We start from the raw sequence: 72,089 nt of genomic DNA on the forward strand, positions 1-72,089 counted from the left end.
TTGTAAGCTTAGGAAGCTACAATAATGAATGTACTTGAGAAGCCAAAGAGCGTTTTCTTTCATAAACAGTTTATCTAGTATTTCAATTGACCTCTACAGCGTTTTCTGTGGATGTTACTGTTTGCATAAGATGCTAAGTTAATATTTTTCATAATTAATAACTATTAACGCAAATTTCTCATATCTTCTGAGAAATGAATGTTTGGTGAAACGATGTATGTCAGAGTACCTGCTGTGTTAACGAAAATTTTTAAATTCTTTGATACCTTCTGCATAAAAACGATCATTCCCTCATTTTTACGCAAAAATTCGTGGATATTCTAACGTTTTTTAGACTAACGCAATTTTCACACGATTTTCATAATTGACGAACTGAGAACCATAACAGTTTAAAGCATAGCACAACATTTTGAGAAAAATAGTTGTTTCTGAACACAAACCCAGAGTCATAGGTCTGATACGTTTTTTATAAAGTCTCAATATCCTATATTTCATAATAAAAAAATAATGTGCCCATTTCATGAAACATTAAATAACAATAAATACAAACCAATATGTTAATGTTAATTCGCAAATTATTTATTTACAACTTTGCGACGACAGTGTCTTTGACAATTGTAAAGTCTGTAATTAATCTGAAATTAGAATCAGAATAAAAAGAAGATACTACACTGAAGAGCCAAAGAAACTGGTACACCTGATTAATATCGTGTACGGCCCTCGTGAGCCCGCAGCAGTGCTGCAACACGACACGGCATGGACTCGACTAACATCTGAAGTAGTGCTGCGGGCAGCTGACGCCATGAATCCTGCAGTGCTGTCCATAAATCCGCAAGAGTACGAGGCGGTGGAGATCTCTTCTGAAGTTCCAAGGCATCAAAGATAAGCTCAATTATGTTCATATCTAGGGAGTTTGGTGGCCAGCGGAAGTGTTTAAACTCGGAAGAGTGTTCATGGAGCCACTCTGTAGCAGTTATGGACGTGTGAGGTTGTCCTGCTGGAATTCGCCAAGTACGTCGGAATGTATAATGGACATGAATGGATGCAGGTGATCAGACAGGGCGCTTTCGTACGTGTCACCTGTCAGAGTCGTATCTAGACGTATCATGGGTCCCATATCACCGCAGCTGCACACTCCCCACACCATTACAGAGCCTGCACCACCTTCAACAGTCCCCTGCTGACATGCAGGGTCCAGACTCATGAGGTTGTCTCCATATCCGTACACGCCCATCCGCTCGATACGATTTCAAACAAGACTCATAAAATTAGGCAACATGTTTCCAATCATCAACATCCCAATGTCGGTTTTGAGAGGCCCAGGCGAGGTGTAAAGTTTTGTATCATACAATCATCAAGGATACACGAGTGGGCCTTCAGCTCCATAAGCTTATGTCGACGATATTTGGTTGAATGGTTCGCACACTGACACTAGATGGCCCAGCTCTGAAATCTGTAGCAATTTGCGGAAGGGTTGCACTTCTGTCACGTTGAACGATTCTCTTCCGTCGCCGTTGGTCCCGTTCTTGCGAGATTCCGGCCGCAGCGTTGTCGGAAATTTAATGTTTTACGGGATACCTGATATTGGCACAGTCGTGAAATGGTGGTAGGGGAAAATACCCACTTTACCGCTACCTCGGAGATGCTGTGTGCCATCGCTCGAGCGCCGATTATAACACCACGTTCAAACTGGGTTAAATCGTTATAACGTGCCGTTGTAGCAGCAGTATCGACTGCGCCACACACGTATTGTCTTATATAGGCGCTGCCGACCGCTGCGCCTTATTCTGAATGTTTTCATATCTCTGTTTTTGAATATGCATATCCGTAGGAGTTTCTTTGGCGCTTCAATGTAAATGTATCATACACAGAATTATGAGCTGTTCCAACATTTCATGATCCTCGTTAGAAAGTGGCCGAGCGGTTCTAGTCGCTACAGTCTGGAACCGAGCGACCGCTACGGTCGCAGGTTCGAATCCTGCCTCGGGCATGGATGTGTGTGATGTCCTTAGGTTAGTTAGGTTTAAGTAGTTCTAAGTTCTAGGGGACTAATGACCTCAGATGTTAAGTCCCATAGTGCTCAGAGCCATTTTTGAACCTCGTTGTAACGTTCATTAAGCGAAATCTGTGTCTTGAGATTGAGATAATACTGACGCTATACTTATGACTACGAAGAACTGCTAATACTTACATGATATACAAACTAAATTATGTTGACAATCCTGGATATCAATGTAGCAGTGCAGAGGAACATAATTATGCTTTGTGCTTTGGGCCAATATGAAAATGAATGTCCGAGTAGTCGATGATATAGCTTTCACGAATGTTCATATATACAATATGAGCCTACAGATAAAGATAAAGCTGGGTCACCATAAAATCAACAAATGTCAGGAGTATGCATATATAATACAGTATGAAAATTGTTGATGGTGTGCGTTAGGCCCTTATGATCTCAGCGCCTGAAGTGTTGGTCCTCAGTACTATGTACGTAGCTCACTACCTGTGATGATATAAGCATTTCAGTTTAGATAAAATGTTCTCTGAGCAGGTGGGTAAATTATATTTATACCGATGCTGTGATGACTTGTTACATCAAACTTGCGACTGCTTTCAGATAATTAACGGTAGTTGATTTTTTGGTAATAGTAGGAAAGTGATAACCTGGTGCAAACGTAAAACCTTAAGTTTTTTATAAACTACTTTTTCTGGATATTTGTGTTTGCACATTCAGACCTGTGGGCTCTGAGGGGCAAAATACACAGAGCGAAGGAATTATGAACCATTTGTACAAAAATCAGTCCGCATTTATAAGCATTGTTGACTGGGCAGTGGTCCCCGTGTCCATTTGTCGGTACACTGAAGGTAGCCGAGGACACGTCTGGAGGAGGAAATAATATTCTCAGGAGAAGCAATGAAGCTGTTGAGGTTGACTAAAGATTGTAATTATTTCAGAGACAGGAAAGGAGTTGAAAGATCATCTTAATGTGAGAGATAATGAGACGAAAAGAGGTTATAAGATAAAAATGAACAAAGATGAACGAAGGATAACGGACTGTAGCCTAATTCAGGCGATGCTTGGGGAATGAGAGAGGTACACTAAACGAAGGAAGTGAGTTTTGATGTTCGGGCAGCTGTGACGGCCGCAGGGGGCTCCAGCCTGACGCTGGACAGCGGCTGCGGCGCCTCCGAGCGGGCACGAGACCGCCTGCCTGTCCAGAAGAGTAAAACTCGGATGCCCGTCCGAGGGGGTAGCGTCAGTTCGAGGTACGAAACCCCGTGCGCACCTCGGTGTCTAGGATGGGACTGCTGCTAGATCAGCCGCGGGTGCGAACTGTGAACTGTGAAGATGGACCGATGCGCCGCGGCTATTTACTGGAGGCGTGCTCCACCAGACACCGAGTGAGCGCAGGCGGCAACAGCTGGGTGTCTGGGAACTCGCTACTGTGGTGCTCCACCTGCATTGCTGACGCACGGACAGGAGTGGGTAAATGAGCAGCGGTCGGTGTTGAGAGTGCAAGTCAGTTTATTAGGAAAATGGGCGGTACAGAGAGGGCGGCGCCCTACTGCGACTTGCGGAAGTGCGCGGCGAGCGGCCCGTCGTCCGGGTAGCCGGCCATCTCCTGCGGGATGACGGCCGACTCCTCGACGCCGGTGCACGGCCGGCACATGCACTCCAGCGGCGCCTTCGTCGACACCTGCGGGACAACAAGCGGGGGCGTCAGGCGCCGTCGTCACGGCTCACATCGTGAGCGGTGGGGGGCTCTGCGACTGCACGAGAGGGCAGCGTGGCCACCGACACCAGGGTTGACGCCGGTCTTACTACCAATACCGACGCCTAAAATTGTACCCACAGCTCGGATATAGGAACAAAGATATGGGTACATAATATTTGGTATCGGACCAATATCTGAAATTGTGTCGATACCTTAGTAATGCAAAAAAGGTAGCTTCTGATAACAGTTATTCGTAGCACCTCTCACAGTAGTGTAAATACCTCAATAATATTTCAACAGAGGTGTCGCTAATGATGCGGTATCTGATATCGACATCTAAAGGTCTCGATAATATCAGTAAAAGAATAGTGATACCAGTGCAATATTTGGGGTGAATATCAAGATCATAAATTGTAAAATACTTCAGTAATGTCATGAAAATACTGGTATTTATGTTAGACATTGATACCAATATCGTCTTAATAGCTAATTAAAGTGAAACAGGGATTTCAATGCAATACAATATTTTGTACTGACAGAAACATGTTCAATCGAATGATTCCTTGATTTCGTCGGAAAACACATCAATACTATCTAAAATTGTAGGACACATTGATGAAACGGAAAAAGATATTGGTACGATACCAACACCTGAAATTGTACAAAACGTCAACAGTCTCACAAAAATTTCAATAGATACAATATTTGATATTAACATTAAAGTCTAAAATAGTACTGCTACCTCGATCGTAATGGAAAGAAACAGTAATGAACTGATACAATACTACATGTAGAAAACAACCGCTAGAATAGTAGTTCTTCAAGTTTTCCCGCTGAATACAGCTTTCCATCATCATTTGGAGATGCATCTGTGGTACCAGTATAAAAGAAGAAGCCCTCAATGCTGCAATTTTCAAACCGAAAGTGGTCCTAAGTTAAATCTATGACAGTTCATATTTTGGTCGGACAGCGCGGATAAATTATTGATGAACAACTTCGTTCTTCTCTCCAAAATATCACGGAGTAGGAAATGAATGATTGTCTTCTGGTTTTGGACGTTATAGGGTTGTTTGTGGTGTTAATTTCAGCCTTATACTGACAGCATTAAACACAGAATTCAGAGTTCGAATGTACACTGATGAGAAAAAAAATCGCGAAACCAAAAAATAATTAGTGTAATGCAATTTTCGGAATACTTTTGTCTAGGTAATATTTGAGTGATTAAGGATGCAAAGTTACAGGTTAGTAGAAGTTTGAGGTAAGTCATTGCAAATGTGTATGCTGTCACATTACCAACCCGTGTAAACGCCAGAATGTCGAATGCAAGCATGCAGACGTGTATGCACTGTGCCGTACAGGTGCAGGATGTCAGTTTGTGAGACGGGAATTGTATGTCTGTTGCACTCGGTCTGTCAGTGCAGGCACGGTTAATGCTCGTTGTGGATGACGTTGGAGTTGTCGTCCGGCGATGTGCCGTTGTGCTCAACTGGAGACAGTTGTGGCGGCGGAACGGGCCCCGGCAACATGTCGGCACGCTGCGAAGCATGTCTGGTACAACAGCGTTATGTGGGCTACGTTATCCGGTTGGAGAACAGCCCGTGGAATGCTGTTCACCAATGGCTGCAGAACGAATTTGCGACCGTGGTGTGTGGCATAACAAGGAGACCGGCCTGCTGGCACACCGGAGCGCTGGCCAGCCCGTGACTGCACTCAGGCGGGCTTGCTGCGGGCCCTCGACCTGCCTCCTGCTGACCGACGCGCGGCCTCCACCGGCACCGCACGGAGCCGGCTGCTTTTGTCTGGAAATAAAGGCAGACCCATCCCTGAAGTCGCAAACGGCGGCGGTTTGGCGTCAGTGGAGTGCTCCCTACAGGGCGTGTGTCTCGGAGCTGTCCTCGAGTTAACCGATTTGTGAGAGTTGGTCGTGTCAGTGTGGTGCTGGCTGCTGCTGCAGATGCACGACAGCAGCCTACGTTCCCGTGGCCACCGCTGCCGGCGGTCGTGTTCACTGCCTGCATTCCTGCCGAGCCACTCTGCACTGTGGCGCAAGGAACACCCGGCTCCCTGCAGCCCCTATTACACGGCCTCGTTCAAACTCAGCGAGGTGCTGATAATGGCCTCTTTGTCACCTCTGAAGGTGACTCGACTAACATCGACTCACCGCGTTCGATCTCGACGACCGCTACAGCTAGCTCGCATTTCAAACAAACCTGATTTGCATCCTCGCAGTGGCTCTACTGGCGCCACCCTCGTGCCACCGGCACGAAATTTGAACAGACGTCATCTCGCGTGTGAAGCAACGTGCGCAGCAACTTTCGTCTATGTTGCACAACTGCTTCTCGGTGCTGCGTTCGTTTTTCCCTCATTGTATTCGGTAAAAGTCAATGAGGAAGTTTTACGATGTGTCTAGCCATTCGAATTGTTTTCTGTAAATCCATTTATTTTAGGTAATAATTTTAAGATTTACAGAAATTATGATTAATATTAAATAATGACAGTTTCATTTTTTTATTGTCTGAGTGAGGGAAGGACTAAATGTGGAATGTGTGTTGCCTGTCAGTCTTTCGGACTGCACGAGTAAGTAACTCAGCACAGAAGAGCTTGAGAATGTGGGTCCGTGCTGCATCTGAAGGTCACATGCATCGCGGAAATGGTGAATTATAAGAAGTGAATTTACGGTAGTTTTAAATTATGAAATGTACTTCAGTAGTTCATGCATTTAAAGATGGAACTGATTTACTTTCAGAATGAGATTTTCACTCTGCAGCGGAGTGTGCGCTGATATGAAACTTCCTGGCAGATTAAAACTGTGTGCCCGACCGAGACTCGAACTCGGGACCTTTGCCTTACTTTGCCTTATTTTCATTTGTTTATCTGAAACATATTATTTAATAACTGTGTCTATAGTGTTTTGGGAACGTGATCGGTTCGAGAAAGAGATCGTGGAACGGTGTTGATTAAACCTTGGGATTCAGCCAATCGGGAGTGAACGATCTTTGCTCACACTAGGCTTGTCATTGGGTCAGAGATCTGCAGTCGGAAGGATAAGTGCTGAGCTCTTGTAATCGGATATGTTGTCCTCAACTGTGCAAAAATGTCCTAATTATGAGTAATTGTAAGATTTTAGGAGATTAATAAAACCACAAATGACGATTCGTCAAATTCGAGATGTGACATTATTTCGAATAACTAAAATTCCGTGTGGCGTACAGTGCAATTTTAAACGAGAACTCGTAGTTCTAAATGAACACTGCCAGACATTGTACGAGCGTTCTAACTATAGAAATCCGTGTGTCTGTTCAGTGTCAAGTTAGGGTGAAAACCTTAAACTGATTGCTAGAGACTGAAAGTGTTGGACGTGCGGAAGTCGTATGGCAAACTGTATGTAGGTAGGGCTCGACAGCGTATGTTTGTACATCGAAGTAGTAATGTATCGGTCTTCTCGTTCAATGACGTACTCTTTTGGTAGTTAGTTAGACGTAAAACTTGAAATCATTTTTGCTCCCAGTCGTCACGTATAGTGGAACTATTTTTCCTTACAGCTGACACATAGAGTCAAGAATCCACCGACAGGTGGGTGAACTTTATTGCACAGCGCAACAAACTGCGCTGTCACAGGACGAGCATCGGACAGATCAGCAGACGTGCAGGGGCCGACGGAGTGGCCAAGGAGGCCGCGGGAGGGTGACTGGCAGAGGACGCGGCCAGCCGGGACGAGCTTTCTCAGCTGCTGTTAAAGGACGTTAGTCGTTTCACGTCCATACTCTGTCTTATCTGCTTGGCGGCTCAACAGGTGATTTATAATCACTATGAATTTACTGGATCGGCATTTACTTCCATTTATTCTCAGACACGAGTCGTGTTGCTGTGCTGACCCTCTTGTCACCGAGTCGCCTTCTAGTCGGCTGTAAGGCTAAGAACTGACAGATTGGAAGATTAAATATTTCTGTCCCAGAGGTACAGGAGAAAGGTATTATCAAGGTGTCGATACCTTGATGGTAGTGGGACTCATATTGTTATTTGATATCGACATCTAGAGCTAGAGTCGGACAACATCTATAGTGTGTGAAAAAAGATTACGATACTGACACAATTGTGTGAGACCAAAAATTGTATCAGTAACCTTGGTAATAATGGAACAAAGGTGTTGATACCGGTACGGTAGGCTATTTGATATTGACTTCATCATGTTAACTTGTACGACACCTAAGTGATATCAGAAAAAATCATACAATAATTCTGAAATGATCGTATGGTATTGTTGGCCGGGAGGCCCCATGCGGGAACTTGCGAGCCAATAATGATGAAATGATGATGAAGAACGCACAACACCCAGTCATCACGAGGCAGAGAAAATCCCTAACCCCCCCGGGAATCGAACCCGGGACCCCACGCGCGGGAATTGAGAACGCTACCGCAAAACCACGAGCTGCGGACACAATAATTCTGATTGATAGCAACACACTGGTGTCTCACTCATATAAGGAAAAGATTAGCACTAATATAGTATTTGGTGTCAAACCCCTTAAACTGACGAATCTTTTTGATATTAATAAAAGCTATCACTGCTGTCTTATGTATTGTGTGTGGATAACACTGGAAAAAAAGTATACATAGTGAAAGAAAACCAAAATGTGAAATAATATTCGGAAAAAATAATAGATACAAATGCAATATTGGGTATTAGTGCCAGCAAATAAAACTAAATCAATATTTCGATAATATGGGAATAAAAGTATCAGTACCTATAGTTTAGCAAGGTATTGATTACTATGTGTGTATTTTTTGCTCGACAAAACAGAATTAATTAAAATACAAGGCAAAAGACAGAAATTGGTGTTTCTTGCTCATACCAATTTGAATATGAAATGAAATACCGAAAAACATTAAAGGACAAATATTCCGGAGACAAACTAAATTGAAGACTCACTATGTAGTGAAACTGAAAAACTGTACAAAACCAGTGTTCTACAGAACCAAGATTCTCTGCTTATTGCAGACAGCCACCTTAACCAATAAGGTATCCGAGCTTAGTTGCAGGTCCTACTCAGGTTTTCCACGGTGTCTGGTGTTTCCACCTCTGATTTCCAAACAGAAGTGTCACGAGTTTTCACAAAGGGTACATGGGAAGAGGCTGTGCGGTGACGGGCGAGGTGTGGCGCCCTGAAAATATTCTGAGTTCGGAGTTGGCGTGGCCAGCAACCGCGTGGAGCCGAACTGTTAGCTGGAGGAAGAGGGGCAGCCGCAGCGCGTGGTCCAGGCCGACCGCGTGCCCGGCGATTCCGTGTTGACGCTGTGTCGAGGAGTGGGCGGTGTGCTGGTGAGGGAGATTTGTATGCCGGCAGTGCCAAAGACGGCGGACTTTGTGAAATCATAATGGCAGATATTTCACAGTTCATGTAAAAATTAATAATAGCCAGAGGAATCATGGTACCTTAAAAAGAAACATGTACATTACCATCATTTGCACGACGATTCTGATGGTGTAATCGGATTTTCAATATCTTTATTAGTTTAAAGTTTAGTATCTGACTGTAAATTATACAAGTAACACCGAGCAACCAATTTCCAAAATTTGAACGGTTCATCCGATTTTGTCGATCGACATGTCTTTAGAGAGCTATTAGTGTAAACCTAAATTGGTGTGAATTACATGCCTATGTAACTTGAATAGTACATGAGTAATTGGAGGTCAAAGTGGCCGATTACTATCGATCGCGCCAGGACACGAAGAAACGGTAGCAGGATGCTTATATTTATTCGTCTATGTCTTCGTTTATATCCGATGTATACTATTCATGAAGAAATTGGTCAAATTTTTAATGTGTTTTAGGAAGCATAGAGACATTAGGCTAATGGCCTACTTTTGTTTCTGTTCCTTTGATATATGTTTATTTGATTTGTTTATGTATTTAATAATGTGTGTTAGAGCGTGTTTATTGTGCAGCCGTAGGAATATTTATTTAATATCAAGTTATTTAAATGTAAATCCAGTATTTCGTATGTGGTTTCAATATGTTTGTGAGTGTGCGTTGACTTGGAGACATGCCGGGAATTCTTTAGCCACTCACAGCGCTCGTTAGTACAGTTGGCGACTACCGAAGTCAACGGAGAGACTGTATGGAAGTGGGGGAGGAGCATCGGGTGGCGCAGGGCACGAGGGAGTGTTGGACAGGAAGGCGTCACGGCTGGTCACAGGAGATACTTGGAGAGTGGAGCGGTTGCACGTGGTCGCGGGGGGTACAAATATTTCGTAGTGACGACTTGTGCACTTCTGGGATTTCCGTGGCTTCTGCAGTGAAGACGTAGTATGCCTTTAGAAGTGATTATCTCACGATCTATGTTGCTCATAACTAATTACGTGAAGTAGGAATCTATTGTTTCCTTGTTATTCAATTTATATTTTATTTAATTGCTGGACCATCGACAGCAATAAGTGCTTTACGGTAACAAATGGCATTCTTAAAGGTACTTCTGCTATCGAACTCATCATTTAAAGTCGTTAAAATAGTACCCGCAGATTTTATTTAGTCGCAATCTTTCATTTATAAATTTCTATGTTACATTCAAAATTCGCAATTGTTGACCATTCGATTCATGTGTGTATTTATACTGTAGACTCAGCAGTATTTGGCACGTAATGCGGCAACTGTGTATCCCAGCCCCTAGACAACGAAACCAGCCAAAACTTTTGATGTACCACCTGCAAAACACGTAAACTGGTCCCCATCTCTTTACCCAGGAGGATTACAGTTCTACTGGATGTGCAAGATGGCCTTCCACCGCACTGGGATCGTGTTCGTGTCGTGTGCTCGCAATTGACCCCAGCGTGAGGGATGAGACAAGTGGTATCTACCTTGCAGGATTTGGAAAATAATGTCCTCCTCCACCTCGTCCTCAGCACCATCATGATCATCATCATAATCATCATCATCACCACCATCATTGACGTCAACACCATTATCAAAGCTTCGCTTTCTCCCTGGAGATCCCAGACATTTCGGACGTGGAAGTTCCCTCCCTCCCTCTGCACCGGACTGGGCCAGCGTTGCACAATCAGCTTGAGTGGCAGAGGAGACGTCGGTGGTGGCGCTCGAACCTTGCAGGACTTGAGAAATGTGCTGCCGCCGCCCTACCGGCTGCCCGGCGCGTCGGGCCGGTGCTGTGGTGCGTGGGGTCGGCGGGCAGCCGGGCAGCCGGGCAGCCGGGCTACGTACCTTGCGGAACTTGCGCTCGCCGGGCTTGGCCTTGGGGCAGAAGAGCGAGACGCCGGCCTCGCGCTCGCCGCTCTCCTGGCAGCACATGCACGACCGCTCCATCTGCCAGATCTTGGACCCCGACACCTGCGGGCACACGCGCCGGCCGTCAGCACCACACTCAGTCGGCGCAGCTTATAACAATCGTCGCGCTTTTATGCAATATTTCTCGATTTCCATCAGAACCACACCGAAGCTCATTGACAATGGCTCGACTTAATCGAGCGAAATTCTCGACTGGAATGACAATTTCGTAGTGGGAGGACACACGACTTTTCCTCAGATGGAGTTATGGAATGAGGTGGGGGCAACCTCAGACGTTCACGTAGGCTCAGCCTTAGGTACGGCAGGTGGCAGGATACTGGGCAAAAGCAATCACTCTACAAATAAGAACGCTTGCAAAGCAGTCATATCGTCCTCGAATATTGTTCGTTGCCCGTACTAAATACAAATAACAGCTAATACTGTTTACAGATTTTTTTGATCAAAGAGAGAGAGCCATTCAAATGCTGAAGGACACAAACTGGCAGCTGCTCGAAGACAGACACGAAATATGCCTCAAAACCTGGCGTGTACAAGTTAAGGAGGGAAGCAACTATTGCGTAATGTGTCACTGCCGACTAGCGTAGCTCTGTGAATGTACCTGACTGCATTGTGTGTTCGCACCCCCGGCCGTTGTGGGGTTCTAGGCACTTCAGTCGGGAATCGCGCTGCTACGGTCGCAGGTTCGAATCCTGCCTCGGGCATGGATGTGTTTGATGTCCTTAGGTTAGTTAGGTTTAAGTAGTTCTAAGTCTAGGGGACTGATGACCTCAGATGTTAAGTCCCATAGTGCTTGGAGCCATTTGAATTTTGTGTTCGCACCTCTCTCCATATGAGGCTATGTGATGCACCGGGGAGCACTGTCAAACGTAATCGTTTCGGTGGTCGAAGTGTTACGGTGTGAGGAGGATAATGTTGCACGGCCGTTCTGACCTCCGAGACTCTGAACACGGTACACTCGCTGGTCACTATCATTCCGAGACTCTACTCCTTCCCCGTGTGGCTTTCTTCAGGGATGCATTCGTCTATGACTTGATTCTTACAGATGACAGTACGAGATCTCACTGAACAGCCCAGGAGTAAGAGTTCTCAGAAGGAAGAGGTATTCGACGAGTGCTGAGCTCGCTCGCATCGAGCACGTGTTGCAGCGTGCAGCAGCTGTGAGCGGCGCCGGCGCAGCAGTGGAACGCCGCGCCGTGGCGCGCCGCACCCGCTCCTGGCCGGGCCCGCGGTCGGCGTGGCCGGGCAGCCCGGCGCAGGGCGTGCAGCGCTTCCCGCGGTGATGAGACACACTAATGAGAACCGTGTCCCACCTTCCGTAATGTTCGGCCAATCATCACAACTCGCGTTGACCTCAGTGTACGAACTGTCTTTGAATACAGGTCCCCTTCCTGCTCGTTTCATTGCGCATTTCTTTCGGTTATCCTGTCTGCTGTACTGCACTGTACTACACCGTAGCAGTGCTTTCTATGTACGATCCAAGTTTCGCGGAGCTGCGTTACTTAGCGGCGACACATTATGCAAACGTGACTCTCGTCCTTAAGTTCTGCACACCATTGTAGTGCCAAGAACTGCTATTAAATGGTTCAAATGACTCTGAGCACCATGGGACTTAACTTCTAAGGTCATCAGTCCCCTAGAACTACTTAAACCTAACTAACCTAAGGACATCACACACATCCATGCCCGAGGCAGGATTCGAACCTGCGACGGTAGCGGTCGCGCGGTTCCAGACTGTAGCGCCTAGAACCGCTCGGCCACCAAGGCCAGCGAACTGCTATTACATGGGGAATGTAGGAATAAAGTACAACCCCCTGCATACTGCTCCCAGAGTCACCAGACTGCACCACACACAGAGACCTTTACACAATAATTCTTCCGTCCCTCCACACGTGAAGGGTTTCGGAAGGAGACCTACTATCTGGTACAATGGGAAGTACCTTTGCCATGCACTTCACAGTTGTTTGCTCAGTATGGGTGTACGTAGATGTGACGATAGACTCAACAGTTCTGGATGGTTTGTCTGTGCTAAGAAGCTATGGCCCTCACATAGAGTATTAACTGAAAAAAAGTTTACCTTTCTTTGGCATTTGTCGCATGTGATCTGTTTTCTTTGACTAGGTTAACCCGCCAAAGACCAACAATGGGCAGCATTATGGGAGATATAAATCATAAAAAACTGGAGGTATCATCTACTTGCCAAAGGAGTATTGTTTCTTCAGCATGAACCATCATGCGTTGCAAATGTGATTAATGAAAAGAAATAATTTAAAATCTATAATAATTAGTTACTTAATTTTTATATAGTAATAATCATCTGACAATTTAAAAATAATAAAAACAAATCTTTTTCATTGTGAAATGCGAATATAACAATTTAAAGGATTCACTCTCTAGTGGTTATTTCCAAGGAGAAGTCACATGTGTCGTATCGTGTTATTGTAATTACGGACACTAATTGCATGAAAGAGTGTCATTCATACTGTTTGTGTGTGTGTCAGAGAGAGAGGGAGGGAAGAAGGGAGGGAGGGAGGGGGGTGGCCAATAAGCATTGCCCGTTGTTTATGTTTGAAGTGCGTGCTGCTCCGGGGCCCGTGCTGCGACCCTCGCCTCCTCACCTCCTCACCTCCTCAGCCCTTGTGCGCCACTGGTCCGCCGGGTACGACTATCCCGTGCCACCGTCACCGCATTTGCACGTCAGCAGGATGTGTCCCACACGGCTACAGCCCACTTACCATTACTTTTCCGCGAAGAAACAAAAACAACGATAAGAAAACATTTTTTAGATGCTGACATTTATAGTTCGAAAAAAATAGTGTCGAAGCTGAAATTTTATCATTTGTTTTCTATTAAAGAAGTAGATATTCTGAAGAATAAAGGAAGCTATGTGTAAAGTACAAACGGAAATCTGTTTTACTTTTAGTCTTTCATACCAGGAAGTGTTTGTCGAATTATATGTGCTTAAATCATAATAACTAGCTTCGTCCGTATCCTCTATTAGGTGTCGGTGACCGCCAACGGTAGCTGAGTAGTCAGCGCGACGTAATGTCAATCCTAAGGGCCCGAGTTCGATTCCCGGCTGGGTCGGAGATTTTCTCCTCTCAGGGACTGGGTGTTGAGCTCCGGCCGATGTGGACGAGCGGTTCTAGGCGCTTCAGTCTGGAACCGCGCTCCTGCTACGGTCGCAGGTTCGAATCCTGTCTCGGGCACGGATGTGTGTGTTGTCTTTAGGTTAGTTAGGTTTAAGTAGTTCTAAGTTCTAGGGGACTGATGACCTCAGATGTTAAGCCCCTTAGTGCTTAGAGCCAGTTGAATCATTTGAACTGGTTATTGAGTTGTCCTAATCATCATTAGTTCATCCCCATCTACGCACAAGTCGCCCAAGTGTCGTCAAGTCGAAAGACTTGCACCTGGCGAACGATCTACCCGACGGGAGGCCCTAGTCACACGACATTTATTTATTTCTTGGGTGTCGGTCAGGAAAATGAAGACAATCGAAGAAATGTAGTTTTCACGGTGACGCAGTTTTGAAATACAAAAAGACTAAACAAACACACCTCCCCACATTGCACAGGCTTAGCAAAGTTTGCATGTAAGTCTAAGGTAAGTAACTGAAAACACTAAGGCTAATCACATGTAATGTACAGGATTATTCACAAGTATCTCTAGGGTTTAATAAGACGACTATCGAAAACACCAAGGTAAACAGAAAAACGACACGTATCAGTGCACAGACCACCTCTACAAATTTTTAACTCAAATTACTCGTGGTCATTACTGGCGTAGTTTGTGACGCGGCAAATGTCAATACGGAAGTCAGAATCTTGCGGTACGTGTTCCGACGCGTCAGTTCGATATAAGCGAACACATTAACTGTCCCTCCTTGCAACTCTTTCAAATTACATGGCAGTGGAAGCACGAGCGCACAGTCTTTGATGCGAGCTCGTAATAAGAAAAGACACGGAGTCCCAGGAGTGGCTGCGGAGAACACGAAATCAACTCGTAAACTGTCCAGATAACACATAGCACGGCCTACAGACCTGATCGCAAAATAATCCAACAGACACGTGCAAGCACCACCCGCAGCCCCCTATCCACTACACCGCACTGGAGGCTAGCAGTGAAGGGACGCGACCGTCAGCTGCAAAGTCACGCACAGCTGCCCGCAATCATGAAGCAGCGACACACATCCCCCAGTCCGGACCGTGTGCTCGTGTGTTTTTTAACGTTGCTGTCGCGATCACAGTATACCTGCAGTACGGTTCCAGTGGGAGCACTGTTCACCATAGTTTTCTTCAGAGGAGACTTTCAGCACTAAAATTATTTTCCACAGATCGCTAAATTGCACTCACAGTTAAACCCACAAAACTCGCTTACTGATCATCAAATACATACATACTAGACTCACAAGACTATCGAAAGCCACAAACATATTTACCAATCTAACAACAATTAAATATCATTATGATTGCCACAACAGTCTGACACTGATCGATGTACACCTAATTTCTGCACTTGACGGTCGTAGTTCAGGAACGAATATTCATATCTATAGCGTGCATAATTTTCCACGTAAAAATCTCTCTCATACCCTTGCAGTTATCTATTACTATACATCCCTCATTACAGGACACACACTCACCTTTTCTAGTTATTCTACAACATAAGCCACAGTAACTTAACAATATAATATATACACATTTTACACAAACAGTGCAGTTATCTTTTATATATGTACAGTACCCAAAAAAATTATGGTATGCCTACACTCACCCCAGCTATATGTCACGATGCATCTCAGCCCTAGGGAAGCACCGTCAGCCTTTCCTTTCTTTCTACAGACGTCACATTCAGTGGCAATAAACTATTTTACACTGATCACCATATTGCACTGCCAACTTCACCTCCCAAAGTGCCATACATATCGTCACATACGGAAAGACTCTTACTCAATTACACTGCTCTCCCACTGAGGACAAGAGCCTGAACATTAGAGTGTGAAACCGATCTCCATCCCAGCAATATATCACCGCGTACTGTGCCGATCTAATAAACATACAATTCATATCCTGCACCATACAACATAATCCTTTTTACATCAGAGCACCCTCAGCAGACCGAAGTCGCACTCAGAACTGTTCTACAAATTCAGGATCGTCACCCTCGGCACAAACGCGTTACTGTTTCTGATCCGAACCTGCTTCCTTGCCCGCTCACTCTTCTACGCACATCTCCAGACTCGAGGATTATAAGAACACATGTATTTTTGCATGGTTCACCATAATATTATACCATTTTTGCGGCACTTCTCTATATTAAGCACTAGGCAGCGTCCTACCGATCGCTAGCGCAACATAATTCCCAAGATATAGACTGGAAATTATTTCTTTACAAACCCCAAACTTTATCGAGGTGCAGCGTGCTGTAAACAACTGAGTAACTAGAAACAAATAGAGGAAACTTATATTTCCATTCTCAAATACCGATGTCGATAATGTAGCAGATTCCAAATTAATCCTATAATTTATAAGCCAACTAAGGTCTTTCCCATGTCTAGAGAACAGACAAACGTGTCTTCCACATGCTAGATGCACACACCACACTAAATCTTCTCTCAACTAAATAAAGGCGCGGATTGTGTAGAAGTAGACAACCAAACAATTTACATGGGAGTCAATAACGCTCCTGTGCAAACGCACCTCCATACACAATCTTTCCAGATTTCCACTTGACCACAAATGCTGCCCAACACTTAGTATTAGTTCACTATTCGGTTGTCTAGATGATGGCAAAGTTAGATACATTCCTACACTCCAACAGACCTCTGCATTCGGATGCCTTCTGCAGTCAACAGGAAACATGAATCATTAGCACTGTAGGCCATGCATACACGGAATAATTCTAGAAAACCGGTCACACATATGTTTGATCACTAAACTGACAATTAAATGTTATTATTGTGGTCTCATTTGAATGGCATTGGACAATGAGCGATGTATTGGAAATATACCCTGCTGATGGCTGTGGCTCTGGAAATGGACATATCTTTACCTTCCTTGTGACTGGACATAGTCCTTTTCTTTACACATGTCGGAACACAAACACATACATAGTAAGCCTAATGCGAACGTATCAACCACCCCCCACTACTACCAAGTATAATACTTGACCAATAAATGATTCAACACTATGTGAAACAATAATGACCCAAAATAAACGATGGCTGGAAATGCCTGTTAGGTTTTTCTTGCTAGTGTAACCCCTGTGCCTTAGAAAGAGAGACGTAATCGGCCAGACGTTAAAAAAGGAAACCGATCGCAACAAGTACTGTATGTTACTCTCACAAGCTATATTGGTTCTTCAGGTGCACACAATTATCCATGTTAAAAGCTATACCCGCTGTATGAATCGAAGTACAAAATTACCTCTGAATGAGGTGGTTTTTCCGGAAAAATGTCGAGACAGTGATCGTAGGAATGTGTATTACCAGACCAACACGTTGCCCATGATGCAACATCGTAATAAAATTACTGCATTTTGAAAGTGGTTCAGCTAAGGAATGTTGTATGTAAAGCGGTATTTGCGACTCCCTCACACCGCCTCAGCTAGATAATTCTATAGTATTTGTAGCGCATTCTGTCTCAGTGCCATATCGGAGGTTCCGCGATACGTCCACTGAGCTATAGGCGATGACTGATTGAATAGTAGTAGACGATGTGCCGAGTGAGGTTATAAGAAAATGCACACTAGCTTCTCAGATCTCTAGTGTTACGCTATCCGCTAGAAATGATGTCTGGGATTTGGAAACAGGTTTTTCCCTTCAAGCACATACATGAATCGGATCACATACACAAGTGAATCATATTTCTGGCACTCTCATGTCTCGCAACGAGTCACCTTCCTCGAACCTGTCTACTACAGTAAAATTGCAACTTGGTTTTAGCCAGTTCCTACGCATCTTGCAGCTGCGCCCATTTCTACAGCTACGCTCATGTAATCGTTCCATTTTAAGTCGGAACTGAGCAGAAGTCGAAGAAAACCATACCTACCACCTTCTGCAACCCGTGTAGAAACAAAGCGACCTGAGTCAGTGCGACAGGAGCATGTTTTGAGCATTCGATGGAAATGCGCGCATTGTGGTGCATCCCAAAACTACATACAAGTACTACAGATCCGCGCCCATTCAAATCTATCACCGCAACATGCTATAAACGTTATTGTCTATCCCCAAACAGAGAAATACTAATAACTACAGAAGTTCCACTAACTTTATGCTATATAGAACTCACCAGGCACCATTGCTCGCGCGATGACGCAAAGCTGCCGTGCGGCTCCAGGGCGGAGAGGGAGATTTCACAATGCTTCCCGAGAATAGCGCAGCGTGCAGCCCTGCAAGCATTCCTAACCTAACACCTCGTCCTTCACCTCAAACTGCGGCTGCTACTGCTGCCCGTGCGGAACGATCCTACTAAATATACAGCCACTGCAGAGGCCACTTTGAAGTTTGATCACCTATACTGTAGACGAATGATCGTACCCTAAGTCGCAAAAGACGCTCCATCCGGTCCTGTTTGAAACAATGTTTTCTAACACGCTTTGTACGAGACCAAACATTTCCTTTTTCTGCCACGTCTTTGAATCCTGTGCCAGGTTCTAAACTGACATTAAGATGTTGTGATCCATGGCCTTTCGCAGGAAACGAGAAGTTGCGTGATGTAAATAATGCTCTTACGGTGGATACTGTAACACGCCATACATCGGCTGTTTTTAAATAAAAGCTACAACATAAGGAAACTGAAAGCGTTTGCTCGCGTTGTGGAAAGTCTCCAAACTACAGTCCGAAGGTGATTCACGAGCTCTACATTTAGACTCGTCTTTCATACTGACGGAATCGCACTGATTCCTCATATTGCAGTCATGTACGCAAGCAATGTTTCACTGCTACCAACCCTCAGAAGGTGTCACCCATCCACAAAACTTATTCTCCAACTCAGACAAGCGCTGTCAGTCAATCATTATGTGGTAACCAACAGCGCGCCAGTGCACGGTTGGGATGGAAAAGACACCGACGATGTACCGTAATAATAGGCATCACAGTTGATGGTGCGAACAATTTTAGCAATTTTACAGTAACTTCAACACATGCCAATGATGTGACAGCATGTTTCCCCAATTTCAGTATCATAGCTAAACCAACCATTCTCCACTTTGCGAGCATAATAGCGAACGTGGATAATGACTGTGCAGTACATTCATTCAGTGCTAATTCTCGAACACATAAATCGTCAAAGTATAGCAGACATCGCTCCACATATTTCTAACACTTCGAGCATAGTGATTAATTTACGATCTATCTCTATGCGTATGGGGATCACAGAGCATTCTCGCTGTCTTAGGGTAAAATTAGAGAGTGAAAGACCCTTCTCACACTGTCATTGACCAAACCGCCATGCAGCACCGTTACAGAATTAATCTGCAACCGTCCACAAGAAGACTGCTACATTCCACGTCTCGTGAATGAATGGAGCTTTCTGATTCCTCATCCATCCAAGTGCATGAGATTTCTCGAGATGCGCCCATGTCGAGGACTCAGCACTCCTTATCGATGTATAGTAACAGATTTCAGTGTGTCGTCATGTAATAGCAGACGGTTAAGAAGAACAATAAACGACTGATTTTTATGGGTGATGGAGATCCAGATGGCTGGAGTTTGAAGCTTTTTTACGTAAATCAACCAAGCTATCAACTCTAAAGTATTGTTCTAGAGTCTAGGATCGGTGCCTAGAAGGTATTGGTAAGAGAGAGCATAAACACACACTCCTAAGGCTACAACTTTCTGCACTTAAAACGGGCTATAATGTTACATCGCCTAAGTTTCCAACCTATCAGTCATACGGAATGTAGCCTACTAGGTGAGTGGCCTGCCAGATGAGTGCAATTATTATTCGTACATCAGATATATTTTCATGATTTATTACACCCATTGCAACTATGATTGAAATATGAGCCCTAGTGCCTACAAGTTAAGCTATAATTTATTCACATCCTTACTTCTTAATGCAGCGGGTTGGACAACGCATCTGACTAATAGCTAGTGCACATTTCTGATGGACTCACTCCACCACATTTCCTTCCTGTGGTATATATTTTATTCAAAGCTTGGACATCCCAGCAAAAAAGTGCTGGTTATGGTAAAATACCTCAAAAAATGGCTACCCACAACTCAGTAATCAAGACCACTATTTGTCTCATATATCTCCTCTTTTATTACAGTAAATTCTTTCATGCTAATGTTGAAACATTCCTTGCATTACACTTAAGCACAATAGTTAAACAAGTGATTCTCCTCCCAATGGGCATGACATAACATAAGCATTTTACTATTCTATGGTCTCACAATATTTCTGTCTATTGCTATTGTGCACTTTCTGGATTGGTCCCACGCTGTCTTAACCTCATTCATTAGCAACATAAAGAAATTTACTACCTTTCGTGCCGTACTAGGAAAAATCAAGCTTGACCCACTAAATTTGCTACTGTCTCATGCCAGTCACACAGATTAAATACAAATAATAAATCACACTGGCAGTATAAAACACATTTAAAAAACAAAACGTTTGGTTATCTACTCATTCTGCTTTCCCACATCAAACAAAAGTCATCCCAGATTCACATGTCACTGACCCACTTAATAATTTTCCTACCACAAACTCTGCAGGATTTATGCACATTTCCCTTTGCAATGCAACCCACATGGTGTTGCCGGGTACATGGCTGACTCACCTTAATTCACTCTCAGAGTTTCTGAGTATCACACGAATGTATATCATAATGGAAGTTTTGGTATTTTATTTATCTCTCACACGGATCCTCAACTGAATGCTAGGACAAGCACTTCTAATTTTTTTCATTGTCTCATAGGTTGAGACTAGCATGGTACTCACGATGTGGAAGTGCTTGTCTCTAACTCAAGTTCTGCACACGGAAATCTTAATTATTTTCAACTTAGATTTACACACGCAAGTATTTCATCTTAATACAACCACACGCTAGTATTTCGTCTTATCATTACAAAACGTGGTTTCTTTGTCACTTCTGAAGAATCCTACATTCCCCATGAATTTATACCTATCTATCCTTTTCCGAATAATTTACATGAATCTCCCACCAATAGTTTATGAAAATAGAAATTATTAGTCCATCTAAATATTCCACATGCATACCATTTTCATTTAAATTTGTTTTTCTGGAGCACATATAGAGTACATCTTCATGCCTCAGGAACCAGTGACAGAGTGCTGAAACATGACTGTTCATCCGGTCACCCCATTCTTCCACAGAAGTGGGGGAGGACCTTGCCACCATATTGGTCAGCCACACTCCAGTCACTCTGGTGATCTGGTATCTTCCTCTCTTTGGTTTGGCCAAAGGTGACCAGAGATCCGTCTCAAACATGATTATAGAATCTACCTTCACTATGTGTGGTCAGCAGATGACCAGCCATTCATTCAATTCACAAACATTAACAAACTAGATTAAGGGGCCTATTTTAAAAAAAAGTGCACATCTGAATAATTAAACATACAAATTGCCCTTCTTTCCTACATTGGTATCCGGCTTCAGTGCATTAAACAAAATGGTGTTATTCTACAAAAAACGTTGTTCTGACAAAAACAACAAAGTATGTTGTTGTACATCTTTTTTATGTTGGGCAGTACTGTACCTTTTCAATACTATAGAATTATCTAGCTGGGGTGCAAATACCGCTTACATACCACGTTCCTTAGCTGAATCACTTTCAAAATGCGGTAAGTTTGACATGATGTTGAATTGTGGCCAATGTGTTGGTCTGATAATACACATTCCTACCATCACCGTCACAGTATTTGTCCGGAAAAAGCCACCTCATTCAGAGGATACTTGTGTGCACCTGTAGAACAAAACTAGCTTGTGACAGTAACATGCAGTAGTTGATCCGATCGGTTTTTTTCTTTAAAATCTGGTCGATTACGTCTCTCCTTCTAAAGCAAGAAAAACATAAGAGACATGCCCACCCATTATTGATTTTCAGTCAGTGTTATTTTGCATCACCTGGAATTATTTATTGGTCAAGTATTATACTTAGTAGTAGTGGGGGGTGGGTGATACGTTCGCATTTGAGCATTAGGCTTATAATGTATGTGTTTGTGTTCTGACATATGTAAAGGAAATGACTACGTCCAGTTGTAAGGAAGGTACAGGTATTTCCATTTCCAGAGCCACAGTCTTCAGCAGGGTGTATTTCCGATACTTCGCTCATTGTCAAATGCTGTTCAATTGAGGCCGCAATCATAACACTTAATTGTAAGTATAATGATGAAACATATATGTGACCGGTTTTCTAGAATGACTCCTCGTATGCATCGCATATGATGGTAATGATTCACGTTTTCTGTTAATGGCAGCAGCCATCCAAATTCAGAGGCCTGTTGGAGTATAGGAATGTATCTAACTTTGCAGTCATCTAGACAACCGAATAGCGAACTAATACTCAGTAATGGTTGGGTGGCTTTTGTGATCATGTGGAATTTTGAGAAGATTGTGAATGGAGGAGCGTTTGCGCTGGAGAGTTATTGCCATCCGTGTAAATTGTTCGGTTGACTGCTTCTGCACATTACGCGCCTTTATTTAGTTGAGAGAAGATTTAGTGTGGTGTGTGCATCTAGCATGTGGGAGACACGTTTGTCTGTTCTCTAGACATGGGAAAGACCTTAGTTGGCTTATAAATTATAGGATTAATTTGGAATCTGCTACATTATCGACATCGGTATTTGAGAATGGAAATATAAGTTTCCTCTATTTGTTTCTAGTTACTCAGTTGTTTACAGCATGCTGCACCTCGATAAAGTTTGGGGTTTGTAGAGAAATAATTTCCAGTCTATATCTTGGGAATTATGTTGCGCTAACGATTGGTAGGATGCTGCCTAGTGCTTGATATCGAGAAGTACCTCGAAAATGGTATAATATTATGGCGAACCATGCAAAAATACGTGTGTTCTTGTAATACCCCAGACTGGAGATGTGCGTAGAAAAGTGCGAAATCAAGGAAGCAGGTTCATATCAGAAACAGTAACGCGTTTGTGCTGAGGGTGACGATCCTGAATTTGTAGAACAGTTCTGAATGCAACTTCGGTCCGCTGAGGGCGCTCTGATGTAAAAGGGATGATGTTGCATGGCACAGGATATGAATTGTATGTTTACTAGATTGGCACACTACGCGGTGATGTATTGCTGGGATGGAGATCGGTTTCACACTCTAATATTCAAGCTCCTGTCCTCAGTGGGAGAGCAGTGCAATTGAGTAAAGGTCTTTCCGTATTTGACAATATGTATGGCACTTTGGGAGGTGTAGTTGGCAGTGCAATATGGTGATTAGTGTAAAATGGTTTATTGCCGCTGAATGTCACGTCTGTAGAAAGAAAGGAAAGGCTGACGGTGCTTCCCTAGGGCTGAGACGCATCGTGACATATAGCTAGGGTGAGTGTAGGCATACCATAATTTTTTCGGATGCTGTAGAAATATAACAGATAACTGCACTGTTTGTGTAAAATGTGTATATATCATATTGTAAAGTTACTGTGGCTTATGTTGTGACATGACTAGAGAAGATGAGTGTGCGGCCTATAGTGAGGGATGTGTAGATTCAGGACATAAATAACTGCAAGGGTATGAGGGAGATTTTTTACATGGAAAATTATGTGCGCTATAGATGTGAATATTCGTTCCTGAACTAAAACCTTCAAGAGCAGAAATTATGTGTACATCGATTGGTGTCAGACTGTTGTGGCAGTCATAATGATATTTAATTGTAGTTAGATTGGTAAATATGTTCGTGGCTTCCGATAGTCTTGTGAGTCTGGTATGTATGTATTTGATGATCAGAAGACAAGTTTTGTGGGTTTAACTGTGAGTGCAATTTAGCGATCTGTGGAAAATAACTAGACCTGTACCATGATCACAACAGCAACATTAAAAAATACACGACCACACGGTCCGGACCGTGGGTGAGCATGCTGCAAAAAATAGGTGTTCACTCTTGTCTAGTCCCATCAGCAACTGTGTCCGGGTGAACACATTTTTTGAGAGGAATTTCTGAGGTCCGGAGCATGAATAGGATGTCTGTCGCTGCTTCATGATTGTGGGCAGCTGTGCATGACTTTGCAGCTGATGGTTGCGTCCCTTCACTGCTAGCCTCCAGTGCGGTGCAGTGGACAGGGGGCTGCGGGTGGTGCTTGCACGTGTCTGTTGGATTATTTTGCGATCAGGTCTGTAGGCCATGCTATGTGTTATCTGGACAGTTATGAGGTGATTTCGTGTTCACACATCAGTGTACCGAATTATTTAGGAGTGGTGGAACAATTTTTGTATAGCATGATCTGAGACATCCATATGAGCGTCACTCACACACACACACACACACACACACACACACACACACACACACACACACACACATGTCACGAGCAGTAGAATAGCACGATGTCTAACGTCGGTATCTGCACATCAGAGGTGTCCCATTAGAATGGCAATAGAAAGCGGTCATAGAGATGAGAGGGATGATAGTGCTCTCTGATGGTGGTGCTGTGCACTGGGTCAGTTGGGCTCTGGACCTCGTTTCGAACACATCGTATGGTGGTCGTGGCTCAAATTGTGTAAATAAAGATTGGTGCATGATTTGAACAGTTGTCGATTAGCAAACATGTTTGCAGAGTCTTTTAGTGGTTCGAATGTCTGTAGGAATGTGGCATGACTCCAAGCATGTCAGAGTGTGTGTTTTGTACCAGTGTAATAAATACACTCCAACCCTAATTAAATTGTTCCAGAATAAATAAAGTACTCTCCTTCCTCTCTCCACCAGCCCAGTGCAGGCTGAGTGTTTCTCCCACGAATCCATAGGTTAGTGGAGATAGTCCAAGTGTCCTTTCTTTCGTCCCATTTTCTTAGGGTTACAGAGGTAGCCCAATTGACCTATCTTCCCGCCAAAATTCAACCTTCGCGTTAGTTCCTAGGAAGAGGTGGTGGTCAGATGACTTAGGTTAGTGGGGATGGCCAAGGTGACATGTTTCCCCACGCTTTTCTTAGGTTAGTAGAGATAACTGTTGTGTGATGCATTTGAACTTCCCGCCATTTTCCTGGTGATGGGGAGGGGAGGGGGGTTAGGTTAGTGGAGGTAGCCCAATCGATCTTCTTTCCACCAAAATTCAAACTTCCCACAAAAATCCGCCATCTTGAATGACGTCACGGCCGCCATCTTGTATGATGTCATTCGCTGTTGCTAAGTCTACACGCCGCCACCTTGGATGACCTCATTGGTGTCATCTTGGATACATCTGGCAACAATGGAATGTTGGATAACACCCCTTGTCCTCCTGCTAACATCACTGTAAACAGCGTTGAATTTCGCTTCTGTCATGTTACACGTTTTACCATCCAAAACATTAAAGGGACAAAAGGTTTTGCTCGTTTTCAGTCTGCGGAAAAGTAGGCACAACTTACTGAAATGGTTGCTATGTAGAAACTAACCTATGGCTCAGCGTTATACACTGCCAGAAAAAAATTAGTACACCCTTTTAGAGGTTTCCAATCCACTCGAGATTTATTGCTGCAACAGTGTATGTGGAGTATATGAAATGATTACAAATCAATAGCACAAGCAAGTCTGGGGTACCAGGTATCGACCACACTAATACACGGTGTCACGTCCACAGGCAGCAACGCAGATGCTGATCCTCACACCCAGTCGCTGGTGAAGATGGCAGGTAGTATCCTGGGATGCTACTCGACCTGTTCACCAGGTTCTCTAAGAGTTGCCCGTTGACAAGTCGCATGAGTCCCTTTTTGTCACATCGTATCCCACACATGTGGAGATCGTGCTGGCCAGAGAAGTTAGTACATGTCTTGCGCAACACGTCGGATTTCACGGGTAGTGTATCCCTATTGGGACAACACGTGGCCTTTCTGTTGTAAGAATGGCAAAATACGGTTCTAACAACATTCTGGACGTATCGAGCGCTAGTTAGAGTCCCCTCCAGAAACACCAAAGATGAATGAGCGTCGTAGCTTATCGAACCCCAGACCACAAATCTACACTCCTCGAAATGGAAATAAGAACACATTGACACCGGTGTGTCAGACCCACCATAGTTGCTCCGGACACTGCGAGAGGGCTGTACAAGCAATGATCACGCGCACGGCACAGCGGACACACCAGGAACCGCGGTGTTGGCCGTCGAATGGCGTTAGCTGCGCAGCATTTGTGCACCGCCGCCGTCAGTGTCAGCCAGTTTGCCGTGGCATACGGAGCTCCATCGCAGTCTTTAACACTGGTAGCATGCCGCGACAGCGTGGACGTGAACCGTATGTGCAGTTGACGGACTTTGAGCGAGGGCGTATAGTAGGCATGCGGGAGGCCGGGTGGACGTACCGCCGAATTGCTCAACACGTGGGGCGTGAGGTCTCCACAGTACATCGATGTTGTCGCCAGTGGTCGGCGGAAGGTGCACGTGCCCGTCGACCTGGGACCGGACCGCAGCGACGCACGGATGCACGCCAAGACCGTAGGATCCTACGCAGTGCCGTAGGGGACCGCACCGCCACTTCCCAGCAAATTAGGGACACTGTTGCTCCTGGGGTATCGGCGAGGACCATTCGCAACCGTCTCCATGAAGCTGGGCTACAGTCCCGCACACCGTTAGGCCGTCTTCCGCTCACGCCCCAACATCGTGCAGCCCGCCTCCAGTGGTGTCGCGACAGGCGTGAATGGAGGGACGAATGGAGACGTGTCGTCTTCAGCGATGAGAGTCGCTTCTGCCTTGGTGCCAATGATGGTCGTATGCGTGTTTGGCGCCGTGCAGGTGAGCGCCACAATCAGGACTGCATACGACCGAGGCACACAGGGCCAAAACCCGGCATCATGGTGTGGGGAGCGATCTCCTACACTGGCCGTACACCGCTGGTGATCGTCGAGGGGACACTGAATAGTGCACGGTACATCCAAACCGTCATCGATCCCATCGTTCTACCATTCCTAGACCGGCAAGGGAACTTGCTGTTCCAACAGGACAATGCAAGTCCGCATGTATCCCGTGCCACCCAACGTGCTCTAGAAGGTGTACGTCAACTACCCTGGCCAGCAAGATCTCCGGATCTGTCCCCCATTGAGCATGTTTGGGACTGGATGAAGCGTCGTCTCACGTGGTCTGCACGTCCAGCACGAACACTGGTCCAACTGAGGCGCCAGGTGGAAATGGCATGGCAAGCCGTTCCACAGGACTACATCCAGCATCTCTACGATCGTCTCCATGGGAGAATAGCAGCCTGCATTGCTGCGAAAGGTGGATATACACTGTACTAGTGCCGACATTGTGCATGCTCTGTTGCCTGTGTCTATGTGCCTGTGGTTCTGTCAGTGTGATCATGTGATGTATCTGACCCCAGGAATGTGTCAATAAAGTTTCCCCTTCCTGGGACAATGAATTCACGGTGTTCTTATTTCAATTTCCAGGAGTGTAGTTTGTCTCTCTCTATGTGACTGTGCTCACTAGGTCCACGTCTTAGCCACAAACGACCATCGCTTCCGTGGAAGCTGAATCTGCGTTCATCGCTGAAGACCACGTTGCGCTGTGCTATCTTCCGAGTGATCCTTTGATGACACTGTGCAAGTCGATGCTGTGGCGCGAGGTGTGTGTGCCCGGAGTCCCACAGCTAGTAACTGGTTTGTAACAGTTCGTGTTGACGTATGTGGGCTCACAAGCCCTCGTATCTGAGTTATGGTACCTGTACCATCTTCCACTGCTGCCATTACAATATGACGTTCCTGACGGGCGTCTGTGTTCCCTGGACATCCAGAACATCGTCTACAGGTGTGAGAATCGTCACATGACCACTGATACCAGCACCGTTGCACAACTGATGCAGCACCTCCAACTTGTGTGGAAATTCTCCGAGAGGACCATCCCGCTACTCAGAAAGCCACAGTTGGGCCATTTGTGAAGATTACAGTTCAAACCCTTTTGTGGCAATTCTGATGTAGCCTTTCCGTCATTTCCCTAAATCACTTCAGGCAAATGGTTCCTTTGAAAGGGCATGGCTGACTTCCCTTTCCCTCCTTCCCTAATCCGAGCTCGTGCTCCGTCTCTAATGAGCTCGTTGTCGACGGGACGTTAAACACTAATCTCCTCCTCCTGCTCACAATCTGACTTTTTTCAAACTTCCTGAGTTGACTGCAGGAAGCCCGAGTGTGTCTTTGCGGCATGGCACGGTTGCCTGCTAGCTTCACACATTTGCACCACACTGAGCCTTCTGGCTGTGAGCATTCTCTGTTCGAGTGCCTCTGTATACTCTAACTAATCTAATCCTGCTTACACTATACATAAGGCGTTGTAGTATATCCCTGCATTCCTCACATAATACTAACTTCTGAATTCTGTACATAGGCCTTCATGGATTAGATGGAGTCTATCTTCAGAAGTCTGCCAGTTCAGTTTTTCCAGGATTTCCATGATGCTCTGTCATTAGTCAAGTCACGTCTGTGACGATTCACACTTTCTTTCTTTGTACACGTCCAACTTTGTCTGTCACTACCATTTGGTACGAAGATGGGACGTAGAAGTGATCTGTAAGCAATTTTCTTTGTAGACGTCTGTCTTTTCCCCAGTAGCCTGGCAATGAACCTAAGTCTGCTACCTGCCTAACATACGCATGAGCCTGTACGATCGTTCCAAGTTATATTCGTACAAACAGAATGAATTTCCTGACGCAAATTACAGGTCCTCTGTATTGTAGATACTATGGTTTTGCGTTTTTTGAAGCACACAGTTTTACATCTATGAGCATTTAAAACAAGTTACGAATCCTTGCACTGCTTCGAAATCTTATCGAAATCCGAATGGATATTTTTGTGCAGCATTTTTCAGATGCTACTTAATTTAGATAGCTGCATCATCTGCAAAAAGACTGAGATTGGTATTAATAGTGTCTATCAGATCATTAATTACGAACAGCACACAGTTTCCTGGGAAACCCCCGTAGTTACTTCTTCTTCCATCGATGACTCTCATCCGAGATAACATGCTGCGTTCTGCCTACCAAATTTTCAAATAAGCCAAAAATTTCTCGATTGTGCTTTCGGTAATAAGTGTTGGGGTGGCACCGACTAATGCTTTTCTGGAAGACAAGAGTTATTGCATGTACCTGTCTTCCTGTATGCACGTCTCTCAGGATATCGTGTGAAGAAAGCATAATTTATGTTCTGCATTACTGATGCTTACAAAATCGAGTTGGGTCGACGGAGAAGACGTTAGTCGTTTCCTGCAGCTCATTAGGTTCAAACATACAACAGCTGCCTATGAACTACACAAAAATGTTAGACATATAACATGTCGACATCAGTATAGAAAACAAAAGTCACGGTTTGCTAAGGGAGGAACACAATAAGGAGAAGAGTAATAACATAGAAGCAAATCACAGAGCGAGCAAACTGATTTCAATTTTCAGCGATCATGCTAACACACAGAGGAGATGGACATTAAAAACACACAATTGAGAATTTGTGTTTCCTAAACGTTACAACTGGAAGATTAAAAAATGCAGAACAGAAATTAAATTTTATAAAGTTATGTCAGTACCACATTTTCTGTGTGGGTATGAATCTCGGATAGTGAAAGAAAAAGGTAAAGGAAGCTTATGAGCCAAGACAGTCAAACTTCCCCAAAAACACAGCAGTATTCACAAACTTAGGTAATAAAAGAAGAACAAGTATTAGGAAGGAATTGAAAATATTTGATGTAAACGAAAAGGCTGAAGAAAAGTGGCGAAAATGGATATTTGATCTGTTGCAAATGGAAGATTTAAGACTACCACTAGATTTTTGGAAATATGTTCAGCAAGGTAAAAGATGCATGGGAAGAGATGGAAGGACCGAACGTAGCAGCAATGAGCCAGAAGAAGAAAACCAATATGTTGTAGGATTTCCTTCTCGTAGACCAGAGCGTTGCAGCCAGCTGCACGAGGCGAGGCGGCGCGGCCACAGGCAGAGGCGGGCAGCGGCGGCCGAGCAGCTGGCGCTCAGCCGAGCCTAGATGGGCAGGCAGGGCCGCTGGACAAACTGGCAGGCAGTCCGCGTGTGGTGACAGCGCTGCCCTGGTACACCCTGCCGTCTCCAACTGCGGGGCACAGTTACTGGCTGCTCGATTCTACGCGAGTACTTTTCGAACTGACCGCGTAGCGCACGTACCTGCAAGTAGCTGGAGCAGCGGCCGGTGCAGGCGAAGCTGGGGATGGGCTTGGGCACGCAGCCGGGGTACTGCAGCACGTGGATGACCGGCGTCAGCTGGCACTCGTCCGCGGGGCTGCTGCGCTCCGGCGCCTGCGACGCCTCCGAGGCGTCGGGACGCACGACGGCGGGCGCCGGCGCCGGCGCCGCCAGCAGCGCGGCGGCCACGACCAGCCACCAGCGCGGCGCCACCGCCCCCGCCCCTGCACACGCCGGCTCTGAAACTGGGCTGCAGCAGCCTCGACCGCCAACTGGGGCACCAGCTTGCACCGTCTCCACCACCACCCTGGAAGTGGGCTAGCGGAGTTCAGACCCTAACACTGTCAGGCCAGCCCCAGTACGGGGGTGAAACCTCGACTGTACTAATGCCTTCCTTCTCTGGGAAGCTCGACCGCACTCCGAGAGCTGTCCAGATTTATATTCTCCGTGGCATTCCAAAACGACTCGAAAGAACTACCTTAATGGTCTGAACAGTGCCGATTCACGTTCTTCAGCCTTACAATTGCAATATCGGAAAGAACGGTAAATACAACTTTACTTATTGTGCACACGCAGTATAGAAGGAAGAATATATCATCAAGTTGTTGTTGATTTGGGAGAATAAGGAGTGTTCAACTTAATACAGAGAATTGTCACCTCTCGCAACAGCAACAGCTCCGACCCGCTTTGGCATTGCGTCAAACTCACCTCGAGAAACAGATGGGAGTACGTAGTTCTGTGACGCTCCGACTCCGTGCCAAATCACTAATCTTATTGCCTGGAAAGGAGTGGTGTGGCAGTCTCTCGGTAACCTGTGACCAGCAGGTTCAATACCTCAAAGATTTGGAGGACATGCTGGCCAGTGCAACCCCTGTATCGACATAGTTAAGGGCAGAATGGGCTACCTCTATTGTTATGTCATCTTGTTGAAACATTCTTCACAGAGACGTCAAAGATAGGACAAAAGGCGGAAATAGAATGGCTGCTGTTCAGATTACTGGTTATGTGAACCAGAAGTGACTGCATCGTGTCCCCAATGGTACCCTATAGTGTAATGAGAGATGACGGGCTCGTACGATGGTAATGAATGTAATATCTCAATGTTCGTTCCCCTCGGACCCTCACTAGATGGATATCCCCGTGACGATTCTGTAGGCAGAACAGGAGCTCTTCTGAAAAGACAATGTGTTGCTAGTCCCCTGCACAGTGTTGTCGTCAGGCATACCACCGACAATGCTCCTGTGTCTGCTGGTGTATCGACGCAAGCTGGACCTATTGTCACCTTGCCGACATCTGTGGTGCTCCAAATATTATCGCACTGGCTCTGTGGATATCTGTTTTCCTGCAGCAATCCTATTGGCTCACTCGAGGTGCGCCGGTGCACCAAGTCGTATCGGCTAGCTGCGCTGCCCTCTACGGCGCTAGTCACGTGGGGTTGCTGAGATCCAGCACGGAGCAGAACGTCACCCTTCCGAACGCGTCGCTTCCACACTGGCGTGACAACCGTGGTCTCCCGACCGACGAGGTATCAGCGAACTGCTCCAACACCCACGAACACTTCTCAGGGCCAGCCGGACTCATGCCAGCGCCAGGGTGGGAGCCACTGCTGTCGCGCCACTGCCGACGGCAGCTGAAAGTCACGCCTATTTTCGGGTATACAGTTAGATTTCTTCGAGTGTTATACTGACGTCACATGTCTATCTAAGTAAGCGCCAAGTAACACTCTAGACTGCATGCATATTCACCACCGCTGGCGCAATCAATCTCCCTACCTGTGGTCCAGCAACTCACTCTCACAGATGCTGGAGAAATCCGTTCCATTGCTTCCCACAATAGCACAGGCTGCATTGTTCCCAGCGATCCTAACGGGACACACGAGCTGCATCTAGCCATGCACGCGTTTACCAGCCAAGTGTGGCTGACATATTGTCGCGAAATGCTCGTGTAGCTATACACCGTCGCAAATGCATCTAAAAAGTTCTCAATGTTACACTGATGTCACATGGCTATGTGAAATAAGAGTGACATCGACCTCTCATAAATTGTACAGTAATAGTTAACTGTCACTTTTGTAGAAGCTTTCGTGATGTCTTAGCTTGTCTGCAAGGAAATTCTTGCCCTAACAGAAACGAAAATAGCTCAGACTGCTCCTTATGGTCCAAAGGTGGCACCCCGTACATCACGTGTGACCCTTCCTGGAAATCGTTAAGACAGGCTTTCAACAAACATCTCCGAAACGCAAACGATCTCACCGCTATGTAGAGGCTCCTAAGTCCTGGCAGAAAGGATGGCTCGTGAGTGAATGGAGCATTATGACAGGCTCTTATTGAATTTACTCTCCGAATTACTGATGCTGCCAGTGTGGAAGCACTGTCCGCCTTTCTTTTTGTTTCTGCAGACGGGACTTCCAGCGACAAAAATCTATTTTGTACAGATCACCATATTGCACCGACAACTAGACCCTACAAAGTGGCCTACAGATCGACAAATACGGAAAGACTCTTACTCAATAACACTGCTCTGCCACTGAGGGCGGTAGCTTAAATATTACAGCGTGAAACCGATCTCCAACTCGGCAATATATCACCGCGTACCATGTCGATGTAGTAAACATACAATTCGTATCCTGACCCATGAAAAATCGCCCCTTTGACATCATTCGTATAGCTATCGGCCGCCAGACTGTCGTACATACACCGTGAAGACAGACAGCATAAGCACATGCACCGTAGGTACACCCTTCGCTACACTAGATATTTGCCGCGAGGTCGGACGGTCATCCTCCCCTGACGCGTGACCAGGGCGCCCTCAGTGGACCGAAGTCACTCTCAGAACTGTTCTACAAATTCGGCGTCGGCTCTCCTCTGCACAAACGCGTTACTGTTTCTGGTTCCGACCTGGTTGCTTGCTTGCTTTGCTACGCCCATCTCCAGACTCTGGAAGTACAAGAACATATGTAATTCCTCATGGTTTGCCAGAATATCATAACATTTTCACGATCCTTCTCGATATCAAGCACATAGCAATATCACTTGCATAGCACTATCACTCGCACACCATAATTCTAAGACATAGACTGGAAATTATTTCTCTACAAACCCGAAACTTTAGCGATGTGGGTATGCTGTAAACCATTGAGTAACTAGAATCTTATCCCATCTCCGAAGACCTTTCTGTGAAAACTCGAAAAAAATAGAGGAAACTAACATTTTCACTCGCGAATATTGATGTCAGTGATTCCAAATCATCCTTACAATTTATAAACTCAACTATGGTGTTTCTCATGTCTAGAGAACCAGCAAACGTGCCTTCCACCCGTCTGTCACCTGCTAGATGCACACAACACACACCACAATCGATGTTCTCTGAACCAAATGAAGACGGGAAAAGTGAAGAAACAGTCCATCGGACAATTTACATGGGAGGGAATAATACTCCAGCGACACATATATAGGCATACAGAAAACAGAGCAAACGCACTTCGAATGTGAAATAAGCGGGTGGAGGCGAGTGGATGCAATCGAGTACACCGTGTAGTACGAATACCGATCAGGAAAGTAGTGATTTGCGCAAGGTGTTGGCAGCTGCACTACATTTAAAAGCAGTTTTAGAACGCGGAACGAGAGGTTATATGACGATCTTACGGGTATAAAAAATCGATAGAATTGCGAAAAATGATGTAAAATAGGTATAAATTGGGGAAAAATACGCTGAAATGCGGAGAAATTGAGGAAGTATACCCTTCGCTGCACTAGATATTTTTCGCGAGGTCGGGCGGCCATCTGCCCCTGAGGCGTGATGAGGGCGCCCTCAGTGGAACGACGTCACTCTCTAGAACTGTTCCACAAACTCAGGGTCGGTTCCCCTCAGCACAGGTGTTCTGGTTGGCGCAGAACAGTCCTTGTACGTGGGAACAAGTATGCGACAGCAAGAGGAATCCGGGAAAACGCCGTTTTTCGCGCTTTTCTTACCTATTCAGGAAATAGAACTTAAGCGGTTGCTAACCGAGACTCTTAGTAGCGTTGCCTTCTGCAAAAATGTTCTGTCAAATTTTCATTTTTTTGGATACGCTTAGAAGATAATTGTAATCTTACCTTCCTGTTATTCTTGTTAGTCGTTTATTTCCACTTCGGTAGTCTGAATTTATGGATTTCGCTAATAATTACAACAAAGCTGCTCATTCGCACACCCAGTCAACCTCATAAATCAACAGCGATTGGCATTTATCCGGTCGGGTGTATTCAGCTCAGCTCATATAGCCCCATCCCCTTTTATCTCTGGGAAAGTTTTTTATTTCTAGATGCGACGGGGATTCCCCTCGCAGAAACATCACGTAAGCTATGCAAATGTTCAAAAATCAACTTATTATTCTTTCAGAAATCAGCTAAGAATTTGTTCAAAAATATTCAAACATAAACTGGGATGCTGTTCAGAACCATATGAATAATCGGTAGACCAACGTTTGCTGGATGCTAGGCCTTCGTGAAACAAGGTTTTTTTCTTGAAGAATATGAATTTGGCGCCCCCTGAAACTGCCGCCCGCGGCAGATACCACGGTTTGCCTCCCCTCTCCCGCCACCACTGCAAAATCCGGGCCTGCGTGACGACAAGATTGAACTAAATATAGTGTGGACAGAGATGTTTAAATAGTCTTTCACTGCGCTTCAGACATGAATGGAACAGAAGGGAGCCCTAACAACTGGTGCAGTGGAGTGTACTCTCTGCGACGCACTAAACGCTCGTTTGCAGAGTGTGGATCTAGACGTCGTCGAAGATGTAACAGAGACTAGGGCACAAGCAATTGAATATAGTTATTTTTCCCTCGTTCATTACGAGAATCGAATGGTACAGAAAATCAATAAATTCGTCACGTAATAGGGCAGAGTAAGAGTCCGTGTGGCCAGCAGGACTGGGAGTCAGTGTCAGTGTTAATAACCCAGTAGTTGGCTACACTGCGGCGCACGGAACACCTGCTGCGGGCGAATCTGCGCTGCGGTGTCGTCGCTGAGCAGTGCCCTACCAACGGCCTTGCGTTATTTTCGTGTGAAATTTTATAAGGCTATAGTAAGCTCAGGAAGTTGAACCTTATACTGCCACGTACTGCGATACACTGTCGTTCTTAGGAAGCCTCGTCTACCCTGTAGAGGTGTTCAGTTTTTCACCGAACTGTTCGGTGTGGTAGACCTAGATTGATGGTTGTCCGTCCAGATCTGCATTGTTTGCGGTATTTTGTATATGTATCTAACCTGTTCGTGAATTAAAAAACCATAATAAAAACGAAGATTCCTACTGATTTCGTAAGCTAGTATTACGGTAGTATATTACTAGATCATTTTAATCGCATCGTTAATTTATGGCCAACAATTCCTTTAGGTAAACCTATTTCCTTTACAACATGTTGTATCGTTCTTTATCCATTATTATTTTGATTGTTACAGGAGTGTTGCAAAGAGTATTATGTACTTAAGAGAAAAAAATGGATTCACTGCTCAGAAAAAGAAAATGTCCTGATGGTTCTTGGGTTTTTGAAAAGTAGTGTCTATAAGATCAAAGATCCTGCAGTTGGGTCAAGCAAGCAGGCGACAAACACCAGGCCGGATGAGAGAGTTGCTCGCACTCTTTTAGTGTAAAGAATGGTGGGTTGAAGACTGTGTGATGGCAAGAAACGCCTTTCATCGGTGCGATCAAAAAATGTTTCGAGCAGCATTAGCAAATTCATTGTTCCACCTTGTGGAGATTTAAAAGAAAAAATAGCTGCAACTGAAGTCACCAAAACGTGTAACGCGATACAACATGGACACAGTTACAAGTTCTCTGACCGTTGGCGTCCGCTGGGATTCTTCCAGAGGGGGCAGCATTCCGAAATATGCATTTCTTTTTTTTACCTAACTAGTGCGGTGGGTGATTCAGTAAATGCGTTGTGTGCCAGGAATTAAATTTGGCCTGACATACACAAAATTTATTATACTTCGAACGGTTGATAGTTATCTAATTAGTGTTCTCGAGGTAGATTGCTTTCATATCTCAACAATAAGCATAAACGGTTGTATATATAAAGAGCTTTTTATGTCATTAATGTGAATATGGATACCACTTCCTTCGTTCAACGACCTAAAGTTTCATGCTCATGAAAAAATGTACACATAGCCCCATAATGCGGCACGGAACGAAAATTAAAAATCTGAAACAGAAAAACTGAGGATGATTGAGAAAATCCTGTTGATCATCAACAAAAGCAACAAGCAGTAATACTCCTCAAAGCGGAGGAACATGCTGTAAACTTTGAAAAAAACTTTGTTAGATCTGATATCATCTATAAAACTTTCTTTGGTTGAAAGCACATCACGTTAATGGCTGTATTTTGTGACTCGCGTGCTTTCTATTTTTTGATACTGACTGGTATAACAAAAAATGAAAAAAAGGACACTTTCCGACCTAATTGTGTTTTCTATAGTCTGCTGCAATAGCACTGCCATGTAATACTGGATGCAGAATTTACGAGCCGTCATGTGTCTTGTTTGTGCAAGGACAAACGGTAAACCTCTACTGATATGCCGTTGTGCAGCATGAGGAGGACGCATTTTACAGGATATTGTGGAAGAATGGCAGATACGTGTACTGTAGCACAGGAGTCAGCGCTTCAGGGTCCCTTTCTGCAGTCCCTTCCTGCATCTCATAGAAAGATGTACGAGGAAGATACAGGAGAAAGATCGGTGCCACTGTTTGAGAACTGTTGTGGCGTAAGGCTCCGCATCCACACTGACTGCAGACCGGTGTCGACATCGACACTGCCGCCAAACCAGCAGAGGCGCTGCGGGCGGCACGGTGCTGTTAGCAAAGGCACTGCCGCCGGCCATCTGCTGCCATCGCCCGCTAACACCTTTTACACCACTTACACCCTGTGAGCGCAATATTACCGCCATCTATAAGTGTGCATATCGGTGCCCCATGACTTTTGTTTCCTCTGTGTATAATAAACCACTGCTCTACACCTGAACGTCATCAGTTTAGATCAGATTCAGTGTTCGTTCTGTAGATCCAAAAATGAGATGATTCTCGTGGGCGCGGAAATGTCAGAAAGTGTAACACGAAAAACGTAGAATATCTGGATAGACGGTCAATATATGTGAATACACACTGGAACTGGTAATATTTGCAGATGTAATACACTGTCATAATGAAACATAGTTATGCACTTTTAATAAATTTATCGTACACAAAATACCTGTCTCGACTGTTACGACCAAGTGCTGTCAAAACTGAAAACTAACAGACTTTTTGCATAACTTGGTATAACAGTCCCCATTAAGATATTCATTTACAGAGTAGAAGGAGTTGCCTATCAAAAAGTCTTTGAAGCTCTGTTTAAACCGTACTTTATCTGAAACCAAAGTTTTAAGTCTCACTCCGTCAGACATATTACTCCCACATTGCAAGATATTCTGTGGACGTGCAGTAAGTGGCTCCAATCAATTCAGTCTGCTCTACGAGCAATTAGTGAATGGAAGAGATTTATTTACACAGCATTAGTCTAGTGAGAAGTGTAGTAACTTTCTGGTTATTCATTGCATCACCAGCATAACCACCACATGGTTACACGGCTTTACAATACAATGACGACAGATAGTAGTCCAACCCCTCTCACACCAGCACTACAAACGTCACTAACAACAACACAGCAATTAAGCACTTCTGAGTCATTCTTTATAGGAACGTATTTCACAGAAAGCTCACTTGTTGTTGTTGTGATCTACAGTCCAAAGACTCCTTTGATGCAGCTCTCCATGCTACTCCATCCTGTGCAAGCCTCTTCACCTCCGAGTACCTACTGCAACCTACATCCTTCTGAATCCACTTAATGTACTCATCTCTTGGTCTCTCTCTGAGATCTGTACCCCTCACTCTTCCCTTCAGTACTAAACTGGTTATTCCTTGATGCCTCAGAATGACCCTATCAATCGATCCCTCTTACTACTCAGGTTGTACCACAAATGTCTCTTCTTCCCAGTTGTATTCAGTACCTCCTCATTAGTACCGTGATCTAGCCATCTAATCTTCAGCATTCTTTTGTGGCACTAAATTTCAAATGCTTCTATTCTGTGTCGCCCATATTTCACTTCCGTACGTGGCTACATTCCACACAAACACTTTCAGTAAGGACTTCCTGAGACCTAAATCTGTATTCCATGTTAACTAATTTTTCTTCTTCGGAAACACTTTGCTTGCCATTGCCAGTCTACATTTCATATCCTTTCTACCTTGACCATCATCAGTTATTTTGCTCCCCAAATAGCAAAACTCATGTACTACTTTAAATGTCTCATTTCCTAATCTAATTCCCTGAGCATGGAATCTAGTCGAATGAAACTAGATTCCATTGTCCTCGTTTCGCTTTTGTTGATGTTCATTTATATCCTCCTTTCAAGACACTGTCCATTCCGTTCAACAGCTCTCCCAGGTGCTTTGCTGTCTCTGACAGAATTACAGTGTCATCACAAACCTCAAAGCTTTTACTTCTTCTCCATGGATTTTAATTACTACTCCTAACTTTTACTTTGTTTCCTTTAATGCTTGCTCAATATACAGATTGAATAACATCAGGGACAGGCTTCCATGCCGGCCGGTGCGACCGTGCTGTTCTAGGCGCTTCAGTCTGGAACCGCATGACCGCTACGGTAGCAGGTTCGAATCTTGCCTCGGGCGTGGATGTGTGTGATGTCCTTAGGTTGGTTAGGTTTATGTAGTTCTAAGTTCTAGGGGACTGATGACCACAGATGTTAAGTCCCATAGTGCTCAGAGCCATTTGAACCATTTTTTTTTAACAGGCTTCCGTGCCCCTCAACTCTTATAACTGCCATCTGGTTTCTATACAAATTGTAAACAGCTTTTCGCTTCCTGTATTTCACCCTGAATTTGAAATAGACTATTCCAGTCAACATTGTCAAGCGCTTTCTCTAAGTCTACAAATGCTATAAACGTAGGTTTGCCTTTTCTTAATCTATTTTCTAAGATAAGTCGTAGGGTCAGTATTGCCTCACGTGTTCTAACATTTGTACGGAATCCAAACTGATCTTCCCCGAGGTCGACTTTTACCACGTTTTCCTTTCATCTGTAAAGAATTTGTGTTATTATTTTGCAGCCGTGACTGGTTAAACTGGTAGTTCAGTAATTTTCACACCTGTCGACAGCCGCTTTCTTTGACATTATTATATTCTTCTTGAACTCTAAGGTAATTTCTCCTGTCTCATACATCGTGCTCATCAGATGAAAGAATTTTGTCACAGATGGCTCTGCCAAGGCTCTAATGGAATGTTGTCTACATCCGAGGCCTTGTTTCGACTTAGGTCTTTCAGTGCTCTGTCAAATTCTTCACCCAGTATCATAGCTCCTCATCTACATCTACGTCCTCTTCCATTTCCATAATACTGCTCTCAAGTACACGTCCCTTGTACAGATCTCGTATACACTCCATCCAACTTTCTGCTTTAACTTCTTTGTTTAGGACTGGTTTTCCATCTGAGCTCATGATATTCATACAGGTGGTTCTCTTTTCTCCAAAGGTCTCTTTAATTTTCGTGTAGGCAGTATCTATCTTACCCATAGTGATATATGTTTTTACATCCTTATAGTTGTCCTCTAGCCATTCCTGCTTAGCCATTTTGCACTTCCTGACTATCTCATGTTTTAAACATTTATATTCCCCTACACCTGCTTAATTTTTTTGCATTTTTATATTTTCTGCTTTCATCTATTAAGTTCAATATCTCTTGTTTTACCCAAGGATTTCTACTAGCTCTCGTCTTTTTACTTACTTGATCCTCAGCTGCCTTTACTGTTTCATCTCTCAAAGCAACTCATTACTTTCCCCTGTATTTGTCAATCGTTCCCTAATGCTCCATCTGAAACTCTTTTATACCCTCTGGTTTTTTCAGTCTATACAGGTCCCATCTCCTCATCCCTTTTGGCATTTTTTTTGTTTTAGCCTACAGTTCATAACCAATAAACTGTGATCAGTGTCCACATCGACACCTGGAAATGTCTTACAATTTAAAACTTTGCTCCGAAATCTGTGTCTTACCATTATATAATCTATCTGAAATGTTCCAGTGTCTCTCTTCCACGTATGCAACCATCTTTCATGATCCTTAAGCCAAGTGTTACCTATGACTAAAGTATGCTCTGCGCAAAATTCTAGCTGGCAGCTTCCTCTTTCATTTCCTTCCCACCACTCCATATTCACCTACTACTTTTCCTTCTCTTTATTTTTCTACTATCGGGTTCCAGTGACTATTACATATTCGTCTCCCTTAACCATCTGAATAATTCTTCTTATAGCATCGCACATTTCTTCAATGTCTTTATCATCTGCGGAGCTAGTTGGTATATATACTTGTGTTACTGTGTTGAATATGGGGTTCGTGTCTATCTTGGCTACAATAATGTGTTCACTATGCTGTTCGTAGTGGCTTATCGGTGTTTCCATTTTTTTATTACCCCTATTTGATTTTGCATTTATAACCCTGTATTCACCTGACCAGAAGTCCTGTTCATCCTGCCACCGAACTTCACTAATTCCTACTATATCTAACTTTAACCTGTCCATTTCCCTTTTTAAATTTTCAAACCTACCTGCCCGATTAAGGGATCTGACATTCCACACTCCGATCTGCAGAACGCCAGTTTTCTTTCTCCTGATAACGACGTCCTCCTGATTAGTCCACGCCTGGAGATCCGAATGGGAGACTATTTTACCTCCAGAACATTTTACCCAAGAGGATGCCATCATCATTTAACCTTTCAGTAGAACGGCATGCCCTCGGGAAATACACTCCTGGAAATTGAAATAAGAACACCGTGAATTCATTGTCCCAGGAAGGGGAAACTTTATTGACACATTCCTGGGGTCAGATACATCACATGATCACACTGACAGAACCACAGGTACATAGACACAGGCAACAGAGCATGCACAATGTCGGCACTAGTACAGTTTATATCCACCTTTCGCAGCAATGCAGGCTGCTATTCTCCCATGGAGACGATCGTAGAGATGCTGGATGTAGTCCTGTGGAACGGCTTGCCATGCCATTTCCACCTGGCGCCTCAGTTGGACCAGCGTTCGTGCTGGACGTGCAGACCGCGTGAGACGACGCTTCATCCAGTCCCAAACATGCTCAATGGGGGACAGATCCGGAGATCTTGCTGCCCAGGGTAGTTGACTTACACCTTCTAGAGCACGTTGGGTGGCACGGGATACATGCGGACGTGCATTGTCCTGTTGGAACAGCAAGTTCCCTTGCCGGTCTAGGAATGGTAGAACGATGGGTTCGATGACGGTTTGGATGTACCGTGCACTATTCAGTGTCCCCTCTACGATCACCAGTGGTGTACGGCCAGTGTAGGAGATCGCTCCCCACACCATGATGCCGGATGTTGGCCCTGTGTGCCTCGGTCGTATGCAGTCCTGATTGTGCCGCTCACCTGCACGGCGCCAAACACGCATACGACCATCATTGGCACCAAGGCAGAGGCGACTCTCATCGCTGAAGACGACACGTCTCCATTCGTCCCCCCATTCACGCCTGTCGCGACACCACTGGAGGCGGGCTGCACGATGTTGGGGCGTGAGCGGAAGACGGCCTAACGGTGTGCGGGACCGTAGCCCAGCTTCATGGAGACTGTTGCGAATGGTCCTCGCCGATACCCCAGGAGCAACAGTGTCCCTAATTTGCTGGGAAGTGGCGGTGCGGTCCCCTACGGCACTGCGTAGGATCCTACGGTCTTGGCGTGCATCCGTGCGTCGCTGCGGTCCGGTCCCAGGTCGACGGGCACGTGCACCTTCCGCCGACCACTGGCGACAACATCGATGTACTGTGGAGACCTCACGCCCCACGTGTTGAGCAATTCGGCGGTACGTCCACCCGGCCTCCCGCATGCCCACTATACGCCCTCGCTCAAAGTCCGTCAACTGCACATACGGTTCACGTCCACGCCGTCGCGGCATGCTACCAGTGTTGAAGACTGCGATGGAGCTCCGTATGCCACGGCAAACTGGCTGACACTGACGGCGGCGGTGCACAAATGCTGCGCAGCTAGCGCCATTCGACGGCCAACACCGCGGTTCCTGGTGTGTCCGCTGTGCCGTGCGTGTGATCATTGCTTGTACAGCCCTCTCGCAGTGTCCGGAGCAAGTATGGTGGGTCTGACACACCGGTGTCAATGTGTTCTTTTTTCCATTTCCAGGAGTGTATTACGACTATAATTTCCCCTTGCTTTCAGCCGCTCACAGTAGAAGCATAGTAAGGCAATTTTGGTTGATGTTACAAGGCCAGATCAGTCAATCATCCAGACTGTTGCCCCTGCAACTACTGAAAAGGCTGCTGCCCCTCTTCAGGAACCACACATTTGTCTGGCCTCTCAACAGATACCCTTCCATTGTGGTTGCACCTACAGTATGGCTATCTGTATCACTGAGGCACACAACCTTCCTCACCAATGGGAAGGGGCGTGGTTCATGGGGTGGGGGGAGGGGGTGAGGAGGGGAAAACTCACTTAACAGCTGGAAATAAGTACTCCCTTAATAAACCAAAAATAACTGAACTAGTTGAACATGAGGCCAGTTGAGTTATTGTGTCTAATCATATGAGAGAACTGGACAGGAAATGCTGGACAGGTATAGTGTGTCTCTAAACTGAAAACTGAGCAGCGCCTTCCCCCCCAGGAGAAGGAAGTTACAACTGCCACACATGATGACTGACATGAGAATAAGTTTCCCCTGTAGCAGTGTAGAACTGAGTGCAGAGATTTATGTAGAATCTGTCCATGTGCTTTTCTAAGGTTTGTATTATTAGTAACTCATATACAATGTAGTGTTGATCCACTTGTGGAAAATTAATATATACCCTCCCCCTTGCTAATTTTGCAGACCTACAAAGGACGAAAGCGCATGACCACAACCTGGCGACCTACGTTCCCTCACGCTTCTAGCCTACATCCCCACCTTTCCACCCTGTTACACGCCCCAGAACACAAATTATCTCTTAAGGATACAGAGTACTTTTCTGGCTCAGTATTATGTAAAAATCAACACCTATTTCTTTCAGGCACTCTTTATAATGTATATGTTTTACAGACTTTTTGTTGATATCAGGTAATGCAGCACACTTTCTAAACAAATTAGAAGTGTTTTGTATATTTTTGAACCTGCTTATGATTATTAAAAAATTACAAAGAAATTGATGCAATTTTTATCCAAAATGCTTACTCAAATTGAGGTACCATTTAATCCAATGTTATACATTTGAAGGAGACCAAATTTTTACCAGATGTGCGTGGCATGATGGCTCAGATATTAGACCTGTTTAATTCCACCTATTATGTATATTTCAAGGATAAAAAATATCAGATCTTACATTTTAATTTTTATAATATTTTCCTAATAAAAACGTTATTTTTTTTAATTTATTTGATTCTGCAATAAAGCTTAGGTATACTACATAAGTATGGACTATTGCAAGTTACAGAAAAAATTAGAGCAATGCTTTACAAACATTAGAAAATATTTATACCTGAATTCTGAAAAATACAACTTGTGGGAAATTGCGATTGAATATATGAGTCCAATTAAACTGTGCCTCCGAACGTTCCTGAAGCATGATCTTCTCCCTGCAGCATTTCTTCATCTTCAAGCTTCCTCTTGGAATTCCTTTTAACACTTCTTGCTTCTTTGGTACCTTGACGAGCGAATCTTTCAGCTTCATGCAACGGTTGAAACTTTCATTTGAGTGCCCCCATGAAGACATTTACTAAGCAAAACAAGGACACTCAGGTCTCTAAAAGTTGGTTTTATTTCATTCATAAGAGGCTCAGGAAGAGAATACTTATGACGGTATATTTGACCACTTTCTTTTGCTCTTTGGTAACCACACCAAGAATCTGCTTCTTTAGGGTAAAGTCCATGAACAGGGCGGACATGTGTGGACTATTTACGAAAGTAGGTAGCCCATACAGCTCTTCTCATTGCTGTAACATCATTCAGAGGTGCAGTTCGTCTAATGCCCAGTCCATAATAACTCTGAAGAAGGCCTATTTCAGTTTCTGTCAATGTGCCTCGGCCAGACAGATATTTTCCAACAGACAGCAACTTTCCTTTCATTTCTCTTCGTAGCTTCTTCAATCTAGCATCCATCCTCTTTTGCACAAGCCCACAACACTCCAGTTATGTTACCAAGATATCAACATAAACATTGAACTCATTAATTTTATTGAAAGCTTTAGAGTCTCGATCGCCTAGGTACTTCGTATATCTAACGTTATAAACAGGCACCGACCTCTGAAATATTTTTAGAGCTCCATCACACTCCATACCTCCACTGTAAGCATCATAATTCTTAGAATACTTATGTTCAATATGTCCTTCAGTGTTACCATGGCAGGTGAGGCAGTACTAAGATAAGCACTCAACATGAACAACTTTTCCAATCTCCAGAGAAGTAGCACTTACAACACCATTCAAGGAACGATGTCCTCGACGTTGCCATGTCCCATCAAGTGCAACAGCAATGTCCGTGGTTGCAATAATATTTACAGTTTCTTCTGCTGCACGTTTCATAGATGCTTTAGACACAACCATCAAGGCACCTAAAAGTATTTTTATGTACTTGCTGAACCTACTGGGAGGAGGAAGAAGATCCATCAAACCACAAAACGTTTGTGCAGACTTTTTTTCCTTTTCCTATTGCACAGATTGCATACAGTAACTTCAAATTCACATCATATGAATTATGCACAATTTTTTCGAAGTCATTTTCGAGGTAGATTTATTGCAGGATCTACACAAAACAACTAATTTCCTATTACTTTGTTGATCAGTTACTTCCAGACAGCCTCCACCATCACAGTGTTTACATTTCGCGACTTCCTTAATCAATGAAGGTAAGATGCTCACATCAATAACAATAAACCCACTACAAACAGCGTCATTGTTAACGAAAAAATTCCAATCAGCAGGAGGCGAGCCATGCGGGAGTTTCTTCCCTGAAGAACTGATGCATAGGTTACTTTCAACAGCGTGGCTTGCTTTGTTTGTGAACTGGTTACCACGGAATTTCCATTTATTGAATTTCTTGATGCGTGGCATAGTTCGTATTTATTGCACACTAAAGGATATGTACTTCCACAAATATATGTAGCACTTGGGCAACAATCTTTCAGTAACACAGGAACAAACTGCTTCAGCAAAACAAAAGTAAATACTAGCAAATATAATCATTTACAGACATTAGAAATCTGCACTGTTACCAACATATGCAATGTATCATACCTATACTCGCTGGAAACAGAAAGTTCATAGTTCTTTTCAAAATAATACTGCTTTCTGTAACAGAAATAAAGGGGGCTTGACGGCATACATGGCTGTAACTTGAAAATTTGGTATATATGTCATTTCTCATTTGAAAATGGCTCTGAGCACTATGGGACTTAATAGCTGTGGTCATCAGTCCCCTAGAACTTAGAACTACTTAAGCCTAACTAACCTAAGGACAACACACTCACATCCATGCCCGAGGCAGGATTCGAACCTGCGACGGTAGCGGTCGCACGGTTCCAGACTGAAGCGCCTAGAACCTCTCGGCCACCCCGGCCGGCTTTTCATTTGAAACCCTATAATGTATATATCAATGCAATCAGGAAAGGCTATAGAATTAAATAAAGTTATAAAAAGTATCGATTTCTCCAACATTTATAAATACCCTGTATCTTTAATATGCTTTACAATTAAAACTACTGTCGAAGCTTACACATTCGAAATTACATGTTTACAGCACGATTATGTTAGCTTCACCATCGAAATTCTGAAGTGCACTCTCCGCAAATTTCAGGTAATTCTCTGTAATCACCCAACAAACTGGATATCGTGCGTGGATTGTTGCTAGACCAGTTGAATATACACTGAAGCGCCAAAGAAACTGCTATAGGCATGCATGTTGAAACACAGATATGTAAAGAGGCACAATAAGGCGCTGTGGTCGGCAACGCCTATATAAGAAAAAAGGTTTGGCGCAGTTGTTAGATCGATTACTACTGCTACAATGGCATGTTATCAACTTTTAAGTGAGTTTGAATGTGGCGTTATAGTCGGCTCACGACCGAAGGGACACAGCATCTCCGAGGTAGCGATGAAGTGGGGATTTTCCCGTACGACCACTTCAAGAGTGTACTGTGAATATCAGGAATCCGGTAAAACATCAAATCTCTGACATCGATACGGCTGGAAAAAGATCCTGCAAGAACGGCACCAACGACGACAAAAGTGCAACCCTTCCGCAAATCGCTGCAGATTTGAGTGCTGGGCGATCAACAGGTGTCATCAGCCTGCAAACTATTCCACGGAACATTATCGATACGGGCTTTGGGAGCCGAAGGCCTACTTGTGTAATCTTGATGATAGCACGACACAAAACTTTACACCTCGCCTGGGCCCGTCAACACTGAGATTGGACTGTTGATGACTGAAAACATGTTGCCTGGGCGGACGAGTCTCGTTTCAAATTGTTTCGATCGGATGGACGAGTACGGGTATGGAGACGAAGTCATGAATCCATGGACCCTACGTGTCAGCAGGAGGAGACTGTTCAAGCTGGTGTTGACTCTGTGATCTGTGGAGCGCGTGGAGTTGGAGTGATACCGGACCCTTCAATATGTGTACATACGATTCTGACAGGTGACATGTACATAAGCATCGCGTCTGATCAGTTGCGTCCATTAATGTCCATTGTGCATTACGACGGACTCGGACAATTCCAGCAGGACACTACGACACCCCACATGTCGAGAATTGGCAGAAAATGACTCCAGAAACACTCTACTGAGTTTAAACACTTCCGCTGGCCACCAAACACCCCAGAGATGAATATTATTCAGCGTATATGGGATGCGTTGCAACGTGCTGTTCAGAAGAGATCGCCATGCCCTCGAACTCTTACGGATTTAGGGACAGCCCTGAAGGATTCCTAGTGCCAATTCCCTCCAGCACTACTTCAGACATTAGTCGCGTCCATGCCACGTCACGTTGTGGCACTTCAGCATGATTTGTCTGGGGGGGGGGGGAGGGCATACACGATATTATGCAGGCGTACCTGTTTCTTCGGCTTTTCAGTGTAATATTTGGGGAATGTGTAAGAAACTTGGTTTAGTTAACAATGATTAATGTTATTATGTTTGTGACTTTTCAAGAGGAAGACTTAAAAAAAAAGAGGGAGATGGTGCATTAAGTTGAATTATCTGAATATATTGGCATATTAGACGATGAAAAAAGCAGCAGTAAAAGTGATCATTCACAAAAAATTTAAAGATAAATGTACAAGCACAACTGTGAGGGTAAGATTTTATTTCAGCTTAACTTTTGTCTGAGTTACTTTAACATGTTTGACATTGTGAGGAACAGCAATGAATAAACGCTTCTTCTTATTTCATATTTATCCGGTAGAAATGTCAGCAAACTTGTTCTGTTGTTTCTTTTTTTTTGTGGCATAAAAATGTGGTAACTGCAACGGTTTTGTGACTTCTCTAGTACAAATACATGCTACAGACTGGTTTATCTTTTGTGAAAGACTTTGAAACTGTTCTCTCCCCTTGCCAGAGGGAGGTACTAATCACATTTTACTACGGTTTTGCAGTTCTCATACCGACATGTCGGCGGTGACAGCTGCCATCCTGTGTGCGCTGCTGACCGCGCCCGTCACATCTCGTGCCCAGACCTGGTTTCGGATGAGGTGTGTGTAACTTTTTGCCTTTTCTGAGGAGCCTACCACGTCTACTAACAGTGCCCCACATTCTTCAGCCCCTTCTTTCTGTCTGGACAATCCCAAAAAACCGTGGCAGGAGACATTCTAAATTTCAGAACGTACGTAACGCTTTTTCTCTCAGTTTGGCAGAGCTCTCCATACAGCTCTCCGGCAGTTGACAAGTGAAAGACGCAACAGCTGGCGAGCGGCCACCCAAATGCGAGCCCCCTGACACGCGACGGACCTGATCTTATGTTACAACGGCACACGACAAGGCTGCCGCGCACCAGGCCTTCCCCACTGACAGATGTACCACACAAAAAGCTGTGGCGGCGCGGGCTCACCGCCGTGTCCGTCCGAAGCCAAAGTTGTGGGGGAGAAATCCAGCCCGCACTGGCGTGCCAGTGCAAATTTAACGCACAATTACTACGTATGTATGTGGGACTGCAAGTAATTCTCGGAAGTGCAACTTGAAACACTCTTCTGGAAACGACGACGCGCAGGGAGCGGCGCAGCAGGTCAGTTTGCGGCGGTCGCGAGCCGTCCGCGTCCTCTACAGGGCCGAGGCGTGCTGCGCAGAACGGGCCCGCCGCCGTAGAGCGCAGGCGACGCGCCGCAGCAAGGGAGAGCAGAGGAAAGGTCACCTGGCCGGCGCGGTCGTGTGGGTGCGTGTGCAAAGCGATGTAGGAAGATTAATAATCTCTTAAAACCTAATAGGATAAGAAAAGTGTTGTACTTTCGTTCATTATGGAAGATTCTGAAGAGGTGTATTCCTTTCTAAATATCCACAGAATGTTCGCTTCGAGTAGACTTGGAGGCAAACGTCATCAGACGCAGGACCACGACTAGGCACACGCTGTCGAACGAAAACTGTCTATACTTTAGTCCACCGTAATCACAAAAGTATCGATACCTTACAATATCGACATTTATCTTTGATGAATGATTAGATACTCGGATAGGCTCCAATCTCTCCATGTCCGTATTTAAAATCTAATAGAATGGGAGACAGAGGAGAAGAGAGAGAGAGAGAGAGAGAAGATTTTCACACGTTTTAAACAGAATAATACAAGTGTTAAATAAAGCGGTGTGTTTATTTTTCACAGAGACAAGCTGAAAAAAAAACACACTTCGCTTGCTCTTTGTTTTCTGAGAACATCCTTGATCACTTAATATCTAAAAAACAAAGTTCGAAAAAATCGTAGTAAATGTTAGTGTTTCACACTCAAAAATACTTTGGGTTTGCCCAGAAATACTCTCGAGCCCACTGACGTATTCAACAGCACTCTACTGTGAAATACTGTGATTGATTGTGATTTCTGTCTATAAAATCGGAACATTCCAAATCGCTCTAGGAGATTCAATGATTCAAAAATATTCGAGAACATTTTCTCCCTTCCTTGATTCGCTGTAATCAATTTCCAAAATAATACTGACGTTCCGGAACATACTCGAACGTCCTGACAAATTCTAGAACATTCTGGAACATTTAAGAACTTTCTGGAAGCGTCTAGAACAGTTTGCTATATTGCAGAACATACACGAACCTTCTGAAAGATTCTGTAACATTATGGGACATTCTGAAACATTCTATAACATTTTGGAACACTCTAGAACGTTCTGCCCACTCTCGGCCTTGTCGGCCCACGATTTGCAGCTACTCTACCGACTTCTCGTGTGATGTTCACTGGCGCGACACTCCCTTTTCACGGCGATATCTTCGAACTCGGCCCCTGCAACCGAAGCCTTCTCCACGGGTGCGGAGGCGGAGGGGCGGCTTGCGGGGGTGCAGCGGCCGGCTCGCACCTGCCACGCCTACGTACCCGCACACTGACTGCCACCTGTACAAAATTAAAACCTGATACCACGACAATACAGCACCAGGGAGACAACTGAATAGTAGCCAAGTTTATCTTTTCGGTAGGCTCCTTTCTCTGCGCTAATTAAATTATTCTTTCGCATAAGCTGCTTTAGACGACAATAAAAACGAGAAAGAAGTAATACGAATCGTTGAACAAGTACATTTCAAGAGCACAGACTACTATCGAAATGCTGTCAACGTTGGCGAAGCGGCGCCAAAGCCTTCGCACACTCACTGTCTGACTGACGCGACGCGCACAAAACCCGTTCCGTTCTCGGCCTGTTCGTCCTCGTGCAGACACTTGCTGTTTCATGTGTTGCAGCTGAGTAATGTGGCCAAACATTGGATAAATAATTAAAATCTAACAAATCACTAGTACGACAGGTGCTATCTGTGTTAGCATATACGGTAAAACGCTATCCCGGAACCCGGTACGAATTGCAGTGTAGGGGCGACAAGAATTCCGCTTGTCAACATTTTCCGTAGTTGTCGACAGAATTTATGAAACTGAAATACTGTGGTAATCTACTCATTGAGAGGTATAATCCTGCGCGACGCAGTGAGGCGCGTACAAGACTCAGACACTGTGAGGCGGCTCAACTCGCGGATCTCATTTCGTTCAGTGTCAGAGAACGAGAGCATTTAGCTACTTCCAACAACCTTCAAACGTAATTTCAAAAGTCTGCGGAACTCCTCCTCGTTGACAACCACCGAAAAATGACGAAAGGAAGAAAGTTTATCAGTTACTACATTTTCACTCTTTGTGCTATAAGACTTCAGGAGCACGCACGGCGTCTCAATTTCTTACTCGTTTACTACTAACTCTACACGCAACTCTGTTTTCGGGCAGTATCCGCGAATAACACTGAATGGGCCTGCAAAATTATGTCACCGTACGACGTAGCGTTCAGGAGATATCAATTCATAAATACTGAGATGCGTGGAAACATAGCTTTTCTTAGAAGATGCTGTTTCTTTTTGTACACGAGATACCGTTGTTTAAAAATTGGAGGTTGGCGGAAGTTAACTGGTAGTTATCGAATGATGGAAAACTTGGGTCTTTAGTTTTTGTGTCCCGACGGACGGTGATGTTTCAAAGCAGCAGTCTTAAAAAAAATGGTTCAAATGGCTCTGAGCACTATGGGACTTAACAGCTGTGGTCATCAGTCCCCTAGAACTTAGAACTACTGAAACCTAACTAACCTAAGGACATCACACACATCCATGCCCGAGGCACGATTCGACCCTGCGACCATAGCAGTCGCGCGGTTCCGGACTGCGCGCCTAGAACCGCGAGACCACCGCGGCCGCGGCCGGCAGCAGTCTTCCCCCAAGTTGAGATGTTCTGCAAAGTGCAGCTGTCAGTATTACTACACCGCCAGTCGTTTGAGTCTGAGGATTTGCGACACTCCTGTCACTACGTGTGCATTACAGTTTAAATTTTAGATAACCCTTTGGGACTCTGTTAAACAATACCCAAAATTCACACGAAATATCTTGAAACATTACTTTAATTTGTTAAGTTGGTTCAGTAAATCGCCAATTAAACCTTAAGTGTGCCATCTTGCACAAGTTTACTACACACTTCGCCAACTACCGCACTGGCGGATTCGGCTTTTCCTAAAGCGTTTACGATGTAACTCTGTTTTACCCAAACGAATCGTGAGGAACTCCACACTAATCGACCTAAGCAAATTTTTACAGCTATCTTAATTACACAGATATTGCAATCAACATCTCTTTTTCAGATGAAAATACCATAATTTGTGCTGATAGTGTCGTATTTCTAAAAAGACGAATTCAGCGGCGTTCGACTCTGTAAAATTCGATTACTAGTTTCAGAATAATTACAAATTTCGAACACTAGAAGACATAAACGGACTTTTAAGGAAATTTTTACGAGTTCGTTGCTGTGTGATTTTATTTGTACTGCTGTTGATACGTAGTTTTGCAGTGCCAGTCTCTTTTTGACATTAAACTGGCGACGCGAAGTTATTATACAACACTGATTATATGACGATACTCTGTTTTATAAATCCGTTTAGTGTTTGACGTCCACATTTCGTAATCCATTCAATGTTCCACAATCACTTTGCTTTCGAAGCTTGTGGCTAAATAATGGCTGAACTGTTAGAGTACTATGTTGGTGAATCCCCCTTTGTATGTCACGCGCTTTGCCTTCCAGTTGGTGTGTCGGTCCAACCACATGAGATAAGTGTGGGCAGTGTGAGCTTTGCAGTAAACCACATTTTTTCCGTTTCACTTGACAGAGTTGAGTCCTGTTGGGGAACAGCATCGGTCCGACGAGACACTTTCGTACAATAACAACAACTTCTGCGTAAGTCAGCACTTCGTTTCATACTCAAACCAGGTACACGCTAAGTTCTAAATACTTAATTACTCCAGAACTAATAATAGTATTTTGAACAGTGAAAAGCCGTTGGATTCGTCTCTTTTATAACTACGGTACTGGCACCATAAGTTACTATAGTTCCATTTGAGAAAACGAAGTAGATACCAGTATCTCTGTAGGAAATGGTACGAGCACGTAATTCGACAGTACGGAAGACTTGAGTTTATTCGCAGAATTCTAGGAAAGTGTGATCCACATGTATAGGAGACCTCAAATAAAACGCACCCTGAGTGCTGCTGGAGTGTTTCGGGTCTCCAGCAACGCTGCCTTTGCTGCCAGCGTGTTGGAACGACGCTCGAGTGTTACGCAGACGCTTTGTGAACTCAAAAGAGAATCCGTGGATGGACGTCCAAGTTCTTTTCGCGAAACACTGTTGAGAAACACAGGAAATGTATTTCCAGTTGCGAATGTGAACCACCTTCGGCTACATATTAAAATGACGGCAATGAAAAGTTGTGCCGGACCGGGAGTCGGAGCCAGAGTTCCCGCTTTACGAGAGCGGTCGCCATGAGTGCTTCGGCGCTCCGTGCACGAATCACGGCCAGACCCAAACTTCCGTATCAAGTCGTTCTTTGGCTCACAACCTGCGCTCGTGCGTTACGTATTTTGCCGTCCATTAAGGAAACGTTTATTGAGAGTTGAAGGCCTGGTACTGGCGAATTAGTAACTACTGAGAAGATTTAGGAAATTGGCATCACGCTGCAGAACGATGCTACTGCCGCTAACATGCATTTTCGCGTAATATTTAGTGAGGGCAATTCGGAATTCGTTCCTGTGAAAACAGAATTACGTTAATTTCAATAGTTCTGGAATAACTGGTTAGCTCGATTGCCCTGTACTTGTGGATGTAGAAGGATTACACTGCTTGACGATTCGTGGAACGAACTCTCTCGGAATTTCAGCAGTTGACATTTCTACAATGCACCATGCCTCTCTTGTTGTGCAGACCAGACTACCTCGTCGCGTGAATTCGTTCTAACTTACCTGGGGCTACTCGTATGCTACAGCGAACCATTGCGAGTGTGTGGGTGCGTTGGTGTGAGCTGCGGCCCGCACAAGACGTCGAGTCGATGTGGTGTGTCCCTCCCTTGCGGGGTGGCGTTTTTATAGCAGCGGAGGAGAGGCTTCTCCCCTCCCCTCCCCTCCAGCTGGGCTGCCCCTGTGAACGGGGGCCGACTCCCCTCCCCCCCTCCCCCACCACACCGACGATCGCGTTTGCTGGAACTGACAGTGGAAGTGGGGGAGGGAGGGGGACAAGTGGCACAGCAAAGAGAGAGACAAACACAATACAGTAAAACTTCGTTAACACGAATCCGAAGGGACCGAAAAATCAGGAGTTCGTGTTAAAAAAAATTCCTGTTAAGTGAAAAACACAGATTGTGTTAAGTATACATGTACAGCAGTACACTAATGTGTAATACACTACACTATCAATCACGTTATTGTAGACTTATAACACTGTAAACTGATTGTAAAATCCAAGTACTCACAAATTATGTACGTTACATTCTTGGAAAAAATTCGGTCATGGTCTGCTGACGTTCATGGGAACGATAATATTTTGTAATTTCACAACCAATTGTAATGATATGCGTCCGTAAACCCAGCAGTGACGTCGGATGTTGAAGCGAACCGTTCTAATCAGTCCAAGGCTGTAAACATCTCCTGACGGGTAGGTGGAATGGTATCTGTATTCTCTTCCTCTTCACTTTCTTCTGATGGACCTTCTTGCACCTCGTTCACAGCTTTTGGCAAACAGACACACATACGGCAACACCGCCGTCTACACTAATGAATTCTTCGAAACTAATCCCAGAGTTCGCAACGTCCTGCAGAATTGTCCATTCATCAGGTGAAGTGGCATCTTCTAACTCGTGGACATCTTCAGTGTTGCTACGTCTCCAAGCTCTGTTAAAGCACTTCCCTCTATGATGTGGCGATACTGAGTTCCAGGCTGCCGTGATGGCTTTTATTGCGTCAAGCAGATTCCAATTTGGGGTTGCACTATTGTTTTCAGTAGCACGAATTGCAGCTCTTACAAGTCGCTTACGATAAGCTCTCTTTATGAGAGAGATTATGCCTTGGTCCAAAGGCTGATGGCGGCTTGTGGCATTGGGTGGAAAAAACTGAACCTTTATGTTGGATAGGTTCAGATCATGAACGTTATGGGCAGTACATCTGTCCAATGTAAGAAGAACATGTCTATTTTGAGCAACCATTTGACTGTTGAAACGAAGAAGCCACTTGTGAAATGATGTGCCATCGATACAAGCTGTCTTGTGGTGAGAGTAGATGCAAGGCAAAGTGTCCATATTCATGATTTTAAAACAATGCGGTTTCTCGGATTTTCCCGATAACCCAGGGACGAAACCTCTCACTGCCGTCAGCATTACAGCACAGTACAACAGTCACACGTTATTTGCTTCGTGCTCCACCGTAACACTTATCACTTTTTATCCCCAGGGTGTGATTTGGGAAAAGATTGTAGAAAAATCCAGTTTCATCCACGTTAAACACATCTCACGAGGCATACTTTCCCCTCACTCGGTTGAATTCATGCAACCAGCTGTTCGCACTTTCTTCGTCAACTTTATTTGCTTCACCACAAATTTGTACAGATGAACTTGAATGGTTCTTTTGGAACCAATAAAACCAACCAGCAGGACAACGGAAGTCTTCAATGCCCATATCTTTAGCAATATCATTTTCTTTTGACTGAATCACAGGGCCAGATAAAGGTGTGTTAGATGCACGCATATGACTGAACCATTCTAGCAGTAACGTCTGGACGTCTTCATACTTGACAGTACGAAGTTATTTAGTTTTGTTTCCAGAACCTGATGCCCCAACATTAATAATTTTTTCTCGATTCTCAATAATCGTAGATAAAGTAGATTTAAGTATTCCAAACTGCTCTGCAATTGCTGGTTTCTTGGTACCACGGTCCAATTCATCTAGAATCTTAAGCTTTAACTGTACATTTAGAGCTGTCTGTTTCCTCTTTGCCATTTTCGCGTGCTACAGTACTGGTTGTAACTGTAGTTTTTATTCAGTATTCCAACTCAATACGGCTACGACTAACAAGCCTGTCAAATCTGGCACTGATTACATTCCTAAATGCTGCTGCACTCATTATTGAATGTCTTACAGTGTACAGCATATGCTGATTGTTGAGGTGATAATCGCGGCTACTTACCTACAATACGTTAAAAACGAGTCAGCAGTAAGTATAATTAGCTTTGTAGCTACACTTCCTACATTCATTTCGGAAAAAAAAATTACGCTTTAGAATACTCTGAGGTCGGAAGTTTGTGTTACAGAGAAATTTAATTACGCTAGGAACTGAAGCAGAGTTCGTAATTCGCCTTAACCGAAATTCGTGTTAACCGATAAAACATACCATAAGAAATAATGTATTCCTGGGTGCCTATTCTGTATCTTTCCGCCATTGTGCCGATCGTTTCGGTACTCAATAGCACTCTAATTAGAGTCCGTGCGTTATTCAGTATGCTTTTCGGTAGCGATACCGTTCGGGTCTAGAGAACCGAAGCGCTGTTGTCGGTTTGTATCACGCAAGTCAATCAAAAGCAAACGGCCGAGGATCCGCGCATGCGCACTGCAGCGCGCACAGCGCCACGAACGCAAAGCGGCTAGCAGTCGACAGAGGCGCGCTATTTTTGCAAGTACTGATAACTGCGTTTACGTTACCGTAACGCATGGCGGCGCATTACATCGAGCTGACGTGCACGCCTTCATTGCCCTTGCCTCCTCCTTAACAGTAACAGGCGCATTATATCAGTTTCCATGATTCTCAGCTGAAATGCATAAAAAATTTTACAGTTTCTCTGACAACATGTTTGCATGCATGCATGCATAATAACGATAGCATATTTGACTGTATTCTGCAGATTGTCGTAAATGCTGCATTATGTCATCTTATTCTCATTCACACTGACATCATGTTTTGGATTTTACGTTTCGGAAAATGGTTTAGGAATAGTGTGTAGTACCACATTGTACTAATACATCTAGGAAAACACCCAAAAAATTGATTCTGAGAGCTTCAAAGAATAAGAAGATAAACAGAATGTGGTTATAACACGTTCCTAGATATCCAAATGATTAAGTAGCTCACTTCCCTATATGATGCGTCAGTGATTTAGGTCTTAAAAACAAAATTGAAAAAAAAAAAAACGCATTTTCGACAGCTCCTGCAGTTCGTCGAAGTTTATAACATGCGTCTCATGTAAGAAAATGTTTCGTATATGGTGCTACAGTCTAAAAATATTACGGCAGAGATCTTTCATCTGTGTGCCGCGAGGGATTAGGCTAAGTAGTGTGTAAGCTTAGGGACTGATGACCTTAGCAGTTAAGTCCCATAAGATTTAACACACTTTTTTTTTTTTTAAGTACCGAAAACTTCGGCCACCTCGATTACGGAAAGATCCACTGTACGAGCACCAACAATTTGCCCACTTTCGAATACACTTGGCTCCGACATAACGCGCTCATAACTGAACAGAACACACTGTTCAGCCCACGGATAACTCTTGCAGCAGATTGTACAGCTGGCGCTCGCGCTCAAATGCAACACCGCAACCCGCGGGTCCGGCCGGCAGCCGCGCGCGCGCCGCCCCCCGTGTTTCCGCACTTTCAGCCGCCAGACGCCGGCCGGCGCCGTTCCGAACGCTTCGCGTCGACCGCTCTCTGTTTCAGACTGCCGCCACCCTCAGCAGCCCTGAAGCTTTGACGCTGTAATTCCCAAATGAAGTGTCGTCGAGTTGTCCGTGTGAGTGGCTGATTAACTGATCAATAACAGTAACACAACTTATTTTTAAGTGGATTGTGGAAAGACACGATCAAAAATGTTTTTTAAATGTTTCCAATGTCATTTTTCTTCTTCTCATTGAGTTCTATTATAACATCCGCGATTTCATATCACGTTTCTTGCTTCAGACATGTACCGCTTTTGAAGATGACCGTCTGAACATCGCGCGTTCAGTCCGTGCGAAAACTTGTACCACGGCTCGTGAGCGGCAGGAGTCGCGCGCTCCTGTCGAGAGTGTCGAACGAGAAACATCCCCTCTCCGACAGCCTCTAACCCCGCAGTGGCCGCGATACGTACTTACCCCTCTGCCCTAGACGCAAGCGGCCTTCATCAGTTACTTCGTTTCGAATTCACCAGCTCAGTTAAAATTAATCGATCTTAAAATATTACGGTCAGTGTAAGTATTTTTGTTTGTCAGTGAACAGGGAAAGCAAGCTCTTAACAAGCTCTTGAAGTTACTTGACTTTTTGGACTCAGCTGTTAGTTGTTAGCTGCTGTTATCATACACTGAAGAGCCACAGAAACTGGTTCACGCGAGCACGCACAAGTGCCGTAAGACGACGTGCATGCACTCGATTATGATCTGAAGTCATTCTCAATGGAGAGAAGTTCAAATGGTTCAAATGGCTCTGAGCACTATGGGACTTAACATCTGAGGTCATCAGTCCCCTAGACTTAGATCTACTTAAACTTAACTAACCTAAGGACAACACGCACATCCATGCAATATATATATATATATATATATATATATATATATATATATATATATATATATATATATTGTGAATATACGAATCCACGGACCCTGGACGCCAACAGGGGACTGTTCAAGATGCTGGAACGTCTGTAATAGTGTGGGGCACTTGCAGTTGGAGTGATGTGGGACCACTGATACGTCTAGATAGGGCCCTGACAGGTGACACGTGTGCAAGCATCCTGCCTCGTCTCATCACCTGCATCCATTCATTCCATTGTGCTTTCCGACGGACTTGGGCAATTCCAGCAGGACAATGCGACACACCACACGTACTGAACTGCTACAGAGTGGCTCCAGGAACACTCTTCCGCTGGCCACAAAAATCAGCAGACATGAGCGTTATTGAGCGACCGTAGCAGCAGCGCGGTTCCGGACTTAGCGCCTAGAACCGATCGGCCACAACGGCCCGCATGGAGAGAAGTCTTCCGAAGTAAGAGTGATTTCAGGTGTGCCGCAGGGGAGTGTCATAGGACCGTTGCTATTCACAATATATATATATATATATATATATATATATATATATATATATATATATATATATATATATATATATATATATGACCTTGTGGATAACATCGGAAGTTCACTGAGGCTTTTTGCGGTTGATGCTGTAGTATATCGAGAGGTTGTAACAATGGAAAATTGTACTGAAATGCAGGAGGATATGCAACGAATTGACGGATTGACAACAACTATAAGACAACAACTGCCTGGTGGAGTTGTTAGATCGGTTACTGCTACTAAGTGAGTGTAAATATGGTGTTATAGTCGGTGCACAAACGATCATTTCACGCGTGTACCGTGAATATCAGGAATCCGGTAAAACATCGGATCTCCGACATCGCTGCGGCAGGAGACAGATCCTGCAAGAACGGGACGAACGACGACTAAAGAGAATCGTTCAACGTGACAAGAGTGCAACCCTTACGCAAATTGCTGCAGATCTCAGTGCTGGACCATCAACAAGTGTCAGCGTGCGAACCATTCGACGAGACATCATCGATATGGACTTCCGGAGCGAAAGCCACACGCGCCCACCCTTCATGGCTGCACGACACAAAGCTTTACGCCTCGCCTGGGCCCATGGTGTCAACACCGACACTGGATTCTTGATGACTGGAAACACGTTGCCTTTCGTCTCGAATTGTGTCGGGAGGAAAGACGTGTACGGCTATGGAGACAACCACACGAATCCACGGACACTGGATGCCAACAGGGGACTGTTCAAGATGCTGGAGCGTCTGTAATGGTGTGGGGCACGTGCAGTTGGAGTGATGTGGGACCACTGATACGTCTAGATAGGGCCCTGACAGGTGACACGTATGCAAGCATCCTGTCTCGTCTCATCACCTGCATCCATTCATTCCATTGTGCTTTCCGACGGACTTGGGCAATTCCAGCAGGACAATGCGACACACCACACGTACAGAACTGCTACAGAGTGGCTCCAGGAACACTCTTCCGCTGACCACAAAAATCAGCAGACATGAGCGTTATTGAGCATATCTGGGATGCCTTGCAACGCGCTGTTCAGAAGAGATCTCCACCCCTTCGCACTCTTACGGATTTATGGACAGCCCTGGTGTCAGTTCCCTCCAGCACTACTTCTACATCTACGTCTACATCCATACTCCGCAAGCCACCTGACGGTGTGTGGCGGAAGGTACCTTTAGTACCTCTATCGGTTCTCCCTTGTATTCCAGTCTCGTATTGTTCGTGGAAAGAAAGATTGTCGGTATGCCTCTGTGTAGGCTCTAATCTCTCTGATTTTATCCTCACGCTCTCTTCGCGAGATACACGTAGGAGGGAGCAATATAGTGCTCGACTCCTCGGTGAAAGTAAGTTCTCGAAACTTCAACAAAAGCCCGTACCGAGCTACTGAGCGTCTCTCTTGCAGAGTCTTCCACTGGAGTTTATCATCTCCGTAACGCTTTCGCGATTACTAAATGATCCTGTAACGAAGCGCGCTGCTCTCCGTTGGATCTTCTCTATCTCTTCTATCAACCCTATCTGGTACGGATCCCACACTGGTGAGCAGTATTCAAGCAGTGGGCGAACAAGTGTACTGTTACCTACTTCCTTCGTTTTCGGACTGCGTTTCCTTAGGATTATTCCAATGAATCCCAGCCAGGCATCTGCTTTACCGACGATTAATTTTATATGGTCATGCCATTTTAAATCACTCCTAATGCCTACTCCCACATAATTTATGAAATTAACTGCTTCCACTCATAGCGTGTAGGCTTTCACGGCCGGCGTCTTCAGTAATTAAAACTTCCGGGCTAAGAGGCCGTGGTCCAATAGTAGAAATACTTGTCCCTGACGTTTCGTGGCGCCCTCTACGCACTCTATATAAACAGGACCTCCACGGCCTAGTAGCCAGTCGTAGACTTACCTCAGATGATGTTGCCCGCAGCTGGCAACGAAACGTCAGGGAGAAGTATTTCTACTATTGAACCACGGCCTCTTAGCCCGGAAGTTTTAATTACTAACTGCTTCCAGTTGCTGACCTGCTATATTGTACCTAATTGATAAAGGATCTTTCTTTCTATGTATTCGCAGCACATCACACTTGTCTACTGTCACAGAGTGATGTACTTCTCGCAAGTGAGAGACTGTTTGTTTACTCTTAGGACAATGTATCTTTGACTTGTTATATTGTATGTTCTGTGACTATGGAATAAAGTGTTGTTGGACTGCTAATCGCTGCTCTATTGTGATTCACGACGTAAGAATTTGGTGCCGAAACCCGGGACTAGACTTTGCCCGAGACAATTCCACGATTGTCGTAGTGAACCGAATTCTGGACGCACGTCACGCGGCAATACTATGACGGGGTTTACTGCAGCGATTTGTTACACCACGCAACAAGCTCTTCGACGACAACCGCCATCATACACAGCTAAGTTCAATTGAATTATCACGCAACATGTTTTGTAGTGCCATTTGTAAAGGCAATTGATTACATTATTACCGCTGTGTACTGCTATTGTAGCTGTTCGATTAGCGCTTTAACGAATTATCAGATCCTACGCTACGCCTGTAGATTGTTTATGACTAGTGCTGCCATCTAGCGACCATCAATTAAACTACTTCGACTAGCGATCCAAAGATAACGCCTTACTAGAACCAGCTGATCGCTAGCCGACACTGCTTTAAACTTTCGAGTAATCGGACGGAATGGACGTGCCAGACCACAAACCAGAAGCGCAATTACACACTCTAAAGGGAAAACGTATGAGAGAAAGAGCAAACATTACGCGACTCGTGGCGGAAGTTGCAAGGTTGCCCGACACATCGGAAATCGCGGATTATAAATATTACAATGACAGATTGGGAAGCGTTCTGGACCGCCTCGTTAAATTATATGAGGATATTCACGAGTTGTTAGACGATGGCGAATACGAAGAAGATGTTCCTAAATGCGAAGATTATATAGACACCGCGAAACTCACAATTTCCCGATTGTCTCACGAAATAGAGAAACAGCTTGCGAAATCGGTAGCAGACATAAAGATTCCCGACAATCCGCCTGCACAATCTGTAACAATGAGTGTTCCCACAGCTTCAGTAAAACTTCCGCCGATCAAACTTGAGCCTTTTTCAGGCGCTATTGAGACATGGGCGCGATTCTGGGAGCAGTTTGAGCAGTCGGTTGACAAAGATCTGACGGTAACTACAATCAATAAACACATTTTTCTTCGCGGCTATCTCTCGGGAGAACCAAAGCATTTAGTGGACGGTATTGCGGTGACGGCCGAGACGTACGCAGAAACGAAGAGGATTCTCCGAGCGCGTTATGGCAACAAGGATCGAATAATTCAAGCCCACTTAGATTATCTCGAAGCCATAAAACCAATTAAGCTGTCCACCCCAGAGGAACTTATTTCAACATTCATTGAATGCCAGCGACGTATTCAAGCTCTCCGGGCACTTGGGGAAGACGTGAACGGATACGGCCGTGTCCTTGCGCCGAAAATTTTACGCGCTTTTCCGGATGATATATGCCGCCGCTGGATAATTCACGCCAAGCGTACAGGAATATCCGAAGGGGACATTTTGCACCTGATGGAGTTTCTGAACGAGGAAGTCGACGGGGCGCTTACCACGCAGAAGATACGCGGTGAATTTTTAAGCACTTCTAATAACCTTCCCACAGCGTCCACACCTCACGTACACGCGAAATCTAAAAGATCGACTCCGAAGGATACCAGCGTAAAGGAACCATTCTGCGTCTTTTGTGAATCTGACGGTCATTGGGCGCAAGACTGTAAGAAGATCGTACGCGTTAATGATCGAATAGATAAATTGAAACCAGCAAACACATGCTTTCTTTGTCTTCAACGTGGGCACAAGGTGTCAAATTGCAAAAGGAAGGAAAAGGCTCGGTGTGTTAACTGTAAAAGACTGCATCATAAGTCCATTTGTGAGGAACGAAACGATATTAGGGGTCCTGCGGGTCAGACAAACGTTACTTCCGTGGGAAAGGTATCTGTCGCTCCTCACGGATATACGTACCTTCAGACAGCTCAAGTATGCGTCTCAGGACCTACAGGATTGAGCAGGACAACGCGATGTCTACTGGATGCAGGCAGTCAGTCCAGCTTCATAGCAAAATCGCTGATTGATGATCTCAAACTACAAACGGTAGACCGACAAGAACTAACTGTTTGTTCCTTTGAATCAAACCCTACACGCCCACGCCACCGCAGGCTTGTTCAGTTTAATATGAATGGGCTTTGGCAGAATTCTTCAGTGCCACTTACTGCCTTCGAAAGTACTCACGTTATTTCTCACCAGCCTTCAGTTCCACAACATATAAAGAGTTTACCAGATGCCCGTAAGATTACGCTAGCAGATCCGAAAACCGATTCAACAGAAGATCTTCCCGTGGAGATTCTTGTAGGAGGCGATTTTTATTGGAAGATAGTGAAGCACAATTCGCCCATACGCATCTCTGAAACCTTAGTGTTAGTTCCTTCTCTGTTTGGCTGGATACTTAGTGGTAACAAGTCACAAGCCTGTGTGCATGCAACCGTGGTAAATTTTGCTCAGACTGACCGATCTCCTCTGCACTCTGACAATGATTTCAGACGCTTTTGGGACTTGGAAACTATAGGGATTACTGCCGATCAGGATCTACCTGTGAACAACAAGGATACGAGACTTCTTGAAGAGTTTAGAGCATCTTTCTCTATAAAGGATCATCGAGCAGTCGTTACACTTCCCAAAATGCAACATAAAGTGCTTTCGAGTAACAGACCTATCGCGGAAAAACGATTCAAGCACCTCAGGGAAAGATTTCAACGTCAAGAGACATTTAAGCAAATGTATTTCGATCTTATGCTAGACTACATTACGAAGGGGCACGTAGAGGTCGCTCCCACCCCACTCTCAGGAAAGGAGCTATTTTATCTCCCTCATCATGCAGTGAGGAAGGAGAAATACGGAACCACTAAGTGGAGAATAGTCTTTGACGCCTCATCTCACGAAAACAATGCACCTTCTCTGAATGAGGTATTAGAAGTAGGACCGAACCTATTACCAGAGATTCTGGAAATTTTACTGCGTTTCAGATTATATTCTACGGCTATCGTCGCGGACATCACACAAGCTTTCCTTCAATTAACCTTGAACGAAAAGGACAAAGACTTGACCAGATTTTTCTGGTTCAAGATTAGCCAGGATCAAACAGGAAATCTTCAAACGACGGACAAACTAACAGAATACCGTTTTAACAGACTCCCATTCGGCCTGACCTGCAGCCCATTTTTACTTTCTGCAACACTAAGAGAACTTGCCGACAAGTGTATGACAGCATTTCCCACCGTAGCGCCACTTATAAACAAGACTGCATACATGGACGATTTTGTGATCTCAGTAGAAGGTGATAATTTGGTGATAACTATATACTATGAACTTGTAACCCTAATGAAATTGATCAGTCTCCCCTTATCAAAATGGGCTACCAACTGTGAACAACTCCACACTATCTGGAGGGCAGAAGGGCGAGAACTCCACACCCAGACTCAAGTTTTAGGTGTAGACTGGAACACCGCAGGTGACTACTTCTGTATCGATCCTAGCGAAATCATCAGAAGGTCGTCAGAAGAGCCAGCCACCAAACGACTCCTTTTACAATGTACGGCTAAATTCTATGACCCACTCGGACTGTTTTCCCCAGTTTCTCTTGTTGGGAAATTGCTATTCCAGGACACATGGTGCCGAGGAATTGGCTGGGATGAACTTATGCCCTGGGACTTAGGGGCACGATGGCGCGCTTGGATATCTAGCTTACCTTCATTGTCACATATACGTGTCCCTAGATGGATAGCTACAGCTCATGGAAGAGACTCTCAGCTGCACGTATTCTGTGACGCCTCGGAAAAGGCATATGGAGCAGCTTTGTACATTCGTACTGTCTTAGATGATGACGTCGTAACCCATTTAGTCTGTAGCAAGAACAGACTTGCTCCTATTAAGAAGGTGACATTGCCTCGACTCGAACTTTTAGCAGCAGTAGTTGGGACCAGACTATTGTGTTACTTTCGCCGCGCAACAGACTTTAAAATTGCCCGTGCGATACTGTGGACGGATTCTACAATAACACTAAGTTGGATTCGCTGTGATCCTAACAGATGGAAGACCTTCGTTTGTAATCGTGTAACTGAGGTACAAACACACACGACTCCCACGCAATGGAAACACTGCCCAGGACCAGACAATCCTGCTGACCACCTCTCACGTGGACTCCTCGGCTACCAAATGAATTCTTTGGACATTTGGTGGCATGGGCCGCCTTGGCTTACACGCCCCCCTGAATGCTGGCCAAACAACGATACTCCAACGATGGTACGACTTCCTCCCGAAGAAAAGAGGAAGAAAACGCAGAGCCAAGTTTTGTCGATATCTACGCCAACCAGCCTTTTGAACTTACTTAAATTCAGCTCATACTGGAAGCTCATTCGTATCACAGCATGGACTCTCCGTTTCCTACACAACATTCGTCAGAAGAATAAATCTTCAGGAGAACTTACAGCCACCGAATTATCAGCTGCCAAAATGTATTGGATTCGAGTGGGCCAGAGAGATTCCTTCCCCAACGAATTACATGCACTTCAGAATAACTTACCACTGCCAAGAGAGTCAAAACTCGCACGATACAATCCTTTCCTAGAAGATGGACTGATACGTCTAGGAGGTCGACTGCAGTGCACTAGCCTAAATAGGGAACAAAAACATCCTGTACTCCTTGACGGTTCCCACCACTTCACACAATTGGTTATTCGAGAGACACACATCCGCCTTCATCAGTTTGGTGTTCGTTCTGTACTATCCGAACTGCGAACCGAATTTTGGATCCTTAGAGCTCGTCAGGCAATCAAAAGAATCCTATACTCATGCCTCGCATGCAAGATCTTGAAGAATCCACGAGGGCAACAGATAGAAGCACCGCTGCCACCTGAACGAGTTTCACCTGCCAAACCATTTGCTGTAACCGGAATAGACTTTGCTGGCCCACTATTCATCAAAGTGGGGAAGGAAACGCACAAGTCATATATCACTCTTTTCACATGTGCTACCACACGAGCTGTCCACCTCGAACTCTGTACAGACTTGTCAACGGACAAGTTTCTTATGGCACATCAGCGATTCGCCGGAAGACGCGGACTACCCCACACGATATATACGGATAACGCGCAAACATTCCACGCCACGAATATGGAACTAGCCCAACTTTGGAAGGCATTAACCACCACAAAATCTTATCAGTTCCTCGCCCACCACGGTATTACTTGGAAATTCATTGTCTCCCGTGCGGCTTGGTGGGGAGGATGGTGGGAAAGAATGGTGGGCACTATAAAGCGTTGCCTACGGAAGGTATTGGGACTCGCAAAGCTCACTGAGGAACAACTGAACACCACCTTGATCAGTATTGAAGCCGCGGTGAACTCCAGGCCCATCACACCAGGAGATGATTGTGATGCACTCACACCATCCCATTTTCTGACGGGAGAAAAACTTACGACTATTCCGACGGGACCAGAGCCTTCAGTGAGCACGAATTTAACAAAGGAATTCCGACTGAGACAGCAACTCTGTGACAGTTTTTGGAACCGTTGGGTTAAAGAATACCTATTGGAGCTCCAGAACTACCATGAAGTTAAACGCCGATCGGGACGAGTCATCCCCTTTCGCCCTGGCGACATCGTGCTGATCCAAGAGGACCTTCGTCCGCGACATATGTGGAAGAAGGCCAGGATAGAAAAGGTACTACCAGGAAGAGACGGCAGGGTAAGGACGATAATACTCCGGAGACCAGAAGGTCACATCATTAGTCGTCCTGTGCAGCTGGCCGTACCTTTGGAGGTCGACCAGGGTGGGGAGGATGTCACAGAGTGATGTACTTCTCGCAAGTGAGAGACTGTTTGTTTACTCTTAGGACAATGTATCTTTGACTTGTTATATTGTATGTTCTGTGACTATGGAATAAAGTGTTGTTGGACTGCTAATCGCTGCTCTATTGTGATTCACGACGTAAGATCTACATTGAGATTCAATTGCCATTCCCTGCACCATGCGTCAATTCGTTGCAGATCCTCTTGCATTTCAGTACAATTTTTCATTGTTACAACCTCTCGATATACTACAGCGTCTTGTGCCTGTTTAGATACATCTGCATTTGAATACGCATGCCGACACCAGTTTCTTTGGCGCTTCATTGTAAAAACGGCTGAGATCCGCGGCCCGGAGGTTGACGATCACTGTCATAGGCGATCTGTCACAATACTTGTTACATGTCGACTGCTTCATTTGAAAGAAGTAGTCCTATACGAAAACCTCGTTTGTCGCATTGCACAACTCTTTTCCCGGGTCAGCGACCTGCGGCCACGAACCAATTTCCGGAACCTCTAGAGGTCTCTGCGGGTCAAACGGCGATGACCGCATCGGGAAGAGGTGACGGAAAAATAAAGAGAGAGTGGTGGGCGGTGTGGGGGTGGGGACGGTTTATGCAGGAACACGGCGCCACGCTGCGGTCGCCCGCGGGCTCTTAATGGCGGCGCGGTGTAGCCTCTGTGTGGGATGAGGAGGAACACACACACACACACACACACACCACGTAGCGCGAGCGCAGCAGGCAGGCAGAGTGGCCGTGCCGTGGCTGCAGAGGCACGGGGGACGCGGCAGGGCGGCGCGTGCACGCAGTGGAGAGGCTGCCGCGCGCTGGAGCGGGCCTGCTCTGAGCCGCAGCCGGCCGACACTAGCGACCCTAGCGGGGCGAGAGCCGTTCTCACGTGTGCCGCACGTTTCACCCCCAGCTTCCCAGGTCACGTTTTTGGTCACACTGTGTCCCACATGACCATAGAATTTGCATTCAGCAATTCCAGTCAAACAGTTCAGATTTTGTGTAAAAGGTTAGATTAAGACATTCGAGATAACTTTAAAGTTTATTTTTATGAAGAAACGCATTGAATCGGATAACTAGAAAAACTGACATAATATTACACGATAATATAAATGCTATGAACACTCGAATACCCTGCAATCCAAATTTTACTTTTTGCTCTATTTTTATTGTGTAATACATATGTAATAATAAAAACATTAAAAACTCCCGCAAAACACTAAAAAAATGAAAATTACACTAGTACTTTTTAGGTGTTTACTTTCCTTCCCAGAGGTTTTCTTTCCACTCGCTAGAAATTTTTGTGGAGATTTCATGTCAGATTGGCTTCTTGCAACAATAACAAATATAATACGCCTTTCTCTTCTTTTTTATGTCACAGGTGGAGCACGTTGTGTGTTCTTCCAACTGTTCTACAACGACTTTTACACTCGGTTCTGCCGCACCCAAAACTCGGTGAAGGACGCTCCGAGTTCACACGGGATGTTTAACACTCCCTGGCTCGCTTTTTATGTGTGGTATCGCCGACGAGTCTACAAGCTTGTTCAAAAATTAAAGAGCTTCACCTGGGTAATGTCGTTGTAAGAACTGAGAAGGACAAACGTGTTCGCCCCACTTCAGTCCAACGTGCGGAAAAACGCAATTTGCCATTCCACGAGCGACGGTATTTATTTCGACCTAATGCATTTCTAGAAGAACCTGTTGCTGGAGATTCAGTCTGTACACTTCCATCCTCATCACTTTGAACACTCGTTTCATTCGAGGAATTCACAGGTGGCAAAAAAAAAAAAAAAAAATCGTATTCACTTTCGCACCGTTCCTGTACTGTTTTATGTTCACTTTCAATTTCTTTGTCACTATCTGTTCCGACATCGCTTCTCAAACTGTCCTCAAAGCGTTTTAAAACAATATCCTCCAACTCGTCCGTTGAAGGCGAACAACAGACGAAGACCTGTGTGACGCAAAATCCCAGGGCCGTTGTCACGTGACCAATAGCGCAAGAGGAGCTGTCGTGGAACAGGTCCAGCCCACATTCAAGTGGCCGCTGGCAGAGGAAAGGACACGCTCTACTCTCCAGTCACAATAAACGCCACCTGTGATACCGCACCAGGGACGTTAAAGGTTGAATCCTACATGTAGTTGATCCCGAAATAGTAGACGTATTTTGCGTCCCAGGCCGTGCTAAAATACCAAGGGGCCCGAATAATCGCAAAATAAATGTAAAACTACAACGCATCCAAAGAAATATTCTAGAAATCCCACTGAAAACTGCAAAACATAAACTCAAATTCCATCTACGAGAAGCTTATGTTTCTGTAACTGTCTTTTCTTATCATAACGCTTTCTTTGTGACACAACAACATTGCATGAACTCTAAAGATTTACTCACTGATACAATTTACTAGACTTCCCAATTCACCAGCATTTCTTCCACGTAATTACTTTCTATTCAAAAGGCAACTGCACAAAAAAAAGAAAAAAAGATCTGATTAGTCGATCTGATGTAGCAACAACGTTTCAGAATGGGTTTCTTTTGATTCCGAGAACAGTTTGATTGTACATGTTCGTCGTTCTAGTATCACGCGTGTGTAGTCATTTTCTCTCCAGTTACAGTTACAGTGAGTGATCTGCCACATTAAATAATGTAGGAACTGCATTCCATACAGTTTCCCCATTTAGCGCATACTTAACGGTATTGTTTCGAAGTGCAGCCAACAAAACCCGATTCTACAATTCGTCGTGACTTCCGTTGTTAACCATCTACTTCTTCTTTTTGAGAAGAAATTGTTAATCTTCAGTAAATGTCTGACGGTTACAAGAAAGTCATACCTAACCAATCCCAGAACTTGCTGTTTTCTTGCATCTTCTCACCTTAGCAAACCTGTACAACTGTGAACTTGGTGCGTTCTTTTTCTTACTGCCACAGTTTATTGCCCAATGTCCTCACCCTTTCGAACCAACGACTTTACACACGGTACTGCTGGCGTTCCCCGCACTCAGCAGTGTGGCTTGGTGTAAGCCTCGCGTGTCACGCTCCCCGTACACTGCCCCGTAGCGCTGCGCACCAGTGCTGTCGTTCGGAAGCTGCTGCTGTCGCAAGTGTCCTGCTTTGATGGCAGAAAAAAGTGGACGAAAAGTTGGTTCAAGGAGCGTGAAAAATCCCGCACGAAAACATGTTCAGAGAATTTAGGCTGAATGAAAAAAAAATCATAACTTCTTGTGTGTTGATGACCTTACATTTCATACATTACTGGAAATGATTCTCCCGTATACTGGCGTCCCCATACATGGGCATCCCCCGCCACTCTCACCTTCGGATACACTTCTACGGACGCCCGTAACCCCACCATCAGAAAACAAAATAATACATTTGGAGACGATTATCCACAAGTATTACGCTACGTTAGCTTGCTACTGGCAATTCGTTCGAAGACCTAAAATTCAGAAGAGCAGTTTCATCTTAAAGTATTTCTGACATAGTTACGGAAACATTCGGTACACGATTATATTCGGATACGTAATCACACACAGAGATAAATATCTACAAACTCTTTTACTCAAAACTTCGCAGTAATTAAATTTTTTTAAAAAACATCCTCCTTCGTGGCCTCTGCGTTTTGTTCTCACTGGCAAATCATACGATTTATCATTGTTTTTGTACTCACGTGCCATAATATCCCGAAATGTCAGCAATGACCTATATATTTCAGTGCACTCTAGTAATAGTGCTGTTTCGCTTTGTTTTTGACTCATTTGAGACTCGACAATAACGATAAACCTAACCTAATTTAACCTCTTTATTCTTCGCAGCACGTGAGAGACTGTCTAGGATATTGTCAAGCACAATATTTCCGGGCAGTGAAATGTACTTAAGAAAATTTGTGTTCTCAGTATTATTGTCCAACCTCACTGTGCCATGCCTACACGTTCAGTATCACCGCGCATCAGGAAATATTGACTCTGTCTTCGGAAAGTGTCCGATACAAGAACGGAATGCACAGATGAATAGTTGTTATTATGACCTGTGACCCACGCAAATGTGCTTTGTGTTTAGTCACTGATAACAGCTTTATTTATTTCAAAATTACTAATTCGATGCATGCGCCTGAGACAGATGGGTTTTGGATTTGCAAAGATTTGCGCCTCCTTGGGTTCGTCCTTAATGATGAATAATATTTACTTAGTGTTCAGACAAATAAAATTACCAAGTCCCTAGCTATTTGATTAAATCAAGAAATAATGTGCCTACTTCTGCCGGCCGGGGTGATCCGAATCAAGATCCAGGTTCACTTTTCCTCTACATCTACGCAGCACTCCTCAAGCGGAGGATCCCCTGTACCACCACTAATCACTTCCTTTCCTGTTCCACGTGAAAACAGAGCGAGGAAAAAACGACTGTCCGTATGAGCCTTAAATTCTCTCATCTCGTCTTCACGGTTCTAACATTCTGCGTGGTGTCTAAGTCGTGTCTCCCTACCACTTTCGTGCAATGACGCTCTGAGCGTGTTTTTTTAGGGAATTGTCTAGTTTGAACCTGGGACCTGTTGCTGGTAGGGAGACGCCAGACCACACATGACATGTAGAGTTCAGAAGAGTTCAGTGAGACTAGCGATTATATAATCAAATACTTAATGATTTCAGCATCAGCTCCACTGCACTCTCTGTAAAAGAATCTTAATATTAACTTAATTTAGTGGAAGGGGTTCAAGGCTTTCCTATTTTTAGTTAGCTGGTAGAATAACGTCGAAAAAGCAGTTAAGTTTGCCATTGGAATTTTTATTATACTCACAAAACATTGTTTATAAATTATATTGTTGATAAAAGGAAATATTTTAATACAGGATGATAAAAACCAACTGCATTCAACAAAAATGTGAACGAATATTCCCTGAATGGGTTTCCAAGTTCTATAACGGATCGAAGGATGACCTATACCATATCACATCTATAATCTAGGTTTAAATTAAGTTTCATAAAAGAGAAAACTATCAAAAATGGTCTACAGTGACCCTCAATTATCTTTAATTACTTATTTTACTTGTCATAAATTACAGTGGCTGATGTGGCTTCTCAATAATTGTATAACAGAAAAATCATCACAGTTCAGATTTTAACTTCAAGTAGCAAATGTGAATACCATGCAGTTTAATTGATGATCGACACTATATTACGTAAAAAGGGTATGTAACAGATGAGACTTCTGCAGTTCTGAGTGAAGCCTTATGCGGCATTGCGTGTGTTCATTACCTTGTTGGTGGTTAGGCAGCGTTAGGGGCGGCGGGCGGCGCAGCTCCACACACCTCGCTGTCTCTGTAGCAACTCTCTCGAACTTATCCTTACTACCGTTTACCGAAGTTGGTTTAAGAAAAAGGTATCTGGCTGTGTTTTCAACTGACCAATCAGTGTCTCAATGTTAATCTTAAGCTCCATCTACAAAAAGTCTGCTTATCCAATGATAAACGTTATACTTTTCGCGGTGGGGCAATGTTTTTAGTGTTTGCTACATAACAGAGATGCGTATAGTGTCACGCTAAAACTTGCAGCTGGTGTGGCACTTTTAGTGTTATCGTAAGATCTATACTGTTCTATTTCAGAGCTCTATCTTTTAACATGGGCTGGGGGATGGACCTCTTGGCGGTCAGCAGGCGATGTGGGTGTCCTGTTGTCCCACTCTTATCGTAGAGCCTCCTAGCCTTACGGCTTTGCTCTTGGCTTCTGTTCTCGGTTCT

At 44.6% G+C, this 72,089-nt stretch overlaps 1 protein-coding gene across 1 annotated transcript; it reads right to left on the minus strand.

Annotated features, from left to right (window-relative positions):
* Positions 1-3,563: 3,563 nt before the first annotated feature.
* On the minus strand, positions 3,564-47,998 carry LOC124803482 (bursicon-like). The gene is made up of 5 exons (XM_047264673.1): positions 47,993-47,998; positions 30,505-30,612; positions 30,288-30,419; positions 10,934-11,059; positions 3,564-3,698 (listed from the first exon to the last, which is right to left on the minus strand). Exons 1-5 carry the CDS (start codon positions 47,996-47,998, stop codon positions 3,564-3,566), a joined length of 507 nt encoding a protein of 168 aa, XP_047120629.1.
* Between the last annotated feature and the right edge of the window lie 24,091 nt (positions 47,999-72,089).

The sequence above is a fragment of the Schistocerca piceifrons genome, chromosome 6 (assembly GCF_021461385.2).
Source record: "Schistocerca piceifrons isolate TAMUIC-IGC-003096 chromosome 6, iqSchPice1.1, whole genome shotgun sequence".
Classification (NCBI taxonomy): domain Eukaryota; kingdom Metazoa; phylum Arthropoda; class Insecta; order Orthoptera; family Acrididae; genus Schistocerca; species Schistocerca piceifrons.

Coding starts and splice junctions, on each gene's coding strand:
- LOC124803482 (XM_047264673.1), bottom strand. Junction 30,420..30,504: donor GGGGCGGTGGCGCCGCGCTG/GTGGCTGGTCGT, acceptor GAGGCGTCGCAG/GCGCCGGAGCGCAGCAGCCC. Junction 3,699..10,933: donor GCGAGCGCAAGTTCCGCAAG/GTACGTAGCCCG, acceptor GTTGTCCCGCAG/GTGTCGACGAAGGCGCCGCT.